The following is a 67,793-nucleotide window of genomic DNA, read 5'->3' as shown; positions in this document are numbered from 1 at the left end:
GGATGTTGATATTTAGTTAGTAGCATATGCTGGAATCAAGGACTACTATGTTTGTTAAAGTGAATGACTTTGACTTATATTCAAGGTCACAGGGGTAAAATTTGTTTAAAATCTTTAAACAACATCTTATGAATAACCATGGGTCCCAGGATGTTTATACTTTGCAAGTTGCATCCTGAGATGAAAGGCTATACAATGTGTTCAACATAATGACTTTGTTCGACTTTAAATCACAGGGGTGAAATGTTTAAAAAAAATTAACAGGGTCTTTTGAACGAATTTTAATCATAAATACTGATATTTTGCCTGTAGCTTTATTTTAGATCACTTTTAAGGTTACAAGTGGAAGTTTTATACCAGGTGAGCGATGCAGGCCCATTGGGCCTCTTGTTGAGAAGAAGTTGTTTAAAATAAAATGTTGACGCCGGACGATAGACGGACGGCGGACGGACAGACGGAAGATGGACGCCGCGCCATGGCCTAAGCTCACTTGCCCTTCGGGCAGGTTTGTTAAAAACTGCAAACTAAAAAAAGCAGGACAAAGACGGACTGATTTTCAATTTCAATTCATCTGTTAACTTTTTTATATTGTGTACTTCTTTCAAAACAATGTTTTTACCTAAAACTGATATCATGAATGTGTGAAACGTGGATGTTATGGCAACGATTCCAAAATATTCACGAGGGTTTTAATTTTACATATTTTAAAGCATTTGCAAAATTGGTGAAATTAAATTGATTTTAGCAATAATACAGTAGTCAAAAATCTTTTTTTTTCGTCAACCTAGAACTAGCTTTACGTGTTATTTTTGTGAAATTTTGAAAAGAGTGATTGTACCCGCTGCAATGAGGCAGAATGAGATTAGAAATCTACAACCTATACATGTGTACCTGGCTCGAAAACGTTTCGTAAGCCAGACTTGTTGAGTATGAAGAATGACACACTGGGGAAAGAGATCAATTTCAGTGTAAAGAAATGCATTGAGGTAGTAAATTCATCAGCAAACATTGAGTTGATCTGAACCAAACACAGTAGGGATTCAACCAGAGATAAGCTTTTGCAATCAAGATGAACGAACTGGTTTAAAATTTGAAACCTTGGTATTTATATCAGTTAAAGCTACTGCTTGCTGTACATAAACAAATGCCTCGGGCCTTAAAGTGTTCGAAATCAGTATTAATTTAACAACTTTAATGATTGGTTGTACACAGACCATGGCTGATAATCAATTTTATTTCCATTACAGTAATTATATCTAGGGCATTTGTAAATAAATATGCTTGATGTAATACATAAATTTATTAACTGGTGTTTTTTTTTAATAAATATTTATGGCTAAAACAAACAATGCATTTAACATTATGCTACATTTTGAAATCAACTGATTCCTTAGTCAAGCTATTACCAAATAACATTGATCTTCAATTCGGCCAAATTGTCATTTTTTACCAACAGCTCCAATTCAAGATAGATTTTGTGCATAAACAGAGCATGTATATAGCACATGATGTAATAAATGAAATCTGCATGTCTAATTTTTACTTTTTGTCGGATGAAGATGATTATCCAGTGAAGCAATATCAAATCCCTAAAAAGGATTGACTAATCTTCGTCATTCTAACTTTGTCAGGACAAATACATTCAAGTCCCAAATTTGAGCATTGCCATGGTGTAGTCCATTTCGATTTAACAATTTTACCTTTTTTGCAATACCTATCAATAAGTTAATATATTTTGAAAAAGAAGCCTTGTGACGACACAACACTGTTGACGTTACACCTACTGACAAATACCTATGACCATCTCCACCATACCTTTTGATGAATGACTAATCTGATCTGTTATTTGAAACATATAGCGAAAACATCCAGGTCATATTTTTGTTTTACTGTAACCCCATGTAATATCTCCCATTGTGGTTAAAGACATTACGATTAAAAGAATAACGACAATTGAGACACAACTTTACAGTATACTACGTCCCATTAAAGGCAAATTTTCACTAAGTCAATGGGGCCGGAAGCTTTTAGAACCACTAGTCCAGCTGTAGATGTCACTAGTTTCTGAGTATCCGGTTACCCTTATTGTTGAGTCCTGCAGTTACAGATAAAATCTATATGAAATCTATATGCTGTAGTAGAGTTATCTCCCCTAAATGGTTTAATGACTATGATCAATTAACTCAGTCCCATCAATGCATACAGAGTCTTGTGTACCAATTAAATCCACCATGTATATTACATCTGAATGTTGTATTAGAGTTACCTCCCTTAAATATTTAAAAATTGCTAAGATATACAAGAGACCCAGAGGGTCTGTATCGCTCACCTACATGTGTTTAAAATAATTGGTATGAAGTAAAGATATAGCACTCAATGGTAGGTGCTGTAAATACATATGAAATTTCAGAAAGATCCATCCAGTACTTGAGATATAGCGAGAACAAACTTCAAACAGAGCCCCACCCCTATGCCTCGTAGGGGGACGTCATACCCACAATTTATACAAAATTAAGTCCCCTTGGCCCAAGGATGCTCCAGAAGGATAAAATCCCTTAATCCCGATGGTCGAAGAAGGATTTTAAAGGTTTTACCTCTATTTCCTCTATTGGGCCCCGCCCTTCTGCCCCCTGGGAGACCACACCCACTGCTTATACAAAATTAAGTCCCCTTGGCCCAAGGATGCTCCAGACTAAATAAGGATAAAATCCCTTAATCCCTATGGTAGAAGAAGGATTTTAAAGGTTTTACCTCTAATTCCCCCTATTGGGTCCCGCCTGTCTGCTTCCATGGGGGTTAGACACACCGTTTACACAAAATTGGTTCCACTTCACCCAAGGATGCTTCATACCAGATTTGGACAAAATCCTGTCGTTCGTACAGAAGAAGAAGGTTTTTGAAGAATTTGCTATGTTTCTCTAATGGGCCCCGCCTCTCAGCCCCCACTATTTATACAAAATTTGTCCCCCTTCACCCAAGAATGTTTCAGACCAAATATGGACTAAATCCTTTCATTCCTACAGAATGAGAAGGATTTTAAAGAATTTGCTATGTTTCTCCTTTTGGGCCCCGCCCCTCAGGCCCCTGGGGGCCAGACCCACGGTTTATACAAAATTGGTCCCCCTTCACCCAAGGATGATTCAGTCTAAATATGGAACAAATCCTTTCATTCCTACAGAAGAAGAAGGATTTTAAAGAATTTGCTATATTCCCCCTATTGGTCCCTGCCCCTCAGCCCCCACTATTTATACAAAATTTGTTCCACTTCCCCCAAGGATGCTTCTGACCAAATATGGAACAAATCCTTTCATTCCGACAGAAGAAGAATTTTAAAGAATTTGCTATATTTCCCCTATAGGGCCCCGCCCCTCAGTCCCCAGGGGGCCAGACCCACCATTCATACAAAATTTGTTCCCCTTCCCCCAACGATGCTTTTGACCAAATTTGGTCAAAATCTATTGGGCCATTCAGGACGAGTAGCGTTTTAAAGGAAAAGTTGTTGGACGGACAGACGGATGACGGACGACGGACGCTGCGCCATGGTATATGCTCAAAACCAAAATAGAACATGACTTTTGTAGTTTATTTTCAGGTGTTTCCTGAACTTCATTTTTTTTTTATTTCGATGAATTACATTACTAAGAGATAGTGGATTCTAAAAAAGAATGCAAGTCCTGTGCAAAAATCACTTGTCTTTTCTTTTGAAACAGTTTTTTATTTGCATTTTTCACATATGTATACAATATACAATACACATTAAAAGGACACAACTTTCACTCACACTACCTTACTTCTTGGAATGAATTGATTTTTAGCATTCTAATTCAATACATATTTCCTTAGTGAAATTGTGAGAAAATGTCGAAAATTTATCATCACACAAATAAATGTTTTATCAAAAGGATGTATAGAAAAATCTATTACAAACACAATAAAATAGTCTAATGACTTATATGCAGAGCTGCTATGAAAATATGTAACTTCAAATATCAAAATATATACAACCAATACATTATCTAGCTAACTGTTGTTAGTTTCAACTGCACAAATGTTGCTTGGGATTCATTTGAAATGAGTCATCTCTGTCAATTTCAAAACAGGATATTTGCTGAGGATCAGTTTTTTATCCTTATTTACATATATATATACTTCTACAACAATTATGAAACAAGTTTTTACTTATACTTATCACTCTTGTTGGCCCAGATGTTAACGTGTGAAGGGTATTAATTAATGTGGGAGGAAATCGGAGTACCTGGAGAAAACCACGTGGTTGGGCAGGTGACCTCATACCTTTTCACCTCCGATCGGGGAATTACTTTCATCTTTCTTTTAAAAATGACTTTCCAACAATTGTAAAAAAAATAATCAAAATCAATGATGTAAATTTTCAAAAATAACATCACTGAATGACTTTTTTTATGAATGGTTGCCAAGTACATGTATTAGCTAGATAAATGAAGACACAAACACAAAAAAATCACCTTAATATATACAGACAGAAAGCTCAAACCCTAAACATAACCTTCTTCGTTACGATGTTCTACTCCTTAAATTGGTATATTTTGTGTGGGTGAGAGTGACATTTAACATATAATTATTGAAATAAAATACAAAAACCGTTCTGGAAAACAAAAAAATAAAGTCAGTTGCATTTTTGTTGTAGAATGATTGAAATAAGTACCATTGCGATCTATCCAAGTCTAGTTATACATACTCCAAAAATATTCTCATGCATGTTCGTTAACTCATTCACCCCCGAAGACACGTTTGAACTCCTCCAATTCAAAGGTTGGTAGAGTTCATTATGAAATTTTAGGGGTGAATGAGTTGAACACCATATTTAATATAATTTTTGTGCCTCTGTTATAATATGAATCACATCTTTGTACAATTTTGTACCTCTCCCTCCATAATCGTTAAAAAGTAAAACATTACATAGGAACTCTAAAAAAATAAAATTGTGAAACCAAAAATAAAACGTTGAATGAGTCATTCCAATGATGAAATGCTGAGACAGTGCAACACGGAGACATCATCAAGAAGACACGCTGGAGGTGGATTGGACATGTGCTAAGGAAGGAAGGTGACTCCATCACAAAGGTTGCAGTACACTGGACTCCTGAAGGTAAACGGAAGAGAGGTCGCCCAAAAACCACATGGCAACGCACGGTGGAAACAGAGCTCAGCGACATGGATCACAGCTGGGGAACTATCGTGCGTTTAGCAAAAGATCGACAGGTGTGGAGGAACTTTGTTGCTGCCCTAAACGCCACCGGGCGTAATAGGCAGTAAGTAAGTAAGTAAGTATGTACACCCTAGGGGAAAACAACATTTCTAAATGGCATCTTTTGAGCTGTTCTTTCAGATAAAATCATAAGATGTTCTTTTCGATAACAGTAAACGCTACAACAGCTGAATCAAGATTTACCCCAAAATAACCCCTTCTTCAGCATGTTCTATTTCTACAGAAATCTAAAGAGTTTTGGTCAATATCCATGATGCTTAGGTACGGCACCTTTCCGTGAAGTGTACAAAGAAGTGTGATGTTCTATCATCCATTGGAATGTGAATTTCGGGATGCTCAATGGTTCCGTGGAAGTTAACGACAGACAATGGATACAACAAGACAATGCTGCATTTTATTTACTTCCCGGTTGGGTGAAGCCTTTGAAGTCTATCTTTCTAAAGAAAAAGGAGTTCGAAATCCAAAACGAAAAGAAAAGAAAATAACTCTCCAAATCAAATTTTACGAGCAGCACGTATGGTACCCAGTTGCCGGAAGTGATGTCATATATATATAAATAGATATGATGTAATGGGATTTCGCATTACCGAATTGACGTTAAAGATATGATGTAATGAGATTTCGCAATGTCGGAAGTGACGTCAGATTAATTAATAGATATGATGCAATGACATCTTTTTTTTTATTTAAACATATTTTATTGATATAATCAAATGGATTTGGCACAAGTTATAACAACTTATAGAAGCCCTCTCCTCGACTATAATAGTACAATGCTAGTGATAGCGACATATGCCAATCAATTTAATTGTATGAAAACAAGGAACATAGAAGAAAAAATAAATAAAAAGAGAGTTTTGAAAGACAGAAGAGATCATAGAGATGAATAGAGCATATTTCGAATGATACAAAAGGTTCATTCAAAGTATGAATATTTTTAAACTACTTAAACTTAAACTGCTGAATGGCACCCACTAGCTACACAATCTTTTCACATCAGCTGCTTGTTTGTCCAGATAATACACATCCCTTAGAATCCTTCCTCGAGTCATTCCTGTTCCTTCAAGGTAAAATATCAAAGTGTCATGCAGCGGAATTATTTCAATTTGAAAAAGAATACATATATATATATACAATTTGCTGAACCAGTAACACTATTAATATTCTATAGACCTACAAAGCAGAATGAGAGGTTTAAGAGAGAAGGAATTATGACAGATTAGATAAATATACCTGTTCACACAAAGTTTTGTTTAGAAACGGTCACTTGAATGAATAAAAGTCTGAACAATTTCGAAAATACGCTCATTTGGTTAGATTAAGGCTTTGTTTGTATTATTTCCTAAACGACTAAATTATGCAACTAAATTATGCTTCATAAGAGTCTGCTAAGTTACCTTAGGAAAACCTTAAAGTTTTCCCAAACTTATGCCAATTTCATAATTTGTAAATATTATGTATGGAATTGAATCTATTGCATATGCTCTCCGCCATTGTACAAGATATTTGTAAAGTATTTATCTATATGTATATTTCTGTACGCCTATATGCAATGTGCATTTGATAATAAATTGAATTGAATTGTCAACATTTGATAATTCAACATTTCCAGACAATAGTAACTCTTGGTACACAGGGTGATAGGGTATCAACTTATTTAACATTTCATGTCTGATGTTCCTGTACATTGGACATTGGAAAAATAATGGTATGAGTTTTCAAAGGCGGGGCCACAGGCACAAAAAGGAGATTCTACAAGGTTCACATGAAAGAGATCATAATTCAGTTGGCTACAATTGTGTCTAAGTTTAGTTAATAAGATATTAAGGCGACAGGGTCTGAAACACAGTGGCTTGTGATGTTCCAGAGTTATGGCAGTTTTGAATTTACTAACTGTAGTTTGATTTCTAGTGGTTTCTGATAAGTTATTCCAAATTTCTGTAGTTGCTGGTATTAATGATGATCTAGTATTGGAAAGAATATAGTTATGCATGGTAGAGTTATTGTTATTTCTAAGGGGATATGGAGTTCTATCACATACTTAACCTCGAAGTAATGTATAAAGATATGACAGTGTTAGTTATAGTACTACATCCCAGGTACCTACTTGCAATTGGTATCACCCTGGGCTTCCTTGTTATTCAGAAGAAGTTGTTGACACTGTTGCCTTGAAACTAGGTCAAGGTCATTTATTTGAGAAAATTTTATAGCACTTTATCCCTGGTACTGTTTGACTACTATCATCACTCAGGGCCTCCTGGTAATGCATATTTGACCCCTGCAACCTTAAAAGTGGATGAAGGTCCTTTATTTTAGGAAACTTTATAGCACTCCATCTCAGTTACCTACCGGCCTAATACCTTACGTCAGCATGTTCTTAAGTAGAAATTCAAAGAAAAACTTGACAGACAGTTGATAACAACAGACAACCCACTATTCCATAAACTCACAGGCACTTGGTGCAAGATGAGCTAGCAATGAAAACAAAATATACAACATGTTTATAAAATGTATTTATTAAAAGAAGTTTATTAAATCTTATAATGTCTATAAAAATAAAGGCTGTTAAATGGTGACAACATTCTTTTATCTTTCTAATCATTTTTTAAAAAACAAATCCAGCTTCTCTTAATTATATTTTACTGAGAATATAGAGTTTATCCATTAAGGAAATCACAATGCAGATATAATATTCCGTCTTTTCATATTACAGAGTTATCTGCTCTTGTGAGCAGGTATTGATTGTTACGTCATTTGTTTGTTTGTTTATTCAAAATTGAAAACTGGAAAAAATGCCTTTTTATTTACCTGATCATTGCTTCTTTGACAATTTCCATAAATAATAATATCTTGTGAAAATAGCTAGGAAGCAAATATTTCATAAATGCACTAGCAATTTTGAATGTATTTTTTGTTTTCTACGTAATTTTTTTCTCTCTTTGGTTTTAGTTTGATATTATTAATTGTGGAAAAAAAGGAATAATATATTCTATTTCAATTTAGTGGAAATGAATGCAAATTTACTACCTTAGAAATCAAGTGTGTCCTTTTTTTTAATCAAATTGTCTTAAGATTTTTGTTTTCAATGCAAATAAAAAATGTTAATGACGCATCAACATTATCTTTGACATCACTGTATATTATAGACTCTGCAGATAAATGGAGGGGAAAAAAGGGGAATGCATTAGTAATACAAAATAAAATGTAACTTAAAGAAAATTAGAGACAAAGTATAAATAAAATAGATAAAAGCAGACTTCTTAACCTCCTTTATAATGATAAACTTCCCTGTACAAACCACAGGTAACAATGATTTCTGTACCTCCTTCTTATAATGATAAACTTCCCTGTACAAACCACAGGTAACAATAATTTCTGTACCTCCTTTATAATGATAAACTTCCCTGTACAAACCACAGGTAACAATGATTTCTGTACCTCCTTCTTATAATGATAATCTTCCCTGTTCAAACCACAGGTAACAATGATTTCTGTACCTCCTTCTTATAATGATATTCTTCCCTGTTCAAACCACAGGTAACAATGATTTCTGTACCTCCTTCTTATATAGATAAACTTCCCTGTACAAACCACAGGTAACAATGATTTCTGTACCTCCTTCTTATAATGATAAACTTCCCTGTACAAACCATAGGTAACAATGATTTCTGTACCTCCTTCTTATAACGATAAACTTCCCTGTACAAACCACAGGTAACAATGATTTCTGTACCTCCTTCATAATGATAAACTTACCTGTACAAATCACAGGTAACAATGATAAACTTCCCTGTTCAAATCACAGGTACAATTAATCTTCCCTGTACAAATCACAAATAGTGTAAGATTTAATAGATTTCTTTTTTTTCTTTTTTAAGAATAAGGCTCTCTCTGTGCATATCATACATACTGCCAGGTACTAATCATAAGGTTTTCTTAAGCGACAATAATAATATTAACCAGAAAAAGATGCAAAAAGCGGGTGTTTATAATGGAATGTATAGCCTTATGCAGCAAGGAGAATTGAGTTTAGTGTAAGGCATGCATATCAACACATTTTCAACATGATTCAACAAACTCATTAACTCATCCACCCTGAAATTTCATAATGAACTGTTCTTACCTTTGGATTGGAAGAGTTCTAATGTGTCTTCAGGGGTAAATGAGTTAACATTTGTCAATAAAAACTTATTGGTCATATTAATTAACAACAACAATTGTATATGGTATGTAAATATTAGTCCATTTTGAAAAAAGAACGTTATACAATATTATACACATATTATATTATAGATATTTGAATTTTATTGATTTAAAAGCACTTGCATTGTAACAGGATAGAAAAATATAATGTCTGGTAATACAAATTTTACCATATTTGTTTAAAAAAATAAACAATACACATTAAAAGGACACAACTTTCACTCACACTACCTTACTTATTGGAATGAATTGATTTTTAGCATTCTAATTCAATCCCTCTTTCCTTAGTGAAATTGTGAGAAAATGTAGAAAATTTATCATCACACAAATAAATGTTTTATCAAAAGGATTTATAGAAAAATCAATAACAAACACAATAATGTCTAATGACTTATATGCAGAGCTGCTATGCAAATATGTAACTTCAAATATAAAAATATATACATCCATTTACATTATCTTCAAATATCAAAATATATACAACTAAATACATTATCTAGCTAACTGTTGTTAGTTTCAACTGCACAAATGTTGCTTGGGATTCATTTGAAATGAGTCATCTCTGTCAATTTCAAAACAGGATATTTGCTGAGAATCAGATTTTTATCCTTATTTACATATATATATAAACTTTTTACAACAATTATGAAACAAGTTTTTACTTATATTAATCACTCTTGTTGGCCCAGATGTTAGCGTGTGGGGGGGTCTTAATGTGGGAGGAAACCAGAGCACCCGAAGAAAACCACGTGGTTAGGCAGGTGACTCCATACCTTTTCACTTCCGATCGGGGAATTGTTTTTATCTTACTTTTAAAAATGACTTTCGGAGTTTCCAACATTTTTTTTTTTTTTCAAAATCAAAGATGTAAATTTTTAAAAAATAATATCACTGAATGACTTTTTTCAGGATGTTTGTCAAGTACATGTATAAGCTAGATAAATGAAGACAGAAACACAAAAAAATCACCTTAATATATACAGACATAGAAAGCTCAACCCCTAAACATAATCTTCTTTGTTACGATGTTCTACTCCTTAAGTTGGTATATTTTGTGTGGGTGAGAGTGACATTTAACATATAATTATTGAAATAAAATACAAAAACCATTCTGGAAAACAAAAAAATAAAGTCAGTTGCATTTTTGTTGTAGAATGATTGAAATAAGTACCATTGCGATCTATCCAAGTCTAGTTATACATACTCCAAAAATATTCTCATGCATGTACGTTAACTCATTCACCCCCGAAGACACATTTGAACTCCTCCAATTCAAAGGTTGGTAGAGTTCATTATGAAATTTCAGGGGTGAATGAGTTAATCACCATATTTAATATCATTTTTGTGCCTCCGTTATAATATGAATCACATCTTTGTTCAATTTTGTACTTCTCCCTCCATAATCGTTAAAAAGTAAAACATTACTTAGGAACTCTAAAAAAAAAATATTTGTGAAACCAAAAATAAAACGTTGAATGAGTCATTTCAATTTTTCAGCATTTTCTGATTGACAAGACGTCCATTGTTGAAGGTTTTCCCCATGAGACCAAGTCGAGACAGCATCTCCATTTTTTCTTGTTTGCTCATCTGTGTCCTGTTGCTGATATTGTCAACCGTCTGGTTACCAGTTTCAGCTCCCTTGATAGGCATATTGAAGCAGCCAAGAGGTACTTCTACAACCTTGATAGATATCAGTCTTGCTTCAAGCGACACACAGCCAGAAAACTTTTTGTTGGCCGTGTCAACCTTCAGGTTGCTGAACATGATGCAGATGCTGGCCTCTTTCTCTAGTTCAGGGATTCCAATGCAGACAGGAGGAGGGTTTGTTACTGAAAATATAAAAAAGATTTATTACAGATATAGCAGGATGCAGGTAGTTGACATCTCGTGGTCTCTTTTCTTAGAAAGCACCAACTTTCATTAAATTGGTCAGCGGGTGACAATTATAAAATGTTGTGTCTAAATTCGAAATTGTTACAAAACGTCCATCGGTTGTTTGATGCTATTATTATTATTATTATTATTATTATTTGCTATTTGTAAGACATCACTAAACATAAACATGGGGCTGAGAATCAAGCTATTAAATCATACTTGCCAACCTTTTTCGAAATTTCCATGGGGGAGATTATGTGTGCTCATAATTAAAAGAATAAACAAAATATGTGTGTGTGTACACCCTACACACATATTTTATTCATTCTTTTAATTAATTATGAGCACACATAATCTCCCCCATGGAAATTTCGAAAAAGGTTGGCAAGTATGATTTAATAGCTTGATTCTCAGCCCCATGTGTATGTTCACCCTCTGAGAAAAACTTTGAAGATTTTCTGGCCAAGAGTAATCTCCAATGATGAACTGCTGAGACAGTGCAACACTGAGAGTATGAGAGACATCATCAAGAAGAGATGCTGGAGGTGGATTAGACATGTGCTAGGAAAGGAAGGTGACTCCATCGCAAAGGTTGCAGTACACTGGATTCCTGAAGGTAAACGGAAGATAGGTCGCCCAAAAACCACATAGTGGCACACGGTGGAAACAGAGCTCAGTGACATGGATCACAGCTTGGGAACTATCGAGCGTTTAGCAAAAGATCGACAGGTGTGGAGGAATTTTGTTGCTGCCCTAAATGCCACCGGGCGTAATAGGCAGTAAGTAAGTAAGTAAGTATGTACACCCTAGGGGAAAAACAACATTTTTAATGGCATCTTTTGAGCTGTTCTTTCAGATAAAATCATAAGATGTTAGAATGTAAGACAAGTTTAGAAAATTCACTGTTTGAAAATGCTTAACTTCAGGGTCCAAAATCGGGAGAGTTGGCAGGTATGTTAAACCTTCCAAAAAGACCACAACCTTTACTATTTTTATTTTTTTTACATTAAGGATACCTGTACCACTGTCAAAAACTGTATCTAAGTATTGAAAACTGTTTTTTTTTGGCATGACTATAGATAGCTTTGATAAATCATTTCTGAGAAGAAAACCAGACCTTGCAGCATTTTTGTGAGAAATAATGAAGATGAAATAAACACCTATTGAGCTATCTAGTCAACAGAAGTGTCCTGGCCAAACTGTGCTACAGTTACATCCAAACTAATGTTAAGGGGAGGTTACTCTACAGTGTCTATAGGAAAACTCACAGTGCAGTGGGACAGGGATCCTTACGAGAATATACTACATTACAGGTTGTCAGAGTCCCTTCAAGGGTGGTTCCTGCTGTTGTATATATATATGTCGTTTCTTTTTATAACTTGGTGCTGTAGTATTGTATGCAATTTCTACTTATGCTAAAAAAAAAATACATATCTTATTCTACTCAATTGTAGCATTTCCAAATCGAAATAAAGGGTGAACTTCGCAAAAGGCAAATATGGAACTAACTAGTGAAGGCAAAATATTTTAGTCTGTGAATGTTTTTGGTATATACCTACAGTAGTTTTCACTCCTTTAACCCTTTCACCCCTGTGTTACCTTAGTAGACTCTACCATGCATCGATATGGATGAGTCCATTATGGTCTAAGTATTTTATGACAACTTTTAATATCTAAGTTTTTCCAGTTGCAGGGGTCATACCTATGTCCATCTTTGAAATCCAACAGTTCAGCTCTCGATTCACATATTATCTTTGCATCCTTCAAATATGTCATGACAAAAATTAAGCTCTATATGTGCTCTACCTTGTGAATGATACATGTGGACTAATATGATCCTTTGATGTGCATAAAAAGGAATAGGGCTTATAAGTCAAGTGTCACCTCTGTGTAATATTTAAAGAGTATAAGCCTTGTAATATTTTTAAATACCTGAAACCAACTGAAGAATTGGGCTTAGAAGTCGAGTGTCAACCTCTGTTATCTTAAATGGACTGATATCAGCCTTGTGATGGTCATTTTTTTTTTTTTTTACCTGAAACCAATCAAATAGCTACTGTGTTCTTCAATTTTTTACGTATTCTAATTAGAGAAGATACCGAGAGTGAAACTGTTGGATTTTGGAGATGATTTGTGCCCATCAGAGCGGAACTGTTGGATTTTGGAGATGATTTGTGACCATCAGAGCGGAACTGTTGGATTTTGGAGATGATTTGTGCCCATCAGAGTGGAAAGCAAAGTTCAAATACTATCAAACAATCTAGATCTCATGACTGAATGAAGTAAATGTCCTTACTATGTACACGGTAAGTCATCTCGAGTTATGACAATGATAATGATTGTGATAATGCTAGATCCATGTCCATGTGTGTATGTGTGAGAATGCGTGAATGTCCTGTTCATGTATATATGTCTATGTAATGAAAAACTTGTAAAATAAAACCATTACAAAAAAAAAAAAAAGTCATCTCAAGTTCCATTTTTCGTAAATGTCTACAACATACCGGATATTTGCATGTCAATTAATGTCTTCCCATCAACTGTCAGTTTGAACTCTACACCAATGTCTTTTGGGAGATAAGCAACAGCTACACAAACTAAAAGAAAAAGAAGATATTATATACAAAAATTAATGTCAATTAAAAATATGTATAGAACTTCTTCGATTACCTGTTTAGTTTCATCTTAAATTTCTAACAATTAGAAAATTATATTCAAAACTGATGTCAATTGATATTTATCTGGAAGTTGTTCAAATATATCGGTTTTCTTTCCATCTTTAATTTCTGCCAAAAATTGTCTTAATTCTTCACTTCATAAAGAAAGTAATAGCCAATTTTGAGCTTTGTTCAAAAGGTATGGCCTCTATTCATTTATAACTGACTGTAAAATTAAATAATTCTATGAACGAATTTACAAACTGAGCAAACATACCAATGGAAAACAAAAGCCAACTGATTGCTAAAATAATCCAACTGATCAATACTGGAAGAACTTTGTTCATCAAAACAGAACATATGGTCCCTTTCACCATCAGGTTTTTACTAGCTCAAATTATTCTGACGTTTTATCGACTTTTTTTTTATATATCAGTCTGGCGTTAATCGCCACCAGACCGATATAAAAAAGTCGATAAAACGTCAGAATAATTCGGACCAGGTTTTCACCAACAAGTCTACAGGACTTTCAATACAAAATATGAATTTATCCATTTCTGCCCAGAAGTTATCTCCCTGCAGATCTGTTGTATACCTGTGCTATCCAGCTTGATCTCATCTATTTCCAGGTGTACGCAGCAGGAACATTTGTATTCAGCACAGTCACAGGTTCCACTGCTCCTCTTGAACTTCGAACCTTTAAATAGTTCTTTCCCCAGACCTACATTAAAATAAAAAGTTTGAAACAGAAATAAGTCATCTTTGACAAAGCTATAAATGTAGCCCTCGAATCAAGAGACCCTCTGGGCCTGCATCACACACTTGCTATTAAATATTATTTCGAAACAAGAGACCCTCTGGGCCTGTATCACACACTTGCTATTTAATATTATTTCGAAACAAGAGAACCTCTGGGCCTGTATCACACACTTGCTATTAAATATTATTTCGAAACAAGAGACCCTCTGGGCCTGTATCACACACTTGCTATTCAATATTATTTCTAAACAAGAGGCCCTCTGGGCCTATATCACACACTTGATAATAAATATTATTTCGAAACAAGAGAACCTCTGGGCCTGTATCACACACTTGATAATAAATATTATTTCGAAACAAGAGACCCTTTGGGCCTGTATCACACACTTGCTATTTAATATTATTTCGAAACAAGAGACCCTCTGGGCCTGTATCACTCACTTGCTATTAAATATTATTTCTAAACAAGAGACCCTCTGGGCCTGTATCACACACTTGCTATTTAATATTATTTGCTGTACAGGGGAACAGGTAGTTGTAAATGTCAGTAGAAAAAATATTTATAGCAATCAAGCTAACAATAATGACAAAAATTAAATTATTATCTTTGGTTGGGTACAGCTAAGGTAATTTAAGGACGTGTCTCCATGTGTGTTGTGTATGTGTGCTAGAGGCAGGGTATCTTGTGGGAAGATTTGTGGTCAAGATAATATCAGACATTCCAGCAGTTACATGTCAAATATCATATCTCTGGACCTCACAGCTCTTTAAAAGTTATTGAACCCTTTCATTACATAATGGACTTATCCTTATAAGTGCATGGAAAAGTCTACTAAAGTTGTCTAGGGGTGAAACATCATGACTGAAAGCTTTTCTAGTTCATATATCAGCAACTCTAACCGCACAAACTTTAAATCACTTTTTTTGACCACACAACAAATATGAATTAAATTGCAATTTACCATAAACCTGTAATCAACCTTTTTCCTTATATTTTATACATTTATATATTTACTCATCTTTCTTCCCTCCCATTATGCACAATCTCCAATAACATAATCTCCAACTTGTGAAGGCAGTTATCATAAAGTAGAAGTAGAAATCGTACATTTAAGGATTTTTGATGTGAATGCAACTGCTTAATCATTTACATGACCTCTATATGCACCTGATCTTACCTTTGAGGATGGGCCTCAGCTTCACGTCTACATCCTTTAGGTTGACATGGAGATCAGATGTACTATCCTGAAGAATCCAGGCAAGATGTTGAAGATCTGTCGGCAATTTCTTTTCAACCTCTGGAAATAATGTATAAAATCCACCATGATATTAGTAGGAAGTAACAAAAGGTAAGATTAGAAGCAGTTGCTTGATAATTAATTATTTCTAATTTCCTGGTCAACTCTCACAAATATAGTCTATAATATGATACTGATGACAGATCTTTATTCTTTTGCATGGTGGATATATTTTATCACAACTACTCCTGTGTTTCAGCTGTGATTATATATCCTGTTGTCATATTTTTCTCATAAATGCCGTGTAATACATTGTAAAACCTTTCTATTGTGATCATGACCTCGTAATAAACACAACTGGGAATAGACCTTTGCCTTAACTCGAAGTTGTGATTCATGGTTCTAAACAGAATTTTAAGCTGGCTACGTAACCTAGCTTAGCAAAGTTAGCATACCGATGGTCTTGGAGTTTGTGTATTTTGTGAAACTGTAAATGCACGTTAGAATGCATACCATGATGAGATTTTCTACCTGGCATGCTGGTAGGCCTTCGTCAAGCCAAAACATATTTCTATTATGTTGCTTTTTGTTTTTTTGTGTTTTTGTTTTTTAAATACATGTATTTGCTTAATAGCTACACTTAGGTTAGAAGTCAATTATTTTTATTCCTTATCCCTTATTAAGGCTAGAAATAATGGAACAGCTCCTCAGTACCTACAGGAACTTGTTACCCTGTATCAGCCGTCAAGATCACTGCGGTCAGAGTCAGAATCTTTGTTGTGTGTCCCAAAATCTTGTACTGTGACCTACGGAAACAGATGCTTTGGGAGGGTTTCGGCTACGTTGTGGAATAGCTTACCATCTGCTATTAGGAAGTCGAATACCCTGGCCAAGTTCAAGAGGGACATAAAAACTCACCTCTTCACGTCTGCATTTTAGAATCTTTGCAAAGACGTCATGTAAATACCACCCTTTTATTTGTTCAATTATGTGCACATTGCTTGTTAAATGTATGAAAGTGATTGCAAGCCTTTGTTGTTTGTTTTCACAATTATAACCATTACTATTATCCATATGTTGTAAAGCGCCTTAGAGTAATTTTACAAATTATATAGGGTGCTATATAAATGCTGTATATTATTATTATTAAGCCTTGCCCCCTACATAGAAATATGTTGCATCTCCTTGGCCTTGTGTAGTACAAGTTTCCTCTGGTCCTGACACCAGGCTAGACATCTATCTGCCAAAATGTCAAGTCTGTTGTCAGGGACAGAGGAAACTTGGGCTAGGCACTGATGCTTCAGACTAAAATTGGTTAAAATCTCTTCACCTGTGCTCATGGTGAAATCTGTGAAATATTTATCTGTTTCTCCAATTGGGCCCAACTTCTGCGCCCCAAGAGGGATCTACAGCTTTCAATTGTACAGTAGCAGAGCAGGACTAGGTCAATTGTCTGCGACCAGGAAGTTCAATTGGGAGAGCCTCCTTCTAGAGTCGGAAGGTCCCAAGTTCGAACCCTGGTCTGGCTGTTTGCACTTCTCTTTCTCCTGTTACAAAACTGGCAAGCTTGCCAACCCTTGTTTCAAGCACTGGGTGAATGCTAATAATTAATAAGCAAGGGGATATCTGAACATGAGATGTAAATAGTTGTCTTTGGGGGGCGAAGACTCAGAAAAATGAGGGAAAAATGTAGCGGAACAGGACTGGGTCGATTGTCCTTTATCACCAGGTAGCTCAATTGTTAGAGCGTAGGTCTATTAGAGTTAAAAGGGTCCCAGGTTTGAACCTTGACCAGCTGGCCGTCGCATTTCTCTTTCTCATGTTACAGTACAATAGTTAATGTTTAGGCCCTGTGATATTTCTAACCAAATTGGTTCAAATTCCTTTACACTTAAGAGCAGGGTTGGGCATTACTGAACACTTTAGGGAAAAACCTTTTAACAGCAAAACAGTGTGTATTTAAGCACCCAGACGTGTATGGTAACAAATCTTAACCAGAAGGCGTTACTTCTCCCAATATTTGGTTTGAATTGGAGGGCGATTTAACATCATTATAAGGTGCTTTACATTACTGTACATGGAGGTAATTACTTAACAAGTCGGTGATTGATAAATTGTGATAAGTAATTGCCTCCGGTTCAGTAATGCCGGACCCCGCTCTAGATCGACAGAATAAAGGAATAGTAATTTATGTGCCTGTGGAGGACCACATCCTTCGTTAATACACCAACTAGCCCAGACATCTGGATCTGTACAATGTAGGGCATTCTCAGGTATAAACACATCAGGGGAGGCAGTGCTACAGGCACTTAGTTGTGAAGTTGCAGGGCTAACTTAAAACCCTTGAGTGACTCAGCACGCACAACGTTGTCTGGAAGCTGATTCCAGCCGATGGTCGTTTTGGGAAAGAATGAGATTTTATAGACAGGTGAACACCCCCCCCCTGTTTTTTGTGACACAGTCTTTAAACTGTTTGGCTCTAATGCTCCGTTTCCCTCAAATTGGTGTTAAATAGTCCTGACAGTGCATGGCTGGCACCAGCCCCTCGACCACTTTATAATAGAATGCAAGTCGATTCTGCCTCCTTCTCTCTTGGAGTGGGGGCAGGCTTATAGGTCCTGGAGCATCTGGGTGACACAACCTGATTTCCGGGAGGTGTAATCTCTTGTGATGAAACGAGCCACCTGGCGTTGGATGCGCTCTAGCCGGTCGATGTCTTTGCTACCAGACCACAAAGCTATATTCTACAGTTGATTAAACTAGGGCAAGGAATGCTGCATTTAGACATGAAGCTGGGCAATGTTTCAGGTTCCACTGCAGAAACCCCAGAGTGGAGTTTAAGCAGCTTGCATGATACACAGGTGAGAGAGACCGGTCTGTAGTTCACTGCCTGATGACTGTCTCCTATCTTAAGAACAGGTGTTACATTAGCATGTAGCCAGTCAGCTGGTAGTTTGCCACTGTCGATCGAGCATGGGAAGATGCGTTGAAGTGCAGGAGGCAGTTGGATTTCTTTGGTGAGCCTGGTGCACATGACATCCATGTATATACCTGTCCAGTTGGCTAATTTGAAATCTAGAAGAGAAATAATTTTGCGGTTTCTGGTGGATAACCTGCGGGATGATGTTAATGTCTGTCACTATCATGGCATGGTCACTTGTTCCAATGATGGGTGGTTGGTGAACACGAGGTCCAGGATGTTTTTATCCCTTGTGGGCTGGGTGTGGATTTGGGTAAGTCCATGATCTACTGACAGGTCGATAAGGGCCTGCTGGACTTCTCATTTGCTGCTCCTTTCCGTACACACATATTCTCCCAGTCAAATGTCTGGGCAGATAAAGTCTCCAGCGATTAAGGACTTCCCACCCTTTGTAATACACATGTTTTTCTTGTCGTATTTTCGTGTCGTCATTTCCGTATTGCGTATCGGGCATTCGATTACCGTAGTGTAAATTATAGTAACACCGGGTAAACAATAGTACATGTGCGGGACGATGATATGTCAACACCCGATATCGAGACTTAACTTGGAAATGTGTAATCACACATACTTCAGTTATAAAGCTTATGGTACAAAGACATTAATTAACTCACGGGAAAACACTGACATACGATTTCAAGAAGGTCGTATATGAGGTGCATGGAATGCAGACTGATGTGTTTTGTTTACCGACCTCACCTATAGGTATCAGGTGCTAACAGTAGTTCACAAGCTCTTGGTCGCTACGACTTTTGTTGTCGAGCGAGTTACGCTCTGTCAGATAAATCGGTTCACAAATGCAATTACAATAACTTTGTGAAAATAGTGGTTTGTAAAATATCAAGATCCCTATAAAATGCACGTGCATGTGTGTGCACGTAATAACGGCATACCATGCGATAGCCTATTGTTACATATGTACCTGACATGTTAATATACCATGCGTAAGCAGGGTATGGAATGATGTCCAAAGTGTACATGATTGAGAATAATTTTGTTTCATAAAAGAACAGTAAATTGACAATTAAATATAGTAATTTAATTTATTTCCGTCGTTTTTGGTATAGTAAAGAAAATAAGTGTCATTGTATAAATTCCATCCCTCTGCAAAAAGTTCCATTTTTTTTCAAGGTAGACAGCTCTCATCAGGATCAAAATTATTGTAAAATGTAAAATAAATTAATTATAAAGACTTTGTGTGTATTTGTGGTTCAATTTTTCACTCTTTTTGTATGAAACTATGGGTCCTGTTTGCTTTTAGCTTGTATTTTGTAACTTTTATCCATACAATTTCAATAAAAAACGCTTTTTGTAACATGTTGTAGATATTTTATGATAAATAAAATATTTGTAGGGTTGATAAGCAAATTTAATGTTCCTTTTCATTATTTTATTGTTGTAATAGTTTTGAACAATGCCACACGCTCAAAAAATGTGGAAGTGCTGAATTTGACAAACATTCAATTTTTCGGTATTTTTTACAAAAAAATCCCCAGTTTATCGGAATGCTTAGATTTTCAAAAAATCATCTCAACATAGTGACATAATCATTATGTGAAACTTTCATTGAATTCTGCTGGTTAATTGCCAAAGGGTGGAGCCTCCTTAACACGTGCTTGTCTTTTGTTGAATTTAAGGCGTGAGATAGTGAGTCACTTAGCATGACGTTAATATCATGGATGTTTAGGTGTGGTATATACAATTATGACAAGTAGATAGAGGTCTTTCTTATTCTGCATCCTCTGATATTGATCTGTCAAAATGTCTAAGCCTGGTGTCAGGGTCATACTAAATTTGTGCTATATATATACAACAGTGTATTCCCTTAGCCCAGTGTTGTTTCAGCCAAATTTTTTTTCAAAGACTTTAACCTGACTACTGAAGAATTAATTGGTATTCTAAAACATTTCTCTATTTTTTTTTATATAACTATATATATTAATATTAAGTATATTTGGCCCCAGCCATCTACCACAAAAGAGATGGGGACATTATTTAAAACGAAATAGAGTACCCTTGGGTAAGAAAATCCTTAAGACTAAATTTGGTTGAATTCTGATAAGCTATTCAAGAGGAATAGACTGATCTTAATAAAATAGGAAGTTGTAGGACCGATGTCCGAGTCAGATCATGATCCTTAAAATAATCCTTACCTTTGAGGGTAGACTTGAGGTTACTCAGATCTTCCGCCTTAGCATGAATGTGCAGATCCGACGCGATATCAGGAAGTTTCAATTTGAGATGCTCGAGATCTGACGCCACTTTCTCTTTGATTTCTGGTTCCACATCACGAAGTAAAGACTTGAAATGGAGAGAATGACTCTGGCAGGCTCCAATCGCCAAAACAATGATTAAAAGAGTCTGAGTTGATTCCATTGCTGCTAATGTCACCTGCTTTCTGAAAAACCGTAAAGTCTTCCTGGTTGCTTATAATAGGCCTACCTGACGCACCTGACGTAATGTTGTGGTATTTCCATTCTTCTCATATTCGGGACACTTCTGAGAGAAGACTTCTTATAAAAGTCTAGAGGATTACCATGAAAATCACGTGACTGGACAAGATGGCAGACACAGCGATTTTTCAAGCATGGCTACTTTCATTTTGTTATTTCACTACAGTCATGACTTTGAAAATGCCATACGAGTTCATAGCAGATGAAACAAGTAATTATGTTCTACCTAAACTTCCTTACGATTATAAAGATTTGGAGCCATTCATTGACGAGGCCACAGTGCGGGTACACCATCTTGGCCACCATGCCGCATACACCACAAAAATGAACATTGCGCTAGAACAGTGGACAACCGACAGTGAGGTAAATAATTTAAACTGAAGTATTACACACCTGTATTGTCAAAGGCAGGTGGCGTTATCATGACAAAGCCATGATGCAAAAGGATCTTCTGAGGTAGAGCGTCTACAAGAAGAGCAAAAGATTTAATGTGTCCCAAGTAATTCAATATCACACGTGAAATGTCGGTACATATGTGATATTCAATACTAACAGTTCTAGAATACAGAGAGATAAAGACTGTATAGTGTATCCCAAACATCAAATTAAGGCAGATACCCGTCAAGATTGGAGGCTTCAAAATTCTAATCTAATTCTGTGTTTTTTGCAATAACAGCTAGGTATATAGCCACCAAATATTTGAAGCCAGTGATTATAGTTTAAGCAAATGATGCTAGACTTCCTTGATATTGAAGGAAAATGGGTAAATTTGCACATTGTGCCACATTTACAGATGCCATCAAAGAAAGGGGAAACCCAAATAATGTTAAAGAGTAATGGCTTTTACTTCTCTTGGAGATAACTGTTATATTTTTCCTTCACTTTTGAGCCAAATACTGCTATATAGAGAATAAAACATGCCTTTTTCCATATCACACCTAGTACCAACCCGAGACTGCAATATCAGCACATAGGGCCGAAGGCCCGAGGGCTGATATTGGTTGAGGGTTGATACTGGGTGTGATATGAAAAAAGGCATGTTTTATTCTGATTATTACATACTTACTAATAAAAGATACTATCTTATAATCTGTTTTTCTTTTGAAATATTGAAAAACAAAAAAAATCCAAAAGAGATGCGATACAGGTTTTGGGGTGTGATACAGGTTTTGTGGGCTGATGCAGGTTTTTGGGTGTGATATGGCGAGGGCTGATATTGGTAAAAGCAATTGTGTCGTATCGCATATACAAAAAAAACGTATTTATTAGTAAGTATGTAATTAATCATGTTATGCAAGAACATATACAGTGATATTGTGATGAGCGTGTTACAGTCCTCAACCTGATAATCATGATGGATATCATAATCCTATACTGGACAGTCAATTAACCTATCACAACACATCTACATGTACCTTTTATGATGTACTTGTGTTGTTACTAATTTCATTTTGACATTTGAAATTCATCAGTACTTTACAATAACCCGATTGAAATTTGTTTCAGGTTAAAGAATCAGTATCTTTAGCCCAGAAACCAATACTGGACATTCTGATTGGACTTGATGATGTACCAGAAAAATACAAAAGTAGTATACAAAACAACGGTGGGGGGTAATTATTGTTTTATAATTGACCATGATTTGTCAACATCTGTCAGATAAAGAAATTGGAAAAATGTGAAATTGCATGAATGTGCATCCACTCATGCAGTTAATGGATTTACTGTTTGTATATATTCCTCAGTACATTATGCTTCAGTTTTATTTGATTTCTTATAAGGACGTGGTTCTGCTTACAGCATACATTGAAGATGACTCGAAAAAAATCTGTGAGGAAAGAATTATAGTGGTAATTATAGGCAAACTAGCAGCTAGCTGAAACAACAGGCATTATAATTATATCACAGAAATTAGTCTAATAGAATTATCCTTATTGTGAAGAATAATTAAAAAAAAAAGTTTCAAAAGAATATTTTATTTCCAGTTATGTGAATCATAACTTCTACTGGTCTGTGATGTCACCAAATCCAAATTCAGATGACAGAGAGCCAATCAATCAACTGGGAGACGACATTGTTCAGGAATTCAGAAATTTCTCCAACTTCAAAGCAATGTTTACCAAGGAAGCCCTCTCACTATTTGGATCAGGTTATTATGATGATTTTATGCATGCATCGATGGGTATGGCAAAAACAAAATTTATTATATAATTGTCAGCCTGGTAAAACGCTAGCAGCTTCCTAACCAGAATGTCTCTTTAGCTCATTTGAAAAAGCACAAGGTCAAGTACACCAGAAGTTCTGAGTCTGTACACTGAACATGGGTGCCATTTTGACAGGGGTCATTATTTTTCAATGCCTCTGCTAGGTTTTGTACCCAGGACCTCTTGTTTACTAGTCTTGTGCCTACCAAATGAGCCAAGAGAAATTCTCCTCGGCCAATCACCACAGTGGTAACCAGAAAGCTAAAATGCTTCTTTTTTGGAATATTTAAGTCCCTGATTCATATCCCAGTCTAGCTGTTGCATTTGTTCTCTCCTGTTAGATAAAATGTTCTCATATTCAAAGTACCTTAATTATTACTTCATGGATGCTATTCAAATATACTTCCCAAGGGTATATTTAGTTGTAAAGAAATTTAGAAACTTTCAGAAAATGACCAAATGACTAAAACCAAGTTTCATTCATGCTTATGATCATTTTCAGAGCCATCTCATTGGTCAGTGATCAATCTGAACTTTCAAATTTCAGGTTATGTGTGGTTGAGTCGAGATCCAAATGAAAATGGAAAACTTGTCATTTCAAAAACAACCAACCAAGACTCGCCTCTTACAGATGGATTTCAGCCAATCCTTGTTATTGATGTATGGGAGCACGCTTATTATCTAAAACACCAGAATCTCCGACCAAAGTATGTTTCTGACTGGTGGAACCTTGTTGACTGGTCAGCTGTGGAAGAACTTGACAATTGGTGGAAAGGACCAAACTATGGTTTTCATGATGAATTTTAACTTATTATCTAACCTAACTAGCCATGATTTCTTCATTTAAAGAAAGTGGGACCAGATTTCTTTTCATATCTCTTCATCCAGATGCATATTCTTGTTCATCTCATTATTTAAAGGTTTCAGGGCCCTATGCTTCCTTCGTTAAATGCCTGAAAAAATATTTTGAAATAAACAATTAACATTGTTATCACATATTTGGTCTCAATAGGAACTTTATCCTTTAAGTGTGTTTTATTCAACAGCAAAAAAAAAATCAGATTCTTTGACAATTATTGGTGGTGAATCTGGATTTTTCTGGGCTTCAGAAAACCCCCGTTCTGTGAATTCTTTCATTAATTTTTGTGCCATCTAGCAACTGCTGCCGGATTTCAAACCACCCTTGATTTTTCCCCCCCAGGTCTACCACCAAGATTTAATTGCATAAATTTGGAGCCTCATACTGGGTGGGAACTTTTAACATCACACTCAACAATATAATTTGTTTGATTAATAGGAATTGTATGTATGTGGGTGTATGTGGTGTTTATGTATTTATGTAATAAAAATGTCTTTAAAAATAAACAAATTATATAAAAAAAATAAAATGTTTGATTATTTTTTATTCTCGAAATTTATGACAAGAATCGCAGAACACACACACATCCATTCATGAACGATATAATTTCCTTATATAATATACTATAAATGTAGTATTTAAGTGTTAATGTATTCATTACTGGTCTAGAACATGTAGCATGACCCATCGTACAAGTAATAAAGCTGTGTCATTAAACTGTATCAACTGCCGTAACTGAAGATTGTACCGTTCATGATTGAATAGAACCAATTACTATCATGATCTGACATGTCTGATATCCTACCGACATCTCTTTGACATCATTTGATTATAGAATTTTTGTTGTTACCTTAGTAATGTACTACATAATTACTTGAAGAATATTTGTCTTTGAAAAATCGTCTTGTACATCAAAAGTCATCTTTCAAATACATCTCAAATGTATTGTACACATGGAAAACAACTAAAAATGATTTCTTCTGAAGCAATCAAATAAAATGTTCCAATAAATCTGTTATACATTTGCCAATGTATGTGTTATTACTGTGGTAGAGATAACAGTGTCTGTTGGCCAGAAGGTAAATAGGTCACATTCCGCGACTGGGACATCTGGTAGGCAATCTCCTCAGCAGCCTCCAGTTTACGTAATTCAATCAGACCTTCGCCTGAGGATTTGAAAGCCTTAGCTAATAGGGAAGCACCTTCGGAGTCACCCTCAGCCTGAATGACCGCTGCCTCTCTGTTCATCTCGGCCTAAAAAAAAGACGTGGCTCAGATTTATGATCATAGTACCAACTTATTTATTTCGACAGAAAGTTTTGACAGAAATGAATATGATCAGAAGTTTTAAGATGCTGTTATAAGACCAAGTCCAATTTTGTTTATCATTATCCTAACGGTTGGACCAGAGTTGTTTATTTATTATGTTGGGATTAGCAATTTCAGAAATCAAATAACATTTCCCCCTAAAATATGGAGGGTGGTGCTAAAATGATCGGTCTTTTCCAACCTATGAGTCAATGCTAAATTTGGCAAAAAGTTTAGGGTCTACTGAAAGCCCTACAGATTTGTCTATATATGATGTTGTGGTAGACCTAGTGATCTGTTTGCTGGGAAATTCTGGCAGATGTCTTTGGTGTGCTTTAAGTTTTGTATGTCCACCAGATACTACCCCTGAAAATGTTGCATTTAAATGTTGTCCCATATAACTGAGAAATCTAATAAATTTATTTATGAACAACATAAAGGAAATAGAATTCTGATGTCAAAGTGACGAAATCGGGTATTAAAGAGAGTAGGGAGTAATCAGTATTGCATACACTTATATTGGCGATATGAAATGGAATTGGTTTTACCTTTTCTACTAAATATCTTGATCTTTCGGCATCCTGCTGGGCAACTTGTTTCATTTCTACAGCAAGTGTAAACTCTCGACCAAATGTGAGATGAGTCTAAAGGCAAAATAAAAACCAATATATATCATATAAACATGAAAACTGTCCAAAAATGATTTTTGTAAACTACAAGTCCATTCAATATTACTTGTATTGACTTGTAGACAAAAAAATACTGACTATTAGCAAAGTGTTGCTGTAAGTACTCTCTAATCTAACTAACATTAAAGATCATCAAAATCCAAAATTGGTTAAAGTTCAAATGAAATATTGGAACACATTGAGGCTTTAACTTACAATGCAGAATTTCAAAATAAATTGAGCATCAACCCTTTCACCACTGTAGACCATTATGGACTCATCTAGGTTAGTGCATGGTCGAGTTCACTCAAGTTACATAGGGGTGAAAGGGTTAATCAAAGAAAGGAACTAGAACTTCTGATTTACACAGTGATTTGAATTTTAGACTTGCAGGTGTATGACACATTCTCAAGATTCTGTACCATCAGGTTCTTTATTATAAAAGACAGTACTTGACAAGTACATTTTTTGAGGGTAGAAAACCCTCATGGAGTTTTTCTGAGAACACTTGACAGAAATATGTGATGTTATACATTTTATGCTGTCCATGTTCTTAATACGCTCCACCCCAATCAATAGACATCACCTGTTGTTGCAATAGGTCATTACCACAAATGAGAGAGAGAGAGAGAGAGAGAGAGAGAGAAGAGAGAGAGAGAGAAGAGAGAGAGAGGTGTTCACTGGAGCATACTGCATGGGGTGGAGAGTACCAAGTACAAATGGGCCTCAAGAACAAATGTCATGGAGATCATCGTACCAGTGAAATGTCGTCGAGGACTACACCAAACTGATGGGCTCTCTCCGTTAGCTCTTCTCTGACCTTTGTCGATACAACTTCTCTCTGGGTGATCATTTCACTGGCATCAAACTGCGCCTACAACATTAAATGGAACTGGTTGATAATCATTTCAATGGCATCCACCTGGGCTAACAACACTTTGTACACAGTTATAACTTTTCATGGGCATCACCCTGGATCTACAACACTTCATACAAATAGTTGAACTCTCGCCCTCTATACAGAGATAGCAAAGTTTTAGTTATTTCCCCCCTACATGGATACTGGTGACTGCTAAGAGCAAAGATACATATCACAAACTGCTTTTCATTTTATCTTTGTTTATTCCACATACGCACATTATTCTTAATTTCACAAGTATTTACCCGTATTATTCAATCTCAATCAAGATACATCGACCAGATTATATTAAGATGAAACTCCCTCTTCAAGGTTTTTCACTTACTTTGTTTTGGTTTGGACCAGGTTTGATTAAATTGCTATGGTAATTGCATTTTATTGATATATCTATTTTTGCCTCATCTCCAGGAAAACCATTTGGTTTATCTTTGTTTATTTAACAAGTATTTATCCTTATCATTCAATCTCAATCAAGACACATTAAACAGATTATATAAAGATAAATCTCACTCTTTAAGGTTTTTAACATACTTTTTTTTGGTTTGGGCCAGGTTTGATTAAATTGCTATGGTAACTGTATTTTATTGATTCATCCATTTTTGCCTCATCTCCAGGACAACCATTTGGTTTATCTTTGTTTATTTAACAAGTACTTACCCTTATCATTCAATCTCAATCAAGATACATCAACCAGATTATATAAAGATGAAACTCACTCTTCAAGGTTTTTAACATACTTTTTTTTGGTTTGGGCCAGGTTTGATTAAATTGCTATGGTAACTGTATTTTATTGATTCATCCATTTTTGCCTCATCTCCAGGACAACCATTTGGTTTATCTTGTCACACTTACCACCACAGCTTTCAGGACCTCATTGGTAATTGATGGGAGCACTCTTTCATCGTAGTCCATTCCAAGGTTTGTGTAGATTTTAGGGAGACTGTTACTCATTGGTCGGAACAGAATTCTGAGAGTGATGTTAACATTCTGTAAATCTGAAAGAACACAGGTTTAATGTACATGTCATGAACATTTCATGTATGTTTCCTGATGCAAATGTTATTAAATGCTTCATACAAAATTATGCAAATGTTTTTTCTGTAAATCTGCAAGAACATAGTATAGTTTAATGTACATGTCTGGCATGAATAATCTATGTATGTTTTCTGATGCAAATTTTATTAATTATGCTTCATACAAAATTTTCAGGACAAACTTCAACAAATTTCTTGTAATTCAAATAATACTTTGACAAATCAGGAAAGTATTTTATATTCACTGCATTCGAAGCAATCAATTCTCCGTTCAGATCCTGATGGTAGAATATTAGTCTTGCTGATGCGCATCTGATATGTACATTTAAGTGTTATAATTTCATAACATTAGCTGATAAGAAATGAGCAAATCTTACCACAGTAGAAGTGAAATGGTGTTGAAAAAACATTCAAAATGGAACACAAGCCTTGTCAAATGTAACATTAATTATTAGAATATGGCTAAAAAACTATGCTACAAATCCACACTTTCTTAACTCATTCACCCCTGAAGACATATTTGAGCTCTTCCAATTCAAAGATTGGAATAGTACATTACACAATTTCAGGGGTGAATGAGTTAATAAATGCAGCAATATTTGCATCTTTATGCCTTAAAAATGTGACAAAATAAATTCTTGTTGGACCAAAAGAATTTGGTAACCCAATGGCCATTTGCATTTTCCTTTTAAAACATTTAAATCAGAATAAACCAATCAATAATTTATACAGAAAACATTAGTCATCTGCTATACTTGTGAAGGAAATAAGGTATTTAACGGGAACCATTAAATAATCTCTATATATATACTGCAGTGATAAATCTACTTGCAAGTCCCGAGCCCTGTACTCGTAGAATTTTGATGGGACACACAGAATTTCTAAAAATGGTTAAATTTAACATTGTGGTGCTAATTGTTTTTAGCAATACAGTTGAAAAGGACTCATTAAAATAAATTGTAGATGGATCCAGGAATACTGTATTCAATTTTGTGGCTAAACAAAGACAAAAGTAAACCTTTGCTTCCTGTGACCACAGCAATATTCCTTGGTCTTGATCGGATGTCAAATATGATTGGTTTCTGTACCCACGGAATCATGAAATGTGTTCCTTCTCCTACAACTTTATCTTGAACTCCTCTGAACCTGTCAAATATCACAGCTCTGTACCCGCCATCCACTGAAACATAACAACTTTCAATGATAAAGAATTGAAATATTTTAAGGCAATGCAAGACTTGGCATTTTATATCATGAAGCAGCAGAATTGTATTTTGAAAATTAACCATCATCCCGATCACGAAAACAAATGGTGTGATTGAGGATGACACACAATTTTACCCCCAATTTATGAACACGGAAGCATACCCGGCCAGGTTTTAATATTATTACTAAACAGTACCAGTCAGATGTTCAACTCGACTCATACCAACTCATCACTATCCAGCACTCATGAGCCCGTTACAGGAATTTTGAATGCAATAGAAAAATTCACAATTCACTCTCGTGTAATAGTAGTTCCTGTGACATTTGTTTCAATATGTCTATGTAATTATCATTTTTTTAGTGTGCGTGTGTACACATATTACCCTAGTACTAATATATTAATACCCGGCCTCCTCTGCCCCGGCGCAATTATATATAAAAATCACTCGTCGTCAGAAAGTTACGTTATCGCAGCTAATATTACCCCATTAACACCGTGCAATATTTGTTGCGACTTCAATGGATATAACTGCTTGCATGAGTTAAATATCTTTATAAGTATCTTTCAAATGACAAGCAAGTTTATATTGATAATATGTATTATTTCATCAGAAAACTCGCAGAGCCGGCGAATGTATTTACCATTGTAAAGGGCAGTATTCACAACACTCGCTCCGACAGCCAGGCCGACGCCGATGGTTCCTAAAGCGTTAAATAGTTTAGACATTTTAATTTGTTAAATGCTAATAATTGAGTACTTTTGCAAAGCGAATTGTGTTGGCAAATCGTCTATACACTGTAAAAGTTAATAATAAGTTATGATGTAAGATACAGTGCCCGCATGGCTTCCAGGGTCGTGCCGAAGGTGAATAATAGAAAAATCGGTGGACGGTATGGCATAGGTCCGGATTAAAAACAGCCTTATAGATTGATATCCAAAAATATTATGGGACTTCAAACATTTTGTTTTTTATTCAACATAGCAATTTAAGTTAGAAGCAGCCACAAATATCTTGTAGTGGATATACTTTTTTAGAATTTGTTTTTTGAGTTTTCATGGACTAACGTCCTATCCGGATTTCACTGTCCTCTGTTCCCACTGTGTAATTTATTAGTACTCAACCGGAAACAATACAACCGCATGCGCACATGTCTGACGCAAAAACGTGGTCTGCCTGCGTAACAACATCGACATACATTTATCAGCGTATAACCGGCATATTTCACAACAACAAGGAAACCCATACAGGTAAGAGGAGCTCTTTCTGCTCCATTCAAAATTCAGCATAACTTGGTGAAAATATTTTACAATGTGAACTGAAGAAAACGTGACATATTTCACCAATAATGGCAACATTTGTTCGGCGTCAGCTTCATCGGAAAACGAAAGTTGTGTGATTAGGCCTATATTGGTGATCAGTTTAACAGGAGTTTTCTTTGGTAGAACACCTGACATAATATTTAGATAAATAGGTTCCCACACCATAAATCTGTTTAAATGCCAATCGTTGCATGGTGAGTTGAGAGGAAACTCGGGCCACAGGGACATGAGAATAGGCCAACAAATACTGCCTCTAGCTGCGATATCATAGTTGTCTGACGACGAGATTTTTTTTTTATATATTGCGTCGTCAGAGCTACGAAGTGGTCCTATGCCAACTAATGGAGCGAAAATGATAATTTGTTAGTGTAATATTACATAATATGAAATAGGTGATACCTAGAGACGAATGCTTAATGAAATTATACTATATTTTTTAATTAATCGAATAAAATAGTGAAACCACCAACAGCTGCTAAATTCTGCCAGTATAGTCCTTGGTTTACAACTGTTCAACATTTCTGAATTTAGAGAACACCATTTTTGCACGCATTTGGTATCTAAAAGTAAAATGTTTTGGCACTTTGTAAAGATGAAAAATGCTGAAGAGAAAGAAATGTGAGATCTAGCTGACAACAACACATGTATACAAAATACAAAATTTAAACAAAGTAAAACTGTATTTCAAGACGAGTGCAGAAAGCCTCAAAAAATGTTTGAAATAACTTTCTGAAAGTACATTAACATCTTAAAAATTACTGAAACATCTCTGTACCAAAACAATTAAGAATGGAAACATCTGTATGCTCCGGGCCCTTTTTTCGTGTTGTGTATCTCAGTTCTCTTTTCTCTATTATGAGCCATAATTAGTAACTCTCTTCTGTGTTCGTTCTTTTCTATTATCAGTTTACCTTATCAAATTATTAACAACTTTGAGTATGCATGAGTATTTGTGCATCAGTGGCCTGAGACCTGTTCTATGCAATCAATAAGATAAGAAAAGCAACAAACTTGAAAATATTTTGAAAGATTTAAAAGTGAGAAATGGAGACACATAAACAGATTTTGAAATCTCATTAATATAACTTGTTGAACAACATTACTGTCATTGATCATTTATCCATTATGCAGCATTCAATGATATTTCTGAAACATTTTCTGGAAAAATACTATTTACTTTTTTTCAATGACACCCATTCAAGTCGACCCTACATTACAATAGCTAATGTTGACACAAGGTTCACTTCTTTTGCACTTTTTTGTTGTTTTTGTATCTATTAATTTCAAATCAACATTTTAGTTCACTAAATATTTGCTGGGTTTGTGACTTTATACAGTATATATATTTTTTATATTCTAGAATGGCCACCGCTGAAGGTGATTCAGAAATGAATGAAGTGAAACAGACCAATTCAACTACTGAGCAAACAAAAGAAACAAATGATGGGGACAACGTTAATGGGAAGGTGAAGGAGGAGGAAGATGATCAAGTTAAGGAAACAATAGGAACGTACGCTGTGATTCCAGAGGACCCTCCCCTACCCCCTTTGGGGCCCCCAAATAACCTTGAGAAAAAAATCATCAAACAACTTGAGGTGAAAAGAGCTGAAAAATGCATCATTTAATTAGTTTTTAAACTTTAGTTTGACAAAATAAAGACTGATCAAAATTAATTATTATTGGGAAAAAAATTGGAATGGGAAAAAATGCTAGTATTTTGGTAACTTGAATGGATATAAAGGTTTGATTATTAAATACAAATTATTTATGACTATTACTATGGATAAATATCAAAGATTAGATATGTAAGGTTTTAGAATATAAAATTATTTGTTAAAATAAAATTAGTTTCCTACCCTATCAACTCTAAATTTGTTCAACATGTTACAGGACGCACATATCTTTTTTTTGTCTGGCCTAACAGACATTTGTATCAGATTAGAGTGGCTGAGATGATATTTAAAAATCTTAGGAATTGATCAACGATATTGTAGTGTATTCCAAATCATTAGCAAAACATAGACATATAGTATTAAATAGAATGTACTGTAGTATATAAAATTATGCCAAAACATTTGTCCGATTCTCATGAAACCCATAAATGTTACAGATATAACTTAACACATTTTAACCTGTCCTTTGCAGTATTATTTTGGAGACATGAATCTGCCAAGGGATCGATTTCTTCAAGAACAGATTAGAGAGGATTCCGATGGATGTATCCTTTCGTACATACTAGAGACAGGGCCGTCATTTTTATATGCCCCTGTATGATGCAACATATTACAGTATGATGTTGGCTTACATGGTATCAACGATAACTAAGTGGATCATAATTAACTAACTGATTTTTCACCTACAATTCATAAACTTGCTACTCGGGTATTTTGGAAAGGTAGAGTTTGTATATACTGAATTTAAGTCTGGCACCAAACATTATGCAGAGTTTTGGCCTTTATATATATGTGTTTCATTTACAAATTTTGGTCTTTTTTTTATTATGACAAAAATTTGAATCCTTTATTGATCACGTACGAGACAATCTATTTGAGTACTGACACTGACGATAGATTTGAGTGTACTTTTATCTTATGATGTTCAGATTAATCGAGTTCGTCGAATATCATTGATTGGTAAGAGGAATCATCATGAAATTTCAACTGATTACCTTCACTACTTTAACCTTTGACTTGATGTACCTCAACACAAATCTAGGGGTGTCAGATGTTAGATTTGAGTGTAGTTTAGTCTCAATTGATGTACCTCAACACAAATCTAGGGGTGTCAGATGTTAGATTTGAGTGTAGTTTAGTCTCACTTGATGTACCTCAACACAAATCTAGGGGTGTCAGATGTAAGATTAGAGTGTACTTTAGTCTCACTTGATGTACCTTAACACAGATCTAGGGGTGTCAGATGTTGGATAAGAGTGTAGTTTAGTCTCACTTGATGTACCTAACACAAATCTAGGGGTATCAGATGTTAGATTTGAGTGTACTTTAGTCTCACTTGATGTACCTTAACACAGATCTAGGGGTGTCAGATGTTAGATTTGAGTGTACTTTAGTCTCACTTGATGTACCTAACACAAATCTAGGGGTGTCAGATGTTAGATTTGAGTGTACTTTAGTCTCACTTCATGTACCTTAACACAAATCTAGGGGTGTCGCTTGCAATAATGACAAAGTTCAACAGACTGAAACAGCTAACATCCAACCTGAAGATGATCGCAACAGCAATACGGAAGTCCGACTCGGGATTCCTGGAGGTAAGACTAGATATTGAACAGGTCAAATAAAGAATTAAAACGACTCCATTCAAACATTTTTTATTGACATTAAACAGTCAAAGGGATTGGGAATAAGTTCTTTCAGTTTATTAGGCCCCTCCCAGGCCTTAGGCCAGGGGATTATAATAAGTTAAAGGGGCTGGTCGGGGAAAAATGTCATATTTGCTAAAATGGCATACACATGTTTAAAATACCTTCTTATGATATATACCAATTCAAATTTTGGTGAAATTCACTCCCTAAGAGTAAAAATTATAATTATATTAAAGAAATTCTAAATCGTCCCCTGACAGTCTAAAACTCTCAATTGACCCAGATCGGTGATGTACTTTTACCGCACGCGCGTCATCAACCAGGCCAAATGTAAACATCATGACGAAAAAAAAAGATGCATCCAAAAGTCATGACAGGCACGAGGTATCAATACCATTATATATAACAACAACATATAGGTAGGAATACTACACTTGCATCATACATGATCTTTGAAAACAATTATTTACGTACATTATTGCTGCCTTGTCCGCTAATTGAGTCTGACATGGCACATGACGGCGTGCTATTGTTGTTATCTTCACAGCCTCATTTTCGAAACAACCACATGACATATATAAATAGATCTGCGCTAAATTTACACGGGGCTTTGCCGATATTTCAGTGGTCAAAACTAGACATTGCTAGCAGAACTCGACCATCATATTGGTATATATTTGGTATAACTTTTGGAAGGCCAGAGAACGCATTTAGACGCATTTATTTTGTACTTTTTTCCCCGACCAGCCCCTTTAATGTCTGGATATACATTTGTAGTTTGCATCGTTATTGATTGCTCTTATAGATAATTTGATTGATTGGAATACACAGCTTGCACGATGTCGGTGTTTATCATTTATCGTCTGATGACTGAAAATTTAAAAAAAACTTCCCAAATATATCCAGGTTAAAAGACAAAATAGGACAACTGCCTAGAGGATCAGAGATGATAAAAACTTGCAGTCTGTTGTGAAATGAAGACATATAAGCATCACGTGACAAATGTAATACACATGTGCATTAATGTGTAATTTAAATGATACTATTATCTAGGTCACCACTTTTCTTTTTAGATTGAATTGAATTATTTTTAATAATGTATATAACAGGTCAGTAAAGATGGTGTGTACATGAGGAGATCGCCCGATAAACCTCTACCGGAGAACACAGAAGACAGACGTTCTGAAATAGCAAAAAAGACAGTGTATGCTGTAGGTATAAGTTAACACATCTCATCAACAATTTCATTATACCTTTGTTTAGTCTAAATAATGAACCCATTTTGTTGTCCTGGGAAATTGGTCTAGGAAATTTGTCTAATTTTTCGCGTTCAGATTAACAGTTTGACAAAACATGTTAGCTGTAATTGAGCACTTGGGAGCAAATGGGATGTTACTGTTTTGTGAATTTATTCAATTTTCCCATTTTCAATGCAAATTTCTTTCAATTGAACCATGTATCTGCCTGTTAAAAATGAGTTGGATAAAGTCCCATGCCGCTCAGGTTGGGTTTGTGAGTTATTGGTAATTAGCTATAGCTAATGATAATATATGTTGTATTAATCACAATAAGTAGATCTCTAAAATATTTATCCATACTAATAGTCATCATATTGTCAATTCAAAATTGAAGAGTAAATGCCCCTGCGACACTTGTATAAATGCCTTTTTTCTCGTGTTTTATTTATGTTTTGTGTTTGTGGAATATTGGATAAATGCTCAACATGAAATAAGGGGCCTAGAATTCTTTATATCTGTTACATAACCACTGACATTTTGCTTTTCCTTTCCAGAAAGGATTTCCTACTAATATGGCGTTGGATAAAATTATCAGCTTCTTTGAAGAGCACGGTCCTATGGATACTGTTTTCATGAGGCGAGACATAAATAAAAAATTCAAGGTAAGTAAGGCATCGGCTGTTCTGATCAGACTCTGCTATGCACAGCTGGCACACACAGTGTTCCCACTGAAATTTAAATTTGGGAGTATATTTGATACATTTTCAAGATTCTGTACCCCTTGGTACTTAGATACATACAACCATTCTTGAAAACTCGGAGTGCAAGCAGCTGTTTAGGGGTGAAATTCCCTCATTTAAGGGTTTCTGGTAACAATGACATTCTCCTTATATTAGTGATTAATGATAAAAACATCTGTACATGTTCATGTTCATGTGTCATCCTCTTGAATACAATAAACTCACAATAATCCCGTTCAACAGTTTTTCTCACTATATGGAAACATAATGCAGGATATCAATTTTACTTCACAATTGACCGTGGGATTTATCGAAGTATCATACATTGTGTTTGCTCATTAGGATAGAAGACTAACATCACTGCCATAGCAATCTTGCTGACTATTGTTCATTTTGTTTAATAGAAGAGAATCTTTTTGCACCCTTCTTTAAAATATTCCCTCAAAAAATATGTCCTTTTAATATTCACGGGTTAGTTACAAGTAAACCAGATGAGTTTTTGTGTCATCTGGATCAGAGTTGTGTACTTTGTTTGGTTTGTATTTACAGGGTTCTGTGTTTGCTGTATTCCAAAGTCAGAGTGATGCTGACAAATTTCTAGCTGCAGCTGAAATTAAATTTCAAGACACGTTACTTAAACGCATGTCAAAGTAAGTCACATCTTCAACAAGAGGGAGGGCAGTATCCGTATATTGCAATAGTACATTCCTATAGTACTGTCACCCATTGAAAGTACTAATAAATTGCTTTGTCAATTCTTTTTTGTCTAACCATCACAAAGATGTTTTTAGTCACCCAGGGGGGAATCCCAGTTTCAGTCCCAGATTTTGACCTCTGTTGTCTTGTGCTTAAGGGGGTAAACTGTCATATTATAAATTGCTATTGATTGATTTAGATATTTTATGTCTGACCAACGACTACCGTTAATATTTGTGTAAAGTGCACACTTTTCAAAGGAAAAATCAAGTGTCAAGAAAGGGGTGTACACGATACTCAAAAACAACCCAAAACCAGTTCTAGATCGCGACCATTCATCATAAATTTTTCGAGGATTTTCAGAATGCTTGCAGCAATAAACTGCTAAATTTCGTTGAATAACCCCTGATTGCATTGCCAATTTAACAATTACGAAAAGTTGCAAATTATACGATAGAATCGGATAAATAAACTTGAGTAAACTAGGCCCATCTGTTCAGGACGTTGTGTTGTGAATTGATAAATACCACGTTTGGGGAAACATAACGAAGAATTGCATCATGTTTAGCACTCTGGGGTTAAAATGTCATTATTGGGTATGTGTCAAATCTACATAGGTAAAGTGGCGAATTTGGCAAGTTTGTGTACCGCAAAGAGTTAAGGTCACGTGATACTATTAACAGGCAGGAATTTACAAGGTGACATCCATGCGACTTGACCCGATAATGATAAAAGTTTGAGTTTGAAAATTAAATATTTACGGGTTCAAAACAGCCAAATACATTCCGATCTTTTCTTTTCAAAGTAGAATTGCTGAACTCACAATTGTTTGGTGTTCTTCATGTCTCGCGAATTCTGATGTTGGCGGTCCTTGTTGGACTTGTTTGAGTGACCGCCTTTAAGCGGTACACACTCTGCCGATACCTATGACCAATTCAGTCGGATTTGCAGACGATCAGAAAACTGCTTGGAAAAGTATATTTCATTACAAAAAAGTAAAATATTTATGTGTATATAAGATTGAATCTTTTCTGAAACTTATTGTTGTGAAAACAACATCGTTATATTCCAATTACCTGATCTGCCCATGCCAGGGGACCGTATGCGTGTCAGCCCGCAGATCTCCCCGTATTCGAGGTGTCGGTCAAAGCTAACGTTGTATTTGCCACATGTTTTCTTATTAATTCCATGTGTTGGCATGGCTAGCTGAACAGCGTGTATGTATTTACACCTGGTCATTGTTTACCATTTTGATTGACAGGTCGAAATATATCAGTTGTAGCTTGGTCAATGATTTATCGGAAAATGATCATACAGAATTATGGGGTGACTTTCATGTCATTCTGACATATTTATTATGAAATATTGAAATATATTGCAATCTGAAAATTTTTTGCAGTATATCCATCCCCCGCTTAATGTATTATTTTAATTAAGTTATTCATCCTGTTATTCTATTTTCTAATTACTGTAAATTAAATGATATATTAAGGGATGTTGTGAGTGTAATGATGTCCTCCCGTCATATTTCTAGTTCTTTTTCTTCTGCAGGCAGCTCTACTTCAGTCAGAAGCAGGAAGAAAAGAAGAAAATAAAACAGGAACAAAACCTGAGAAAAAAAGAGTAAGAAGAAACTGTTCGGATACACCTCGTGAATAATCTATAATTTCAATGATTTCTTGAATGACAAGTGTCGTCGTCATGGTTTTACACAGTTCAATAGCTTATCAAGTCAGTCATGGACATTTTCAAAATGTTATTTTCAAGAAATATTCAAATAATTGGAAATAATTTAGTTGTCTACAAATTATTTTATATCCCTAATCCCTACATATACATGTAATTTTAAGCTAAAGGCCACTTTCGCATACCAGTTGAAACGGTTGAACCTGTAAAGAGAATGACATGCTCAGATCTGAACTGAGGCTGACCTCAGGATTATTCAGCACATGTAAATTGAGTCCAAATGAGTCCAGACATACCTGTGCAAAACTAAAATGCTGACTATTGCTAGTTTGAGTTATTTATTGTTTTTCGTGGAATATTTCTGCGCCACCTGTACTGTTTCAACCGGGATACGTGAATGTAACCTTAGTGTTAAGTATTGTACTGTATGGTTGATTTGTGTTTAATTGTCATCAAATAGAAGGTATCGAGAGAAAACACATTTACATTTGTCTATTCACCACATGAACATGCATTATAAAATCATTCTTTGATTATTGATACTTTAACCTCCTTAAGTATTTAATAGATGACGTTATACCAAGTAATTCTTAATTTGCAGAGAATCAACGAAACGTGAAGCAGAAGATAGAGAGGTAAGATGGTATTCTATTGTTAGCTCACCTGGCCCGAAGGGCCAAGTGAGCTTATCCCATGGTGCAGCGTCCGGCGTCCGTCAACTTTTTCCTTTAAAATGCTACTTGTCCTGAATGGCTCAGAGGATTTTGACCAAATTTGGTCAGGAGCATCATTGGCCAAAGGGTTCTCAGTTTTGTATAAACGGAGGGTATAACCCCCCTGGGGGCAGAGGGGCGGGGCCAAATAGGGGGAAAATAGGTAAATCTTTAAAAATCTTCTTCTTCTCAACCAATAGAAGGATTTTGACCAAATTTGTCCTAGAGCATCTTTGGACAAAGGAGACTCAAGTTTGTATAAACGGAGGGTGTGGCCTCTTTGGGGGCAGAGGGGCGGGGCCAAATAGGGGAAGTAGAGGATTTTTTCTCTCCTACTATACAAGTGAAGGGATTTAAACCAAATGCAGTCTGAAGCTTGGTCAGGAGCATCATTGGCCAAAGGGTTCTCAGTTTTGTATAAACGGACGGTATAGCCCCCCCTCGGGGCAGAGGGGCGGGGCTAAATAAGGGGTAAAAAGGTAAATCTTTAAAAACGTTCTTCTTCTCAACCAATTGAAGGATTTTGACCAAATTTGTCCTAGATCATCTTTGGACAAAGGAGACTCAAGTTCGTATAAACGGTTTATTTTCTTTCCCACCAAAACAGATTTATATGTAGTTCTTCTTGCAACTTTGTTTCTTGTACTCCTTTGATAAACCTGAATGGTACTCAGCAGGTTTTAAATTGAAAAATATAATACCAGGTGAGCTATTAAGGCCCCTGGGCCTCTTGTATTACAAATTGTTCTGGAAGTCTGAAGTAAGTGTGAAAAATCAGGATCACTGATGAATTCATGAAGGAAAAAGAGCCACATCAGACCCATATGAATGTGGCTATACGGAGTAATACATCACTGAAACTTAAATCTTCATTAATTTTACAATCCATCGTATTGGAGATGTTGACAGTTCAAGTAACATCTGTAACTTTATAGGACACCTTAACTAGGACATGCATAAAGACATTGCTTCAAAATAAAGACAGAATATTTGCAATAGTTTAGAGCTCTTTACCTAAGTCAAAGGCATATGTTAGTCATATTGTACCTTTCACTGGCGGTAGAATATCAAGTTCTCCACAACACTCTTCCGTGTTTAATTGCTTGTCTATTGTAGCATGTGATTCAGTTGATTGTTTGTGTACTGTAGAAACTGAAAGATTCTATCACAAAAGGAACAGTTCTTCATGTTAGCGGAATCAAGGGAGAAGAAACAGAAAGAGAAGATCTCAAAAACTACTTCTCAGATTTTGGAACAATTGCCTGGGTCGACTTCGACAGAGGAGATAATGAGGTAAATGGAAGGAAATGACCTTACATCTTATAATATAAACTTCAGTTACTGGCCCCACTTGTACAAAACATCTCAACTCTTGAGATTGCCTCAAGTCTAAGATTTCCCATAGACAGTACATTGCTTGAGATTTTCCTCAACTTTGAAATGTTTTATACAGGTGCTCCCTAGACTGCCATGTTATGCAATGAGTACATTGGGATATTTTTGCGTATTACCTCATGCTATGTCACCATTTGTGATGTAAGAATTAAAACATGACGTCGTGGTATTGTGCCACCACCTAGAAGACAAAAGATATGACAGGGATTAATCTAGATCTATTTCATTACTAACGGAATTGGAAATAAGTTTTCTGAAGTATCGTCCTTGTGACAGTAAAATACAAATGTTTATGTCCACCTTAAATGACACTTTTGCTGGTTGTAATCTCTTGCTAAACCTACATATGAACAGGTTGTTGTATGAATGATAATTGATAAATGTTTATTGCCAAATTTTAAGGTGAAAGGAGACCATGTTTAATCTGTTATTCCTTGTATTTTAGGCCTGGGTAAGATTTGAAGGAGACAACAAGGCTGTGGAGGGTCTACAGGCAGCTTTGGATGCTAACGAGAACAAGATCATGATAAAGGAGGACGAGGTCACTTGTGATGTACTCGAAGGTAAGCATGTGATCAAGCATCCTCGATACTCCAGGGGTTTAGCCCGAGTTTCCTCTGGCCCTTACACCAGACTTAGACATTTGGACAGATAGATGTCTCAGATGAGCCTGAGCCTGAGTTTCCTCTGGCCCTAACACCAGACTTAGACATTTGGACAGATAGATGTCTCAGGTGAGTCTGAGCCTGAGTTTCCTCTGGCCCTAACACCAGACTTAGACATTTGGACAGATAGATGTCTCAGGTGAGCCTGAGCCGGAGTTTCCTCTGGCCCTAACACCAGACTTAGACATTTGGACAGATAGATGTCTCAGGTGAGCCTGAGCCTGAGTTTCCTCTGGCCCTAACACCAGACTTAGACATTTGGACAGATAGATGTCTCAGGTGAGCCTGAGCCTGAGTTTCCTCTGGCCCTAACACCAGACTTAGACATTTGGACAGATAGATGTCTCAGGTGAGCCTGAGCCTGAGTTTCCTCTGGCCCTAACACCAGACTTAGACATTTGGACAGATAGATGTCTCAGGTGAGCCTGAGCCTGAGTTTCCTCTGGCCCTAACACCAGACTTAAACATTTGGACAGATAGATTGGTGTGGGTCAAGAGCGCACTGCTACATGAAAATGTGGAATTCTCCGACACCGTTTGATAGTTTTTTAGGAAATTGCAGTTGGAATTAATACTGCTTTTAAAACAAGTAGTTACTTATTTCATACTCTTGACGAGGCCTATTTCACACATCTTTGCCTCTGTAAAGACCTGGTTTCAGGGGACCAGAAATTGGCTATATATTGAACTTTCATTTTGTAGCTGTAGGAGTGATGTAGTACATGTAGTACTGAAATAAGTAATGAACCGATAAAATATTAATATCATGATTATAGAAATGTGATATTTCTAATGAAGTCTCAGCCAGTAGGGCTGCAGTGACCGAGTGTTTAAATGTGGGGCACTCGCCAGATACTGGCCATAGATCGGTGGTTTTTCTCTGGGAACTCAGGCTTTCCTTCACCAATAAAACCTGGCACTTCCTTAAATGTCCATAGCTGTTAAAAGGAAGTAAAAACAAAAATATTATCTGAGCCAGTCCTAAATAATTTTCAAAGAATTGACATTGTGATTGTAGTAATGTAAGTTTTGAGATGTATGTTTAAATAGGTGATGCTGAGTTGGAACATTGGAGAAAGATATTCAGCGAACTTGCTGAGAGACGGGCACAGAATAGACAGGGGAAAAAGAGAGGAGCAAGCAACTGGCGTGGACCAAAGGTAAACCATACACTTGCTTCAAAATGTCTTGTCCCAGAGTAGTTCTTTCCTACAGTTTAATAGCAGAGAGTGATTTGGTACTGTACACCACCTATTCTGTCTTTGCATATTGCAGAGTTATCTTCTCTTTTGTGCAGGTATTGATTAATACGCCATTGGTTTGAAAATTAAGTCGTTTTCTCAAAAATTGATGACGTTACTCTCACAAACAAATGCATAACAATCAATACCTGCTCACAAGAGAAGATAACTCTGCAATACGCAAAGACGGAATAGCTTCTTGTGGTGATAAATACTTGGGTGATGTATTGTTTCTAGGTCAAACTCGCATGTTTCTGCATTTGAATGGCTTGCAAGTATCGACTTTTTCCTGAAGTACAATCTTTGTCTGTATTTTGGACTCTATCACCTATTTCACTTTGAAATAAAGTATTATATGGAAATTGAACAGAAGTAAGCAAGAATTTACCTAACAAGAGCATAAAAACAAGAATCTTGTAAAAAATGAAGAAGCACTAGAACTGAATTTTATATTGTAATACAATGTATGCACTTAATTATGGTAATGTATAGCATGTATAAGATGCAGAAAGATAATAAAAAAACATTGATTTGTTTTTTGGAAATACACAGTTCAACAAGCTTGCTATGAACATTGAATTATTGCTTTTTTAACAAAATGAGATCATCTCATGAAAGTGAAACTGTATATACCTGTCAGCTCAGACCTAAAGTAGGGAGTAATTAGTTATCACATTCAGAAGCTGATATTTCTAATGAACAATATGACTGACATGTGCCTGCCTTGTCTGCTGTAGGACAAGAGAAGAAAGGAAAGCAAAGATGACGCAGGTGGTGATGCTGAAGGAGGAGATAGTGACGATGATGAATGAAGGGAAGGAAATGGGCGCTATGTAAGTGTTTGGTTCTGTAGAGACTTTGCTACCGTATACCAGCAGATTGTCCCTGCAATTTAACCTTCACCATTTCTGCCTTCCATAATGAAAGTGAATTTTTCCAGACATTAAAATTTGTGGTTTTGAGGAGTTTAATATTTGTAAAGTGTACCCCAAGAATCATTGGATCATTTGGGCCAAAAAATAACCCCAGTCACGCTGAACCCTGATCCCTGTTAACTTGTGTGTATTGGAGGATATTTTATGTGTTCTGTTTTCTAAAAGGCCAGTGCTTTCAATAACGTCTTGCATTGTATAGTGGCAAATCAGCTGTATATCAATGCACAAGCTTGCACTGTAATAACCAACACACACTATATTTTGCACTTTCCTAGAATTCTTAGATTACTAGAGTGAGCAATAATGTAAAGTATTTTACTGTAAGATCTAGCACCATTTGCCAACAGCAGAGCAAGAACCAGTGATGTCACACACAGTCACAAACTGATTTACTGCCCCAATTTATAACTGAAATATTGGAACATGGAATAGCCCCTCAGTTAAACTGTATGCAATGACGTTATTCTATTTTGACATTTCATGTAACTTTTAATGCTGTAATATGGTTTGCATTACATTACAAAAGTTTTAAGAAGATTCGTTTGTTTGTTTGTTATGTTTGACGGCTTTGGTCATTTAGGGCCATGGAGATTTTTTTTTTTTTTTTTAAAACAAACATGCGAGTAGCGAAGATAAAATCAGATAAAAAGGTTAATTTTAAAAGCAATCGCATTGTATGTGTAAATAATTAAAATAAAAAGGGTGTTAAAATAATAAAAGAGATAACGAATAGATGATATGAACTATCTGATATATATAACTTCAAAAAGGGTAAGGTGGGTTAAAAGACATCAGAGTCTATAGAATGGATTGATGTCTTTCAAATAGTTAAATAATGTCTTTAGTCCACGAAACTGAAAAGAGTTTTCATATATGTGACTCGAAAGTAGTTTTAAGAAGATATTTTTAAACAAATGAAAACTATATGCGCAATAAAATTCAATGGCCTATATGCTCTATATTTGTTATTGACAGATATTTAGCTATCTGTCATGTAAACTCAACTGCATTTCTTGAGCTTGTTTCAAATTAAGCATGTTTTTTTTTTTACAGGTATTAATGAAGAAAACAACGGACATTAGTTCCAGGGGCAAGTAATGATTTGAGTAGTCCATGCAGTGGTCATGACTCCAAGTAAGGGGTGCTTAGAAAGGGAAAACTTGAAATGGCAAATAGTGACACAGAGACACAGTTCATAACCCTCTAGTCCAAGTTTTCTGCCGTTGTTGGAGGATATTCACAAAGTTCATTTAGGTCCACAAAACGTTGAAGAGATTCATTTGAAACTACAGGAGAAAATGGTGGATTATAGATTTCAACAGCTTGTGTTCTTTCACAGTTACAAGTTTGAGCAAAACTATTGTTAATTTAATTGTGAATGTTTTATCTTAATCAAGTAAATATACTTTGCAGGATTTCATCTTTAATAATACTTGCTACCATGTTTTATCATATATTTTAAGGTAGGGTTTTATTGTATGCAGAGTGTGATGCTATGCAGTGTTACAACACTTTCACATACATTTACCAGCCTATAGTAACACTTCAAGGAACAATTCAACATCACAAATTGAAATTCAAGGCAAATTATGTGGTATTTTCCAGTTACTTGCTATTTTTTGCCTATATGATAAACAGAATACTAGACTTGCTCCCAGTAACATCAGACTTTTAGGAGAATCAATTAAGCCTGTTTCTTAAAATTCCTCTTATGGGAACTCGTTTGTGAGGTCCTTTATTTCGTTTACTATGAAATATGTGCAATTTTAAATAAGACAAACAGATTTGAATATTTTGTAAATGAAATAATTCTTATATTGAAGTTGGAAATCTTTACTAAATCTTTGTCATTTTTGTATTTTCATCCTTCCAACATGCACAGATTATAAATGCTCATGATGAATGTATAATGTACTGTGAGACCGTACTATTATTTCTTTGTTTTTTTGTGGTTAAATACAAGTAAATTTTGTCATCATTTCTAAGTGTACTCTAAAAATAAAATTATGTACAGCTTCATCAACATTGAACTAATTCGATCGTGAAGACACATTGTAACTCTTCCAATTCAAAGGTTGGAGTAGTTCATTATGAAATTTTGGGGGTGAATGAGTTAAATGACAGGACTATCACTAACAATCATTGATATGAAGGGGTTAATATATTAAGTGGAGGTTTAAATGTCCCAGGAATACAATCATGTGAAAAGTTTAGTTGCATTATGTTCTAAACATATATGATCAAAAAAACAAACTCACTGGAGTGCATTTATATTTGTTGTAAACTGTGGCTTTGAAATTTCAATCTTTCATTAGACACATAAAAATTTAATTAAAATGTCCATACTTATTAGACTGTAGGATGTACATGTGGTACACAATTTTATCATGATATTCGTAGATCTTCATCCATCAATCATATCATGAATTGTTTTACATTCATTGAATATAAAATAAATACTAAACAAAACGTTATCTTGTGTTTCTTTCTCCTGTCTTGATTCGATTGGAAGCCTTCTGTCCAATTTTTGTGTCTCCTGCATAGCAAAAACGACATATAATTACTCCGTGTCAGTATTTCCTTCCACACAAAGGTTTTTTACGTGATGACCCTTAAAGGAATGCTTTGATTTCAAAACTTGCAAAGCCTTCTACAGATACTATAAGTATCAATTACTCATGCAAGATTGATTTTGAGCCAAATTCAATATTGTCACCAGAGGCCATCTTTGATTTATATGACACACTTAATGGTTTGCATACAACAACTTAAAGGAAAGTTCTAATTTGCTTAAAGTTTCCTACAAATACTTAAAATAGTTAAATTGCTAAATTAAATTACACCTACCATAAATTTAGTTACACAAACCAAATTGAAAAGAGTGTTTAATGCATGGAATTGCATCTGACAACGGTGTTCAATCTGAAAGGACATGTATGAAAATTGTTAACATAATCTTGGATTTGGTACAGGAAGAATCCGTTTAATCCTCATAAAACCTTTATTCCTCCAAGAGTTATAAACAAAAAATGCTTTTAAATCTTAATGAAAAATCATAATTTAAGTTTTTAATTTGAAAAAAAGCGTCTTAATTGAATATTTTAATTAATAGTATACAATCTTTATATATTTGCCACAAAGGCATCGCATCCACGTTTGTGGAACTAATGTTTTAAAATGGCACTCTATATAATTGTACAATTCCTATACTGCTTGCTATAGGCAATTGCTGGGTCTTTTATCTCAAGTTTTTAAAAAGAGAGAAAATGGTTCACTTTTGTGTATGTATATTATTCACCTTTCGTTTTCTATAGTTACCTTGTATGCATCTTCGGTGGAACCAGATGCAGACCAGCTCCATCGTCATGTAGGTTTCTTCTGAATCTGAATCTGAATGTGTACTTGACGACACCAATACTGGTATTTAATCAACAGAGGAAAGGGCGTTTAGGTAGTTTTAGTCTTTAGAAAGAGAAGTCCGGACAATTTTCACAGATGGAGCCCAAACAGGATTATTCCAGCTTGTTCCAGTCGTGTATTGTTCTGATAAAGAAGGAGTTTTTATAAGTGTCAGTTTTGCACTTTTGAATTTGGAGCACCGGGTGTTGGTATGCTGTTTTCCACAATATTTTTGGTAGAAAAATCCGTGAATTTAGTTGCAGTGATATTACGCTTGTTCTGGATGAGATGTAAATATGAAGAGGCTGGTTTTGCTGTGCCAACCCCTCAACCACATTGAACAAACATGTCAATCTGGGATGTGTCCTCCGACGTTCCTGGAGAGATTGTAGATCGCACTCTTGGAGCATACGGGTGACACAAACAGGGTCTCTTGACCGGTAGTCGCCTGTAAGAATCGTACTGCCTTCCGCTGGAAACGTTACAGTCGGTCAATGCCCGGTTGTAGGTAAGGGTCCCATATAACCGCTCCATATTCCAGGGTTGATCTTACAAGCGATAGGTATGCTGTCCTTCTGCTTTAAGTTCGACTGTGATGCAAATTCCGTCGAATGAAGCCTAATGCGGAGCTAGCTTTCTTACAAATGTAAGTAATATGGTTGCTCCACTTGAGGTCGTGTGACATTGAAAGGCCTAAATATGGGTTTGATTTTACCTCGTTCAGGACTTGATCGTTTATTTTATAGAAGTATGTAGTTTTCTGTCGAACACTGAGATTATATATAACACTAAGAGGCATTGAACCTCATGCCCAAGTCCTTTGCTCAGATCTCCAGCTGTTGTAGGTCTTTCTGCAGGATTATGTGATCCTGGTATGTCCTGATGACTCTTTCGTACCTTAGTACAGGCCTGATCAGCCGCAAGATGGGCTAAACTACTAACGAGATTTTGTCTTCGGTGTTTTGTTTTATTTCTATTTTTACGATCACATGGACGTTAAACAATTTTCAACACAATACATATTCATGTTTCTCTTGTATTTAATACTAAAGCACTGTTATAAAGACTGTTTTTTTTATCACGACCACTTGTAAATATGTTCTAAGCAGAAAAGCATTGACCTCTGAAAAGCATTGACCTCTGTTGCAAAAATACTGATCAAAACTGGTTCTTACAGATAACAATGTGACATCGGCGTGTTTAGGACAATGTTCATGTCGACAACTTATACCAGAGAAAGAAATGAGTATACACACAAGTGAAAAACAAACTGGTCATCTTTATTCAATAAAATGAGACATAACTACAGAACACTCGCAATGTGACAAATGTTTATATGTGTTAAAAATCTGATTACATAACATGGCACGCGTCTTTTACTACTTTAGCTCTGTATTTACATTATAATGTTCATTTGTGTATGATAACAACCACAAGTCACGTGATGTGGGTTTCATGGCTGCATGTTGTTATACTTTGGTTGTGTGGAGGTAGAATTATCTCGTCTGCCAGCTAGATGGCCGGGCCCGTGCTTAAAAGAAGTAAATACGTATTAACTCAACAGTACATAACTAATATAATAAGTTTTAAAAGTGTAAACATTTACATTCTATGTTAAAAGGAATAGTGAAATTATTGAAAATGTAGCTTAAAAAACTCTTGAATTAGCAGGGACATTATGTTTTCGTATTATATATTAATCAATGTACACGAAATACTTCAACATTCTAGGAACAGAACAACGTTTAAATTGAATATCATGAAATATGCTACGCACCTGTTGCATATCTGCATATGCGTTCATGTAGCCTAGAAAATAAAAAATAAAAGAAAGTCAACAAAGACAACATACAGGGAAATCATTGGAAGTTGATAAATAAAGGAAACAACAGAGAACGAGGAGGCACCGTAATGAAAGTAAGACCAGAAGTGTTCCGAATAAAGTATTTCCGGCGCCAATTCATTGAAATCATATGAGTAAACGTAAACACTGCATTTATTTAAAAACATATTCGAGTCATTTATGAAAAGTATGATTTCAAGGCATTTTTTTTTTTTTTTTTTTTTTTACTGATTATCTACGAATTTTCCAATACAACATTATTCAAAGCAGTGTTTCCTTTAATTGTTAATAACCATGCTAATCGTAGGTAAAATCGATTGATGGGATGGTGCACTATACGATGACACGGCCTAACTGACTTTATCTTTTAGATGAAAGGAAATATAAGTAAAATCGATCTATGTATGATACCCACATTTCTGTATGTTATATATTAGTCCTATTAGAAACAACAAAATACTCGCCAATGCAGAGTTACCTACCTTTGCATAGTTGATCTGACAAATACGGTGATAACGCGTCTAGAGAGGCAATGTCGGGTATAGCAAACATATCGTTAGGTCCTGAGGCAAGCATCTTCATCTCCTCGTTCGAGCTGTCTGGGCCCATCCCCACCGCAAATATCTTAATACCATCAGCTTTGGCTAGAAATGCCTGCGTTTGGTAAATAATAAAACATGATAACGAAAATATTAATTTATACATAAACAACCAATTACCTTAAATATTCATTTTTTTTCATTTTTCTACTCCCTACAGATAGGGTTAGAAGTTCTAGGAATAACCAATATATAAAGTACTGGAACAAATAAATATATTTTTCATATTTGATGAACAAATGAAATAATGAAAATAAAATAAATGTTTAAAAGAGAAAGATACAGTATCCTTACGGTTTTAATACATTTATCGACAATATTTAATAAAATATGTCATTCAGCGAACAAATTCTTTTGTTTTGATTTTTTTTAAATGACAAGAACACGCGTGTATATTCATACGCCGGGCTTGCTTAAGTTATCATTCTGCAATCTTTTGTGAAAACTGTGGTTAGAATTGTAGTCGTACAATTTATTTTCATATTAATAATTTTGTGTGAAGAGATTTTAAATTCCAATGACTTATAGATACATTTGTATATTCATAAAAGTGTATACTTCTATAAACATAAGCCTACGAAACCTTTTCTCTTATATGTCAACATAATCAGAATTGAAGCCACGTTTATGCCATTAGTTTGCATACACGAATTCACAAAATGTCACGAGAGCAGAATCCAACAGAAAGCGAAGAAGTCTTCGAATTTGTCAGATCTAATGAACGTTCTGAGTGTAACTCTTAGCTTATTCAGTTCCGTACTATCAAGTAAAATATTTGCAACTTCAAAGTGCTGGATAAACCCCTTTTACTCCATATGCGAACGTATACTTTCGCTTTATTGCGCACCTTCTATGCTTCCAGCTTTTCCCCTTCTTCTCTCAGAGTCTGTCGTCTGCTTAGTCGATCACGTTTTAGCGTGGACGTCGCCATTACATGGTGAACGTATCCATGCTTTCTTGCTATTATGTAAAATTATCGAATTCTTTACGGCACGTAAGAAAATAAGGTTTAATTTCTTTTTATTTTACATCTTATCACGTTTCACGTCTTGAGTGTGGTATTAACGATAACTTCTGTTGTCGAAGAAAAATAAGAAATACTTATTTTCTCATTCTGATAAGAAAGGTTCAACGGCATGGTAACTTTAAGTTAATTGACAATATGTTATATGTTTACGGCACATGTTCTATTTTCTATGCATTGCTGATGGAGAATACTACATATAGTTGTATATTTTCGCGGGGTTAAAATTTCATGGTTGTGTCATGATTTAAGTTCGCGCAACATTGCCAGGTACAAATATTGTATCCACCAAGGTACTTTTTAGTGCGATATAACAGCGATATTTTATCCCCATTATTTGGTAGTAAACTGGTAAACAGGTCTTTCTCATATCTCTGTATATTTGTGGTATGGGTATTCACTAGTTGCATAAGTTCGCGTTATCTTTGGTAACCACAAATATGGCATAATTAAATTCCCCGCGAAAAGTACCAACTATACAAAAAGAGATAAATATATATACTCGAGAATGATGTTAACACTATTCCATAAATTAAGAATAACTATTCATGTGTTATAATCTATCGGAAGATTTGTGTTCATCTTTGAAAAAAAACCAATCACGAATTAACGCTTAAAAACTAGCAATATTTTGAAAATAGAGCTAAGTGAAAATAATTATTCCACTATACCTGCGTATATGTATGCATTGGCGAGCTAGACAATTTGTCGGTAAACACAACCATGTATTTAGCGGCAGTTGGTCGGCCCTGCTGCTTCAGCATCTCTCGGGCGTCATCGATACCAACAGCTATGTTTGTGTCGCCTTTCGGATACTCCATACTCATGATATGTTCCTTGATTTGCGTCTTTCCCTTGAACGGCTGGAGACCTAGCGTGTCTCCTCCTACCTGGCTTCCGTATGCTAGGATTCCTATATTACTGCTATTAGGGTTGACATCAAAGTTTTCGATCAAACCAGAGACAAAGAATTTCTGTTTTGCGAATCCCAAATCGGTAACACCGTCTGACCCATCCATAACAAACACAAAATCTGCCGCCACTCCATTACAGCCCGTACCTGTTAAATATTAGAAGAGTCTGTCACTCCTATGTGATGTAAAAAGAAAGAAAAAAAATATCGAAATGTGCACCGAACTGTAATTCGAACCCGATAAACCGAAGGCATGCTATGAACAAAGGAAATATTTACATAAAGACCCTTGAAAAATACAAGAAAAAATAAGACCACATTTCCTTTTATCAAAGAATGATTTATTATGGAAATTGCTAATAAATGTTTCTTTTTTATAAACCTTTAAACAGTGCATCATACTCAAGAATAAAACACTAACATTTATACTCTAGTATACATTAAAGGACTACTGACTTACCGTGAGAGACATGGATCACTCCCAGTAATAGAGCCAATACATACAACATATACATTGTAGACGTTATGTCCTCACTGAAGAAAGGAAAAAAATCTTTGTTACATTTCATTACTGCATGTCCCTTATATTTTGCAGGAATGTTAATTTCGCGACATGAAAACACACGCGAATTATAAACCACGCGATAACGTTGCCATCTAATGTAGAGCTATTTAAGAATATTGGCTATAACTTCTATTGGAGAGTTAGGTAAGGATATTGGCTATATCTTCTATAAGAGATTTAGGTAAGGGTAATGGCTATTACTTCTATTGGAGAGTTAGGTGAACTTATTATCTATAACTACTATTAGAGAGTTAGGTTAGGATATTGGCTATTACTTCTATTAGAGAGTTAGGTAAAATTATTGGCTATTACTTCTATTGGAGAGTTAGACAAGGCTTGTGGCTATTACTTCTATTAGAGAGTTAGGTAAGGATAGTGTCTATTTAAAAGAAAACACTTTTTAGAAGTATTGGTTTAATACAGTTTTACATGATATTTAAACTACAGGAAGAACAAAACCGCACAATTTCTTCAATCTAATTGAAAGCATTATACTTGTGCAACGTGTAAACTATCGCTAGACAACATATATAACCATATAAACCATATAAACATGAAAACACACGCGAATTATAAACCACGTGATAACGTTGCCATCTAATGTAGAGCTATTTAAGAATATTGGCTATAACTTCTGTTGGAGAGTTAGGTAAGGATATTGGCTATAACTTCTTTAAGAGATTTAGGTAAGGGCTATTAACTATTTATTAAGTAATCAATAGTTCTCAGTATATTAAATATGTTTACACGACCTGTAGTGAAAATACATAATTACGCATATGTCTGCAGGATCATATAAGCAATATATTATCTGTAGTATATGGTAAATATGATAAATAGATTAAAAGATTCAGTAATAAGTCGTATACATTTATTGTAGCTGTATACAGTTACACCAAGCAAATACATAAAAGTTTTGAAATATATTACATGGTTAAACAGCGATCTTAATAATGTGTCTATGCAGAATGTTGGCAAAATATCAGTGATTACGCTATACATTTCACATTAAACTTTTCTGTATATTCAACATTAAGTCTATATTATTTATATCTTAATATGATATTCAAGTAGTATTAATTTTTATATCAATCAAATAAAATAACATATAGTCCATGGTTAACTTGAAATAATGAAAATTTCTTGCTTATTCGATAGTCCGCAGTATAATGAAGCAATCACAAGGAGACAAAGCAGATATAAATGTTTCTATCAAGACTTCCTATACATTATATATATTAACTGCATTGTACTTACGCTTTTGTCTGTATGATGTGTAGTTAGAATGGAGGAAAGTCTTCAAATGAAACTGGATACAAAAGTACAGCTTATATACTTACCGTGATACACATCTCCCTCGTCCATTAAAACATTAATGTTACTTAAAGACACTGCTGGGTAGGCGGAGATATCATCATTAGCTATTAGTTCACATACCGAAGTAATAGCCGCTAACCGTATCAGCCAAGTCCCGCATGACATTTTATATTAAAACTTCGTTTATCACGTGTGTGTCCATTAACGTCTTACACAACTAATAATCATCGTCGTGGTTTTTTTTGTTTGTTTTTTTTTGTTTTTACGGAGGACGGTTGTGAAGAATTTCTACAATATGTCAAGTGTATATCATCGAAAACAGTTTTTAAATAGGAGATCTTACATGAGTGTCATTGTCATATTAAATCAATAGCATTCATAGTTTGAAAACAAATTTCAAACGCAATAATGTGTTATCAGCTGACTCTATATAGGTAAAAAAAAACGACGTACTCCAATCAAAGTATTGTCGTTATGCGCAGTGCAAAGCAGTTCCAGAGTTTTAAAACTAAAGAACATTTTTAAATGCAATGAAAATAATTATGGTTATGACAAAATAAAATAACAGTAAATTTATCATGTGGTAGACTAAATAAAAGTAGTACCGGTAGTGGCGTAGTGATATGTTCCAACGGTTTGACCAATCGCTGCAACTTAAGTTTTTATTTCACGTGTGTAGCTAGATGGGCGCTAATGTATTTGATTCAATTTTATTACTATATTTATGACGTGTCGGTATGACACAGTAAAAAGGGTCAAAATATGTCTTAAATCATCAATACGCACCGCAATGTATTTCAAAGATCTCATCGACTATTTCGAGTTTTGTATGTATTAGTCAAAAGTACATACATATTAAACCTGGTTTAATGTAATTTATGAATGTCCTAGTAATATTTTGTTTTTTATTATGTTTCAATATCATGAATTTTAAAGTACTGTATTAGTTGTATCTATGGTTAATATGAGCGGACGCTGACCATTAGTAGGAGGTGAGAAGGTCAAAAGTCGTATGAATTTGTTGCTATTTTTAGCACCCTATATAAGTATGTGCACTAGCTGACCCTAGGTCACAAGCCTGCTGAAGATGATGGAGGAACAAGGTGTGTACCTTCTTTTTACATCATGATCTAATTTTGAAAAATATCTAAGTGAATTTTATTACCCACCACCTCCCCTTCTTGCCTCCTTCTCAATATGATTATTACTTCTTAAAGGGGCGTTTTCTTACCCCATCTAAGACTTTTAAGTACATTGGACAAAAACATTTGAAAGTCTTCTATCGTTGTACTTGTTTCAATAATAGACATGCCAATATCTTAAGTTTTCATTTTAACAAAATATCGGATACATTTAATTGTTTACAGATTTTCAGAAATGCATTGTTTTCCCATATTGTGCATCTTTCTGGGTCACAAAATTAATGATTTTCATAGCTTTGTGATGAAAGTTGTTCACATTTATTCTTAATATTAGTAGATGTTGCTACTATTTTAATTACTTATGTAGACTTGTGTGGAATATTCAACAATTTATTATGACAAAGATGTGGCAGTCAGTTAGATTGACTTACAGGCAATCCGATATAAAACTGTTTTCATTGGAAGCTAATGTGTTGAAATAGATAAATGATAAATTTAATTGATGTAAATTTACATTTTAATGAAAAAGATACACTATGGCATTAAACAAACAATGGAGTAAATATACAATAACATGATACAATATAACAACAACCTCTCCACGAACAAAATGTATTGTGCACTAAAAACACACACATACATGTACATATACCTTATAAATAATCGAGACCTTCGTCATATAGTTGAAGTACTTGGTCTAAAGTTGTAGCTTGCTATGCGCTTTATATATTAACTTAGTAACATGCTGAACAGTTTTGGTAGAAGTTAGCCTTAAGCGTTGTGTAACAAACAAACAATGATGATGAATGGGTTTTATTCCTTGAAACCTTGTAAGCTAAAGAGAATGTCAAACTACAGAAATTATGCGATCTATTGACACTCAAATAGTGAATACTTTTTCTTTCTTTTTGTTGTACCATTGAAAACACCTCATTGATTATTCGAAATTCTAACTAGAAATGCTCTTCACAAATCTCATTCCTAAGATGATTTAAAAGCATGGCAAATGTATATGGTAATTTAGAATTTTGTGTTAGCCTTTCTGCCCTTACAGTTAAATGATCTATCACACCAAAATTCCCCTTTACTTTGTTCTTGCTTAATGTAACGACACTGATTAAGCTCTTTTTCTCCGTGTTTATGTGTAATTTGAATAATGCCCTATCGCGTCGATGCCTTCTTTTCAATAACTAACACGTTTACAAACAATCAATATCGTTTCTGGTATGTATTTATTTAGTAACACTATACAACTAGCAACACAAATGCTATTGTGTGCACTATGTCTTGTATATTATATATATGTTTACCTGTTACGAAGGTTTTCTCTGACCCAATGAAAGAACCACGAAACAAATATAGGTTAAGCATTAACTACTCCATACATTAATACTCATTGGCGTTTTCTCTGTCAAGGTAAGCTTTCACGTCATATGTCCTTAACTCACATATTTGCATCATGACCCGTCTAGCTAAAGGTTGTTCAGCTATAACAAATCTAAAGAATTCTCACTACAATACAGCTACGTCCATTAGGAATGACATTTAAAGGATTCAGGCACTCGACTCAATCGTATTGATTTGTTTTATAAAAAAGACAAATTTACTTTATTAGACAAGGGGTCATGGTAAATCGGATAGGAGAATTCTTTTTTAGGATATCTAGACATTTTCCTATTTAACGATAAATCATTTTTATCTGTTTTTTTCTGTGATGCCGGTAAATGTAGACTACATTCATATGAACGATAATGCCTATATATGCCTGCTTACATACATTTTATAGACATTACAATATGTTTGCATATTGCTCGTTGAGTTTGTTTATCAGTATTACTTGCAAAGATTCGCATGAGTAATCCATTATAAACAATATATTATTTTAAATTTACACATTTTAATATAAAATTGTTCTTAGATGATTGAAAATGATTTTAATGATATCTTAAAATAAATAATGGTGCTTGATTAATTTGCAACTGAGAAGTAAACTCAGATCCGCTTCCGGAGTTGGTGATATCAGTTCTTAAAATCAACGAACTAGTGGGCCTCCAATCCGACTCGTTTTACTTCGGCTAATTATAATGCAATTGGAACAAATATATTTTATACACGATTTTCCCCCTTTTTAGTGGTGGAAAAATGCGCAATATAGACCGACTGTGCATCGGCAGCAATAACCACTCCAAAACAAAAAGCCAGAAAAATTAAGGCTACGATTCCAAGTCCGCAAGACGAAGCCCGACTATCATCGGCACTGGTCAGACGTCGTTTTGTTCTACTTAGAGCATTCTTGTTGACAGCCAATTTTGACCGAAGATTTGCTACCTTTTTCACCATATCTTCGTCCTGTGCGCTAGAGTTAATGGGAAGAATACACCTACAATGACATAATTTTGATGAGAGAGTATTACTAAACGAGACTGAATAGGAGGTCGTGGTTGAAAGTGCTATCATTGCTGTGGACTGGGATGTAGGTTCTGGCGTTGCTGTAGTTTGTTCAGTTGTTTCTGGTGATGTTGTTGTGGTTGTTAACTCCTTTGTTGTTGTCGTGGTAGCTGGTTCCGGTGTTGTTGTTGTAATGGTAGTTAGTTCCGGTGTTGTTGTCGTGGTAGCTGGTTCCGGTGTTGTTGTTGTTGTGGTAGTTTGTTCCGGTGTTGTTGTTGTAGTAGTAGTTAGTTCCGGTGTTGTTGTTGTTGTGGTAGTTTGTTCCGCTGTTGTGGTAGTTTGTTCCGCTGTTGTTGTCGTGGTAGCTGGTTCCGGTGTTGTTGTTATTGTGGTAGTTTGTTCCGGTGTTGTTGTTGTTGTTGTTGTTGTGGTAGTTTGTTCCGGTGTTGTTGTTGTGGTAGTCAGTTCCGGTGTTGTTGTTGTGGTAGTTGGTTCCGTAGTTGTTGTTGTGGTAGTTTGTTCCGGTGTTGTTGTTGTGGTAGTTTGTTCCGGTGTTGTTGTTGTGGTAGTTGGTTCCGGTGTTGTTGTTGTTGTGGTAGTTGGTTCCGGTGTTGTTGTTGTGGTTGCTAGTTCCGGTGTTGTTGTTGTCGTGGTAGTTTGTTCCGGTGTTGTTGTTGTTGTGGAAGTTTGTTCCGGTGTTGTTGTCGTGGTAGCTGGTTCCAGTGTTGTTGTTGTTGTGGTAGTTTGTTCCGGTGTTGTTGTCGTGGTAGTTTGTTCCGGTGTTGTTGTTGTGGTAGTTTGTTCCGGTGTTGTTGTTGTGGTAGTTTGTTCCGGTTTTGTAGTCGTGCTTGTTAGTTCCAGTGGTGTTGTCTTGGTTGTTAGTTCCGGTGTTGTTGTCGTTGTTGTTAGTTCCGGTGTTGTTGTCGTGGTAGTTGGTTCCGGTGTTGTTTCAGTGTTCCCAAGTGCAGCACACTGAACATCTACCCCGTTGTTCGTATTGACAATGCTGTAATCTGTGTCGTCTACAGCGGCTAAAAAAAAGAAAGCAATACTCGGTACAACTTCCGTTTCACGGATATCTTACTTAATGACCTTGCATTGCTACGTCACTTTATATATTTAGTCATGTAGAGTAACTCAATTAAGCACATTACTAATCTGAACGATGGATTTGATGAATATTTTGCACTATAAAATGTATACCCACGTGATCCTGAATGTTTAAGGGAGATAACTCTTAAACAAACCACAGGTATAACTGATACACTAGTATATTTCCTTCAACATAAGCAGCACCGCCCTTTATGAATACTTTTCAGTTAAATAATGTTGATTTATCGTGAGATTTTACAATAAACAATCTGTACTACACATATGTTATGACAACTAAGTGTATTCACTTATGGATGACTATATATGTGAACACAATATATGAGTGCATTCTGAGGAGTCATAGTTTGTATAAACACATAATGGGGTGTTGCTTTTATTTATTAATCATTACTTTCTACATGCTTGTTATATTTTCTGAAGAAAAAAAAATGTAATCTATTGCTTCGGGTGTAAAAAAAAACCCATCTACATTATACCCTGGACAGTATATTAGCATGATGCAGTGCCTTTATGAGGTGTACGTACTCCGTTTAACGTCAAATACAGTCCTTAGATGTCAAGTTATTGCTCTTAAACATACAGAATTTTCCAAACCTCTCTTAAATCGTGTAGAAAATCGAAAATCTTATATTGTGTGCGATACGCTGAAGCGTCATACTTAAATTCTGCAAGATATTTAACATATTCCCCATTTTTGTTTCACAAACAGACACTAGCCTCGTCAGTCAAAAAGCCTATAATATGGTCAAGTTTGCAAACTCCATTACTTAAGTAAAATGACACTTTTTATGCAAACTTTTGATTTTGCAAAAACCGTTCAGTGTACTATAAATAGAGATATAATAACAAAAGGTACCTTCAAAACATCCCATCCGATATAATACGTAGCCCGTGTCGGGTTGTTGGTTAGCAGCGTCATCAAAGTGTAAGATGCCGTAGTGTATGTACACGTAGCATTGCCCAGTAGCTGGGTTAAATGCATACGCCACACATTTGGTGTTATAGCAGTAATCGTCACATTGTGTCAGAGTTACTCCAGGGTACCGCTCGTCTTCTAATCCGGCTCCACGTTTATCGTAGATTGGCGGTTTGTTACAAGGAGCAAGCGCTGAACGAATATATAGAAAAATGTCAAGCTACATGCTCAATAGTAATTATTGTTCGGAATTATTGCAGAGACGCCAAATGCGTTTTTATCGCCTTATAAATGGACTACCGGTTAACAAAAAAAGAGAGAAGATATCTGTTAAATTTGACTTGCAAGAACTGCGTTCAAACTCGGTTAATATATTTTTTTCCAATTATTTCAAATGCAATGCCACTTGATTTCTACAGCACAGACACTTAAATACCAGTTCCTACTTTGTACATGTACTTCACTCTATGAAAAACGATACGATCAAGGACCTACCACTGATCTGTACGCTCAGCTGATAAACGCGGCCTTATTGAAATTAACGGTTCAGCCTAGACCCATTAAATGTTTATTCTCAGAACACTGTTGTTGATACGTTTTCTTTATCGATCTTTATTTTCTTTCTTCTAAAATCAGCAATGATTGATTCATGCTATTGTGATAATTATCAACACGTTTTCCATTCAAAACAACAGATTTGTAAAGTGGTATGGACAGCCTTTAAACAAGAGACAAGGCATCAGTGTGGTGCTCCTCAAATAATACGATAAAGTCGGACATAAATTTCCAAACTGTTACATCACACACCACATGGTGTAACCGGAAGTTCCCTATATAGGCGCGTTCGATTTGCTACTTAAGCATCAGGGGCCATAACGTGAACTCTGACAACCTTATAACACTACACTACTCACCTGAGTCTGTTTGACATATGTAGAACATTGTGGATGAACAACTAGAGGTATACCAATTCCAGTTGCTGCCTTGTCTTTTCCTGTAAATGCACTCTCTCGAATTTGGAAACTTTGGTTCGCTCGGATGCCAGTCGCTATAATCGTTAGCATTTTCAATAGCCCCACAATCGTTGTTCCATATATATATAGGATCCCCTGCCGGATCGTCATGACCACTAAATCCAAGGCCGATCCAGAAATGATCATCGCTGCAACGACAAATGAGAATTTCATTTCAACATATTTTATTGACATGGTATTATGGTCAAATGGATCGAATAACAGGCAAGCCTATATACATTATTTCCATAGGTGGCTAGAGTGTTACAAGAATATTACAGAACTTAAGCTAAATATATTTTATAAATATTTTGAAATGAAAATACATAAATGTAAACGATATAGTAATTAAAGGGAGAAATGAGAATCATATAATAAAAGACTTTGTGTAAGGGTGGACTGTTACAAGTACTGGTAATTAAAAGGATCCCCGTACCTGTGGTACTTGGATACTCCAGGGGTTCCGCTCACTTTCGTCCCCTGCACCCCTGGGCTATGTCATAGCAAAATCGAAGGCTCAGTGTGCACCACCTCGTATATGAGACGAGTAGGCTAGTTTGATCCTTTGATGTGAATTAGAAGAATCTCGCGATCGCTTAATGCTAGCTTTGAAGTTGGAAGACGATCCTCTGTAAACGTCAAAGGACAGGTATCAGTCCTAGCAATTGTGTTGTTTACCCGAGACCAATCAAATAGCAAGCCGCATGCTATCAATTTCGTCTTGACATATTCCGGGGGTGCAGAGAGCAAAAGTGAGCGTAGCACCTTGAGTATCGAGGTACCACTGGTAGAGAGCTGAATCTACGCATTAAGAAGCCTTTTTTTATTTGCGGTATGATGATAGCTTTGATTAATAATTTATAAACAGAAATCATACCTAAGGTGAAATAAACAAAACAAAATAAACAGCAATGTTCTGAGAGAAAACAAATCGGCTAAACCGGGTCAACGAAAAAGGTCTGGCCCAACTGTGCTAGTTACAAATGGTGGCTTATACAAGACATTTTGTCTTTACGCTTCGACAATACGCAAGTACGAAAACCCGCCAAAGCGAAAAACAAAATAACGCTAACGCAATACAACACGTCATTTCTTTGACCTTCATGGCGTTATTTTGTTATCTATATTTAGCGTTTGGCGTCTTTTCGCGGGCGACAAAGCGAACAGACGAAATGTCATACATAAGCCACCATAGTTACATGTTTAATCAAATGAAATTAAACGGGACGTTCCTGTATACAAGTATATGAAAAAGACAATTAATTGGGGCAGGATCTATAGGTGGGTTTTGTATAAACCATTGTACAAGTGAGCGCACACCATAAAAGCAGACTTTGTTATCAGTATACATTCAACGTATATATTACGCAAACATCACCACGGTTTTAATGTGTGAACAGTACATTTATGACAGTGCAACTTATAGTATATACATGTGTGCTTGTGATTTCCAGGGTTCCTCGTCGCCTAAGATTCCCACTGCTTCAGACACCGCAGCTGACCCATCCTTGTATAAATAGCCACCATTCATGTTGCACACCAATGATGCCTCGTTCCATGTCTTCTTGACCGTCATGAACGTGAGCGTCTGCATAATACCAACTGTGTGAAAATTGAAGATTCAAAATAGCAGTGAACAAGTGCAGCCTATCTATGTATCAAATATATATACCACATCATGTATACATCGATCAAACAATGAAATTACCATGTAAACAACAATAGCAATAGCCAAACAACTAAATACTAGACTATAAAATGTTCATTGCTAAGTTTTCTTTCTCAATAACATTTATTTTAGAAGCAGTATTCCGTCTTTGCGTATTGCAGAGTTATCTTCTCTTGTGAGCAGGTATTGATTGTTACGTCATTGGTTTGTGTGAGAAAATTACGTCGTTTTCTCAAAAATTGATGACGTTACTCTCACAAACCAATGACGTAACATGCAAGTACTGAAGCTATAAACATGTTTTAGGGGCAATCTCTACCCAGAAAAGGACTTCTCCAAAGTTTTTTTTTCACATTGATGTATGCTCCCTTAAATGTAGACGAAACAGGTGTTTTTTCTGGCTTAGAATTTCTTCCCTTGTCAAGGTTTCCTTGTTTTACTCATGGATAACAGCATTGGTTAATTATAGGATCCGGAGAGTATACATGTTTTGACATTTACTCAAATAGTCAAATTTCAAATACATGTAATTATAAAATCCCTCAAAAATGCATCCCGAGCCATTACTGAAGAAAAGAACATTGAAGTTTTTGTTCGTAATAGTGGCAATACTAATAATATAGTTTAACTAGATACTGTTACATGTACCTGAATCATTTGTTGAAAGTCAAAAAAGATTTTGATTTAAATATTATATGTTGCGGATCCTGATAAAAAAGGCAGCAGCCAGTAATCGCTATTGGAACATGAAAATATTGTCATTGATTGCAAAGAATATTGTTGCTTCAAATATGGAGACAACAGTAACTGTTATGAATAAAAATAACACTGTGATATACTTGAATGTTTATCTGGGTTCGGAATTAATCCTTAACCGTAGGTGAAATAATTTCTATGCCTTCTTATGTTCAAAATTAGTTTGATCTCATTTCATTTAATATGGATATCATCATTGCATGAGATGGGTATTTCTTACACACAAACATTTACTTACATATCTGTGAGATCTGTGTTGTGAGGAACACCGTTAACACAACCGAAACAGGCATCATACTGACCTGTAGGAACGAAACAAATCATCTTATTATTATTTTATTCTTGCAATACTCTTCAAATTGTAGTTTAGAACGTTGAGAAAAGCGAGCAACCACAGTCTAGATAGTAGTACATTAGTAACATACCATGATAGCGTTAACGCACATGGCGACATCGTCACTCAAACTGATACAAAAAAAACGAACCTCAAAGAGGACACCTTACATCACGTGACCCAGCAGACGGAGGTGTATTGAAGTTGTTCTGGGAAGGTAAGCTTTTTCCTAGCAATGTGTCTTAATATTTACTATCTAAGTAAAATGATGTAAGTTATACAAGGGCCATTCAATAAATTCTGTCAGAAGTGTCATGAATCACATGTATGATACCTTTCGCACTCACGCTATCCATGACGTAAACACTCTTCGGTGGTCTCCTCTAGGTATATTGGCAAGACACTCGAAGATTGCACTCCTAGAACCATGATACCGTTTCCCATAGAGCATTTTCTTTATTTAAAGAAACGGGAAGAAGTCACAGGGACTTTAATCTGTTGAACAGGATGGGTGGTCACTATATAATTCCTTCCCCTGAACAATATTGCTTTTGTGGGATGAAGCATTTTCGTGAATCAGCTGGATGTCATTGAACCCTATACTTTGACGCTTTTTCATCTAGAATGTTTTGATAAGCTTCAGTACTTTGCCCCATACAATTTGGCAGTGATATTCTCCCCTTCCTTGTAAGGTATTTGTACCGCAGGTCCACTAGGATTGATCAAAATGGCGCTTTTTATACGTCTTGCAATCACTGGCCTTTCTTGATATCTCGACAACCATTGCTTGTTATTTATACGTCTCTGGGGTAAAAGGCCCAGGTCTTATTCCATATAAGTGCATTTCAAACGTTTGTTCTTTTGTTCAGATGTCAGCAAATGGGGGACCAATCGAGCACAAAGCTTCTTAAATTTCAAGCTCTCGGTCAGAATGTGATGTGTAGTGCCTTCTGAACAGTAAACCGTATACGCTGTCACAGAAACGGTATAACGACCATCATCCTTAAGTATTGCTTTCACAGCAGCAATGTTCTTTGATGCTGTAAGAACTTGTCTGCCTGGCCGTGTGTCCTCTTTGATGTCAACTTCACCCACCTGAAAACAGTTTGCAATGCGACAGCAGAGATGGCCTTTATGCTTCACAACTCTGCATGTATCTGTTTTGGTGGTATAGTGTATCTGTAAAGCACACATCGCTTTGATACAGGAGCGTATTTCAGATTTAGTCTCGGCCTTTATTTTAGCTTTGAAAACTATCCACTAGCTATATTCCCCGTTGTCGACGTCATAACATTAGTCTACGACTACTATTGAATATTGAGTGCCTTCCATTCAACAATGAATGACTTGACCACTTCCTACCGGATGATACCGATTTTTTATTTTATTTTTCATTGTTTTTTCATTAAAAAAAAAAGGTTCAAAATTTATTTTCAATGCTCCAAGCCGCTCAACTATTTCATTGCCCGGTCGTTTTGCCCAAGCGTTGTGGCGACAAAATTTATTTAATAACCCTCGTATAGTATATATGCTTTTCACATATGTATCATATACATAAATAGATATCTCTTTAACCTCAAACGTCATATATTATTCCCTTAGTATATAAAATAAAAAAACCATATATTAAATTTACACTATATAGTACATTTTATAATATATCGTCTTTCCTAATATTGATAATTGAGATTTATTAACAAAGTGTATGAGACATCTAAGGTTGACATGATAGTTCATAAAGTCATGAAATATATTCAAAAGCATAACTTTTGAATCATTTTATAAATAAAATAGATCAAAAATACAATGAAACTTATTAAAGATTTTGATAATTAATGTTTATTACAAATAATCTGAAATATTCATAGATACATAGATATATCACAATGTTTTGTTTAAAAGATGACTAACGTTTTGGCGACTTAAGAATTATTCTCTGGGGTTAAAATCACTCTCTCTCACTAGTCTACTATGATTTGCTAATTGTTAAACATGCTTTTGTTAGTGAGATCAATACATTCCCGGATTTGATGTCTGACATCATAAAATGTGCCAGCGGATGTGGAACGGGATATGCTAATAACCCTCCCGAAGTAACTGGTTTCGGCTCCGTTTTTCGTGTTGGATCCATGTCATCATTTATTTTACATTGATGTCACAGGATTAATTGTTTTGTTTTTGTTTTTGAGCTTTGTTTTCGAATTAAATTTTGATGTTTTAACGTGAGACACATTTTATTTCTAATTAATTAACAAACGAAAAATAAGTCGTGTGCCCTGATGTGAACTTCATCCAACGTGTATTACGTCCTAAAATAGAAGCGACTAGGTAAATTACGCACGTATGTTTCTTTGTTTGTTACAATACAGTGACAAGAAAAACAGTGTACAGTCCATTATTAACATTACCGCTAGACATTCAACCAACCGTTTCTATAATTCTCGTGATATCGTCCGTCAAAAACACGTCTAATTTTTCGCACTGTTAAACCTATACGACCGATATACTTTAAGGCGCATTGGCAATTACCTTAAGTATAAACTTATGTACTTAGACGTTGCTCACGTGATTTACATTCAAATGTTTCTGATTAAATATCTTAACAAAGTTATCCAAATGTTACGCTTATATTGATTGGTTTTCGTGATTACGCTTGTATCTATTTTATAACAGGACTCGATACATTAGACCCTCCCACGCACTTGATCTCAACACGGGGTACAGGGATGCTTATATCCCTGGATCGATAATCCATTACACAGCCCTGTTAGTGTCTTGATTCAGTTGTAGAAATATGGTTAGGTTAACGACATTTAACTCAAATCTTTTATCAAATATATTTCCATAATGCATACTATTCATAACAAATAATGAAAAACATAGGGGAAATATAACCGGTAGGTAAGAGACACAGAACCATTGGTAATTGTTTCAATCATTTAAGTTAAGCAAACATTGTACAATGATGACCCTGGTGATAGATCATTGAACAGTTTATAATCAATACTTCTAACGACTCCATAGATAATCGTAAGGTCAGGTCATTATCATGTAAAGTTATTCTGAACTGGTATACCTGCACTAAGCTAGGTATAAAAAGTTCAACTCACTCATACCCATGGATTCCGATTTATATGCAAGGAATTCAATTAAGCATTGTTTTATTCGTACTTGAGTGTGGTTCCCTTCTTTTTCCATCACAACCGCTGGAAGCGAACTGTTACTTTGCATTTGCATACTTCGACGTTTGTCTACCTTCCGGTTCAATACATCCCACACACGTTCAATGGTTCTATAATGGAACCGTTAGGAGCCAATTTAAATACCCTTTTAGTGTTAGGTAAAACCGTGGCAGTATTTTTAACAATGTCAAAGTGTTGAAAAATATACGTTTTCTGTCAAAGTACTCGAATTGGTGTAAGTTACAACTGTGAATGCACGTTGGTTTCAAGCGGTTTTCCAAAATCTTGTGTACGGACATTTTACTCAAATTTTAAAGTTAAAAAGTTAAAATTAAAAAGTTAAAAAAAGTTAAAGTAAAAAAAAGTTTTTTTGGCTAACCCAGCCAAACGTGAGCAACTTTAACCGTCAAATATCGCGTATGATTATCCTTTAACACTACCATTGCAAATTCATTATTATACATATTGCGTGTTTCAATTTTTCTGAATAAATAATCCAACTTTAAAAAAAATCATAATTGACTCCCGCCCTCGAATATTATCAACACAAATTTAACAACTATGGGTAGATTGACATATCGTACTGTAGCAAAGCAATGTTTCCAGACACAGGGGACGGGGTTCAGTGGTTAAATTCAAAATTCACACAATTAAAAAATACACCACATTTAACATAGCGCCTTATCTGCTGTAGCTAGAATAAGCCACTCTAAATCGCTTTACAGTACATATATATACAATTTATACAATCAATACAATTAGCATATACAGTAATTAATACAATTTTGAGGAATTCGCAGGAGCTGCCTCATCAGGCTCTAACTACTAGTCCTATGCCACCTGGCTAATATCTCCCTATGTGTGTATGCTTGCTTGTGTGCTGGAGATGTAATCTGTTCTGTTTGTAGTGGGACCATGCTTCCAACGAAATCTTTTATAGGGCCACCTCACTTGAATGCAACAGCACAGATACTGCAACATAGTTAAAATGCTATTACCGCTAATAATTGGCAAAATCAAATTTCAGGAAGGTTATATGAAGTCTAAAGATTTTGCTTATATACCGATTTTTTATTGATAAGATTATATACTTTCTATTCCGTCTTTGCGTATTGCAGAGTTATCTTCTCTTGGGAGCAGGTATTGATTGTTACATCATTGGTCTGTGTGAGAAAATTACGCTGTTTTCTCAAAAATTGATGACGTTTCTCTCACAAACAAGTGACGTAACAATCAATACCTGCTCCCAAGAGAAGATAACTCTGCAATACGCAAAGACGGAATATGTGGTATCAAAATGTTTACTTTACAAACACAACTTGACAAAGTGACCAGTCGGTCTTGAAACGTTGCGTCATGTTTAATACGTTCATTGTTTGTGTAGGAAGTAAAACTTTGATATATATATTATATACCAATTACTTAGAATAAACTATGTCAATTTCAATAAAACACTTTCAATTGTAATGAATGTCGTTAATGTTTCCTTAATAAGCAATTGACAAATATTACATTTACATATTACCTGATATAGCTTCTCAGTGTCTTCAATCTCAGAACAGGTGTACTGAGAGGCCTTAGACATGTACATCGCGGTACATCGAGGTATAGACGTGTAACCTTCACTGAAAACTATATCTAAATGTGCTAGCTAAATGTATATACCTTTTATAAATTACGGGGTGGTTTAAAGACGTCTTCTGTTTTACAAGGAATGATAAATCAGCCAAGGTACATCAAGAAATAACATGTCAGAGGTCATCGCGCGTATAATTATTTATATATCCTTACACATTTCACGTTTTTATTAAAGTACAAAGATGATATTGATAGATCAATGCGGTGTCTATTGAATTTTCAATAAAGTTATTTCTTTTATTCTGTAAAAAGTCACAAGAAACTATTTTGATATGATGCAGTCTTTGAGCAACGGACCAAAATAAACAGTGACCTTGTTATAAGCTGAGAGAACTATGCACTCTTTGTTTGGATGAGGTAAAAGAAGTCGCCCTTTACGATTATATGCAATTAAATGATTATATACAGCATTTCCCCTA

General features: G+C 35.3%; 5 protein-coding genes across 6 annotated transcripts; 2 read left to right on the top strand and 3 right to left on the bottom strand.

The window, feature by feature from the left end:
* Positions 1–7,745: 7,745 nt before the first annotated feature.
* Positions 7,746–21,434, bottom strand: LOC110461620. Of its 2 annotated transcripts, XR_002464159.1 has the most exons (6): positions 21,114–21,434; positions 15,921–16,040; positions 14,579–14,704; positions 13,831–13,923; positions 8,630–11,280; positions 7,746–8,513 (listed from the first exon to the last, which is right to left on the bottom strand). XR_002464159.1 is itself a non-coding variant. In XM_021515161.1 (5 exons), exons 1-5 carry the CDS (start codon positions 21,334–21,336, stop codon positions 10,937–10,939), a joined length of 906 nt encoding a protein of 301 aa, XP_021370836.1. In that variant the 5' UTR covers positions 21,337–21,434; the 3' UTR covers positions 7,746–10,936. The 2 variants fall into 2 exon arrangements, 1 of the variants encoding a protein (XP_021370836.1); XM_021515161.1 differs by having other exon boundaries at positions 7,746–11,280.
* Positions 21,435–21,503: 69 nt separating this feature from the next.
* Positions 21,504–24,456, top strand: LOC110461622 (superoxide dismutase [Mn]-like). Its single transcript, XM_021515164.1, has 4 exons — positions 21,504–21,776; positions 22,920–23,026; positions 23,399–23,562; positions 24,165–24,456. Exons 1-4 carry the CDS (start codon positions 21,522–21,524, stop codon positions 24,422–24,424), a joined length of 786 nt encoding a protein of 261 aa, XP_021370839.1. The 5' UTR covers positions 21,504–21,521; the 3' UTR covers positions 24,425–24,456.
* Positions 24,457–25,002: 546 nt separating this feature from the next.
* Positions 25,003–30,479, bottom strand: LOC110461621 (prohibitin-like). Its single transcript, XM_021515162.1, has 6 exons — positions 30,254–30,479; positions 29,424–29,585; positions 28,224–28,366; positions 27,210–27,326; positions 26,333–26,428; positions 25,003–25,730 (listed from the first exon to the last, which is right to left on the bottom strand). The coding sequence occupies exons 1-6, from the start codon at positions 30,336–30,338 to the stop codon at positions 25,518–25,520; spliced, it is 816 nt and encodes a 271-aa protein (XP_021370837.1). The 5' UTR covers positions 30,339–30,479; the 3' UTR covers positions 25,003–25,517.
* A 258-nt stretch (positions 30,480–30,737) lies between these two features.
* Positions 30,738–46,035, top strand: LOC110461614 (lupus La protein homolog). The gene is made up of 14 exons (XM_021515156.1): positions 30,738–30,860; positions 32,293–32,527; positions 33,078–33,150; positions 34,094–34,200; positions 35,364–35,465; positions 36,047–36,154; positions 36,782–36,882; positions 38,480–38,551; positions 39,216–39,249; positions 40,477–40,620; positions 41,168–41,285; positions 42,438–42,547; positions 43,366–43,461; positions 44,617–46,035. The coding sequence occupies exons 2-13, from the start codon at positions 32,294–32,296 to the stop codon at positions 43,438–43,440; spliced, it is 1,278 nt and encodes a 425-aa protein (XP_021370831.1). The 5' UTR covers positions 30,738–30,860; position 32,293; the 3' UTR covers positions 43,441–43,461; positions 44,617–46,035.
* A 2,203-nt stretch (positions 46,036–48,238) lies between these two features.
* Positions 48,239–53,202, bottom strand: LOC110461626 (matrilin-2-like). The gene is made up of 6 exons (XM_021515168.1): positions 53,164–53,202; positions 51,802–51,875; positions 51,100–51,488; positions 49,288–49,459; positions 48,740–48,771; positions 48,239–48,493 (listed from the first exon to the last, which is right to left on the bottom strand). Exons 2-6 carry the CDS (start codon positions 51,854–51,856, stop codon positions 48,416–48,418), a joined length of 726 nt encoding a protein of 241 aa, XP_021370843.1. The 5' UTR covers positions 51,857–51,875; positions 53,164–53,202; the 3' UTR covers positions 48,239–48,415.
* Positions 53,203–67,793: the final 14,591 nt, after the last annotated feature.

This window comes from Mizuhopecten yessoensis, unplaced genomic scaffold (genome assembly GCF_002113885.1).
Source record: "Mizuhopecten yessoensis strain PY_sf001 unplaced genomic scaffold, ASM211388v2 scaffold10641, whole genome shotgun sequence".
Taxonomy (NCBI): Eukaryota; Metazoa; Mollusca; class Bivalvia; order Pectinida; family Pectinidae; genus Mizuhopecten; species Mizuhopecten yessoensis.
The sequence above is the reverse complement of the archived record's forward strand: the minus strand, read 5'-3'. Positions and strand labels throughout refer to the sequence as shown.

What these genes read in the sequence shown, in the direction of transcription:
- LOC110461622 (XM_021515164.1), top strand. Translation starts at nt 21,522, where the DNA reads ATGGCAGACACAGCGATTTTTCAAGCATGGCTACTTTCATTTTGTTAT. An exon ending in ATACAAAACAACGGTGGGGG is followed by an intron (nt 23,027 to 23,398) that starts GTAATTATTGTT and finishes TTTTATTTCCAG; the next exon opens with TTATGTGAATCATAACTTCT. An exon ending in CCTCTCACTATTTGGATCAG is followed by an intron (nt 23,563 to 24,164) that starts GTTATTATGATG and finishes TTCAAATTTCAG; the next exon opens with GTTATGTGTGGTTGAGTCGA.
- LOC110461614 (XM_021515156.1), top strand. Translation starts at nt 32,294, where the DNA reads ATGGCCACCGCTGAAGGTGATTCAGAAATGAATGAAGTGAAACAGACC. An exon ending in CAAAAAAGACAGTGTATGCT is followed by an intron (nt 35,466 to 36,046) that starts GTAGGTATAAGT and finishes TTTCCTTTCCAG; the next exon opens with AAAGGATTTCCTACTAATAT. An exon ending in GCAACTGGCGTGGACCAAAG is followed by an intron (nt 42,548 to 43,365) that starts GTAAACCATACA and finishes TGTCTGCTGTAG; the next exon opens with GACAAGAGAAGAAAGGAAAG.
- LOC110461626 (XM_021515168.1), bottom strand. Translation starts at nt 51,856, where the DNA reads ATGTATATGTTGTATGTATTGGCTCTATTACTGGGAGTGATCCATGTC. An exon ending in GTCAGATCAACTATGCAAAG is followed by an intron (nt 48,772 to 49,287) that starts GTAGGTAACTCT and finishes TTTATTTTCTAG; the next exon opens with GCTACATGAACGCATATGCA. An exon ending in CATATGCAGATATGCAACAG is followed by an intron (nt 48,494 to 48,739) that starts GTGCGTAGCATA and finishes ACTTCTTTTAAG; the next exon opens with CACGGGCCCGGCCATCTAGC.
- LOC110461621 (XM_021515162.1), bottom strand. Translation starts at nt 30,338, where the DNA reads ATGTCTAAACTATTTAACGCTTTAGGAACCATCGGCGTCGGCCTGGCT. An exon ending in AGGTCCTGAAAGCTGTGGTG is followed by an intron (nt 27,327 to 28,223) that starts GTAAGTGTGACA and finishes TTAATGTTGTAG; the next exon opens with GCGCAGTTTGATGCCAGTGA. An exon ending in TCCTCGACGACATTTCACTG is followed by an intron (nt 26,429 to 27,209) that starts GTACGATGATCT and finishes TTTTGCCTTTAG; the next exon opens with ACTCATCTCACATTTGGTCG.
- LOC110461620 (XM_021515161.1), bottom strand. Translation starts at nt 21,336, where the DNA reads ATGGAATCAACTCAGACTCTTTTAATCATTGTTTTGGCGATTGGAGCC. An exon ending in CCTCAAGTCTACCCTCAAAG is followed by an intron (nt 16,041 to 21,113) that starts GTAAGGATTATT and finishes CATTATTTCCAG; the next exon opens with AGGTTGAAAAGAAATTGCCG. An exon ending in GATCAAGCTGGATAGCACAG is followed by an intron (nt 13,924 to 14,578) that starts GTATACAACAGA and finishes TTTTTCTTTTAG; the next exon opens with TTTGTGTAGCTGTTGCTTAT.